The sequence below is a fragment of the Schistocerca gregaria genome, chromosome 8 (assembly GCF_023897955.1).
Source record: "Schistocerca gregaria isolate iqSchGreg1 chromosome 8, iqSchGreg1.2, whole genome shotgun sequence".
Classification (NCBI taxonomy): Eukaryota; Metazoa; Arthropoda; class Insecta; order Orthoptera; family Acrididae; genus Schistocerca; species Schistocerca gregaria.
This window is the reverse complement of record NC_064927.1, coordinates 45449787-45521875: the sequence shown is the minus strand read 5'-3', so window position 1 is coordinate 45521875 and position 72089 is coordinate 45449787.

Genomic DNA, 72089 nt, shown 5'->3' with positions numbered 1-72089 from the left:
CTCTCCTATACAAGAGTAATGTCTCAAATATTCTACGCTTTGATCGTTACCTGGAAGACCAGTAGTAGTATCCGATTCGCATCTGGTGGCATTCCTTAATCTGTGGACTATCAGAGTGTTGATGAAACACAGAAATTGCATCGGGATTGAATACAACAGTCACCATGCGGACTTTCCTCCATGGGAGTAATGTCTCAAACAGTCTACGCTTTGATCGTTCCCTGGAAGACCAGTAGTAGTTTCCGATGTACATCTGGAGGCATTCTGAAATCTGTGGACTAACTGAGTGTTGAGAAAACACAGAAATTGCAGTGGGATTGAATACAACAGTCACCATGCGCACTTTCCTCCATGGGAGTAATGTCTCAAACAGTCTACGCTTTGATCGTTCCCTGGAAGACCAGTAGTAGTTTCCGATGCACATCTGGAGGCATTCTGTAATCTGTGGAGTATCAGAGTGTTGATGAAACACAGAAATCGCATCGGGATTGAATACAACAGTCACCTTGCGCACTATCCTCCATGGGAGTAGTGTCTCAAACATTCTACGCTTTGATCGTTCCCAGGAAGACCAGTAGTAGTTTCCGATGCACATCTGGAGGCATTCTGTAATCTGTGGAGTATCAGAGTGTTGATCAAACACAGAAATTGCATAGGGATTGAATACAACAGTCAACATGCGCACTTTCCTATATGGGAGTTGTGTCTCAAACAGTCTACGCTTTGATCGTTCCCTGGAAGACCAGTAGTAGTTTCCGATGCACATCTGGAAGCATTCTGCAATCTGTGGACTATCAGAGTGCTGATGAAACTCAGAAATTGCATCGGGATTGAATACAACAGTCACCATGCGCACTTTCCACCATGGGAGTAGTGTCTCAAACGGTCTACGCTTTGATCGTTCCATGGAAGACCAGTAGTAGTTTCCGAAGCACATCTGGTGGCATTGTGTAATCTGTGGATTATCAGATAGTTGATAAAACACAGAAATTGCATCGGGATTGAACACAACAGTCACCATGCACACTTTCCTCCACGGGAGTAATGTCTCAAACAGTCTACGATTTGATCGTTCCCTGGAAGACCAGTAGTAGTTTCCGATGCACGTCTGGTGGCATTCTGTAATCTGTGGACTATCAGAGTGTTGATGAAACACAGAAATTGCATCGGGATTGAATACAACAGTCACAATGCGCACTTTCCTCCTTGGGAGTAATGTCTCAAACAGTCTACGCTTTGGGTTCCCTGGAAGACCAGTAGTAGTTTCCGATGCACATCTGGAGGCATTCTGTAATCTGTCTACTATCAGAGTGTTCATGGAACACAGAATTTGCATCGGGATTGAATACAACAGTCACCATGCGCACTTTCCTATATGTGATTAGTGTCTCAAACAGTCTACGCTTTGATCGCTCCCTGGAAGACCAGTAGTAGTTTCTGATGCACATCTGGAAGCATTCTGCAATCTGTGGACAATCACAGTGTTGATGAAACACAGAAATTGCATCGGGATTGAATACAACAGTCACCATGCGCACTTTCCTCCATGGGAGTAGTGTCTCAAACAGTCTACGCTTCGATCGTTCCCTGGAAGACCAGTAGTAGTTTCCGTTGTACATCTGGTGGCATTCTGAGGTCTGTGGACTATTAGAGTGTTGAAGAAATACAGAAATTGCATTTGGATTGAATACAACAGTCACCATGCGCACTTTCCTCCTGGGTAGTAATGTCTCAAACAGTCTACGCTTTGATCCTTCCCTGGAAGACCAGTAGTAGTTTCCGATGCACATCTGGTGGCATTCTGTAATCTGTGGACTATCAGAGTGTTGATGAAACACAGATTTTGCATCGGGATTGAATACAACAGTCACCATGCTCACTTTCCTACACAGGAGTAATGTCTCAAATATTCTACGCTTTGATCGTTACCTGGAAGACCAGTAGTAGTATCCGATTCGCATCTGGTGGCATTCCTTAATCTGTGGACTATCAGAGTGTTGATGAAACACAGAAATTGCATCGGGATTGAATACAACAGTCACCATGCGGACTTTCCTCCATGGGAGTAATGTCTCAAACAGTCTACGCTTTGATCGTTCCCTGGAAGACCAGTAGTAGTTTCCGATGCACATCTGGAGGCATTCTGAAATCTGTGGACTAACTGAGTGTTGATAAAACACAGAAATTGCAGTGGGATTGAATACAACAGTCACCATGCACACTTTCCTCCATGGGAGTAATGTCTCAAACAGTCTACGCTTTGATCGTTCCCTGGAAGACCAGTAGTAGTTTCCGATGCACATCTGGAGGCATTCTGTAATCTGTGGAGTATCAGAGTGTTGATGAAACACAGAAATCGCATGGGGTTTGAATACAACAGTCACCATGCGCACTTTCCTCCATGGTAGTAATGTCTCTAACAGTCTACGCTTTGATCGTTCCCTGGAAGACCAGTAGTAGTTTTCGATGCACATCTGGAGGCATTCTGTAATCTGTGGAGTATCAGAGTGTTGATGAAACACAGAAATCGCATCGGGACTGAATACAACAGTCACCGTGCGCACTTTCCTCCATGGGAGTAGTGTCTCAAACAGTCTACGCTTTGATCGTTCCCTGGAACACCAGTAGCAGTTTCCGATGCACATCTGGAGGCATTCTGTAATCTGTGGAGTATCAGAGTGTTGATCAAACACAAAAAATTGCATCGGGATTGAATACAACACTCACCATGCGCACTTTCCTATATGGGAGTAGTGTCTCAAACAGTCTACGCTTTGATCGTTCCCTGGAAGACCAGTAGTAGTTTCCGATGCACATCTGGAAGCATTCTGCAATCTGTGGACTATCAGAGTGTTGATGAAACTCAGAAATTGCATCGGGATTGAATACAACAGTCACCATGCGCACTTTCCTCTGCAGGAGTAATGTCTCAAACAGTCTACGATTTGATCGTTCCCAGGAAGACCAGTAGTAGCTTCCGATGCACATCTGGAGGGATTCTGTAATCTGTGGACTATCAGAGTGTTGATGAAACACAGAAATTGCATCGGGAAGGAATACAACACTCATCATGCGCACTTTCCTCCTTGGGAGTAATGTCTCAAACAGTCTACGCTTTAGGTTCCCTGGAAGACCAGTAGTAGTTTCCGATGCACATCTGGAGGCATTCTGTAATCTGTCTACTATCAGAGTGTTCATGGAACACAGAATTTGCATCGGGATTGAATACAACAGTCACCATGCGCACTTTCCTCCACGGGTGCAATGTCTCAAACAGTCTACGCTTTGATCGTTCCCTGGAAGTCCAGCAGTAGTTTCCGAAGCACATCTGGTGGCATTCTGTAATCTGTGGACTATCAGAGTGAAGATGAAACACAGAAATTGCATCGGGATTGAATTCAACAGTCACCATGCGCACTTTCCCATAGGGGATTAGTGTCTCAAACAGTCTATGCTTTGATCGTTCCCTGGAAGACCAGTAGTAGTTTCCGTAGTACATCTGGTGGCATTCTGTAGTCTGTGGACTATTAGAGTTTTGACGAAATACAGAAATTGCATTTGGATTGAATACAACAGTCACCATGCTCACTTACCTACACAGGAGTAATGTCTCAAATATTCTACGCTATGAACGTTACCTGGAAGACCAGTAGTAGTATCCAATTCACATCTGGAGGCATTCTGAAATCTATGGACTAACTGAGTGTTGATAAAACACAGAAATTGCAGTGGGATTGAATACAACAGTCACCATGCGCACTTTCCTCCATGGGAGTAATGTCTCAAACAGTCTACGCTTTGATCGTTCCCTGGAAGACCAGTAGTAGTTTCCGATGCACATCTGGAGGCATTCTGTAATCTGTGGAGTATCAGAGTGTTGATGAAACACAGAAATCGCATCGGGATTGAATACAACAGTCACCATGCGCACTTTCCTCCATGGGAGTAGTGTCTTAAACAGTCTACGCTTTGATCGTTCCCAGGAATACCAGTAGTAGTTTCCGATGCACATCTGGAGGCATTCTGTAATCTGTGGAGTATCAGAGTGTTGATCAAACACAGAAATTGCATCGGGATTGAATACAACAGTCACCATGCGCACTTTCCTATATGGGAGTAGTGTCTCAAACAGTCTACGCTTTGATCGTTCCCTGGAAGACCAGTAGTAGTTTCCGATGCACATCTGGAAGCATTCTGCAATCTGTGGACTATCAGAGTGTTGATGAAACTCAGAAATTGCATCGGGATTGAATACAACAGTCACCATGCGCACTTTCCTCCATGGGAGTAGTGTCTCAAACGGTCTACGCTTTTATCGTTCCCTGGAAGACCAATAGTAGTTTCCGAAGCACATCTGGTGGCATTGTGTAATCTGTGGATTATCAGAGTGTTGATAAAACACAGAAATTGCATCGCGATTGAATACAACAGTCACCATGCACACTTTCTCCACGGGAGAAATGTCTCAAACAGTCTACGGTTTGATCGTTCCCTGGAAGACCAGTAGTAGTTTCCGATGCACGTCTGGTGGCATTCTGTAATTTGTGGACTATCAGAGTGTTGATGAAACTCAGAAATTGCATCGGGATTGAATACAACAGTCACCATGCGCACTTTCCTCCTTGGGAGTAATGTCTCAAACAGTCTACGCTTTGGGTTCCCTGGAACACCAGTAGTAGTTTCCGATGCACATCTGGAGGCACTCTGTAATCTGTCTACTATCAGAGTGTTCATGGAACACAGAATTTGCATCGGGATTGAAAACAACAGTCACCATGCTCAATTTCCTACACAGGAGTAATGTCTCAAAGATTCTACGCTTTGATCGTTACCTGGAAGACCAGTAGTAGTATCCAATTCGCATCTGGTGGCATTCCTTAATCTGTGGACTATCAGAGTGATGATGAAACACAGAAATTGCATTTGGATTGAATACAATAGTCACCATGCGCACTTTCCACCATGGGAGTAGTGTCTCAAACGGTCTACGCTTTGATCGTTCCCTGGAAGTCCAGTAGTAGTTTCCGAAGCACATCTGGTGGCATTCTGTAATCTGTGGACTATCAGAGTGTTGATGAAACACTGAAATTGCATCGGGATTGAATACAACAGTCACCATGCTCACTTTCCTACACAAGAGTAATGTCTCAAATATTCTACGCTTTGATCGTTACCTGGAAGACCAGTAGTAGTATCCGATTCGCATCTGGTGGCATTCCTTAATCTGTGGACTATCAGAGTGTTGATGAAACACAGAAATTGCATCGGGATTGAATACAACAGTCACCATGCGGACTTTCCTCCATTGGAGTAATGTCTCAAACAGTCTACGCTTTGATCGTTCCCTGGAAGACCAGTAGTAGTTTCCGATGCACATCTGGAGGCATTCTGTAATCTGTGGAGTATCAGAGTGTTGATGAAACTCAGAAATCGCATCGGGATTGAATACAACAGTCACCTTGCGCACTTTCCTCCATGGGAGTAGTGTCTCAAACAGTCTACGCTTTGATCATTCCCAGGAAGACCAGTAGTAGTTTCCGATGCACATCTGGAGGCATTCTGTAATCTGTGGAGTATCAGAGTGTTGATCAAACACAGAAATTGCATAGGGATTGAATACAACAGTCAACATGCGCTCTTTCCTATATGGGAGTAGTGTCTCAAACAGTCTACGCTTTGATCGTTCCTTGGAAGACCAGTAGTAGTTTCCGATGCACATGTGGAAGCATTCTGCAATCTGTGGACTATCAGAGTGTTGACGAAACTCAGAAATTGCATCGGGATTGAATACAACAGTCACCTTGCGCACTTTCCTCCATGGGACTAGTGTCTCAAACAGTCTACGCTTTGATCATTCCCAGGAAGACCAGTAGTAGCTTCCGATGCACATCTGGAGGCGGTCTGTAATCTGTGGACTATCAGAGTGTAGATGAAACACAGAAATTGCATTGGGATTGAATACAATAGTCCCCATGCGCACTTTCCACCATGGGAGTAGTGTCTCAAACGGTCTACGCTTTGATCGTTCCATGGAAGACCAGTAGTAGTTTCCGAAGCACATCTGGTGGCATTGTGTAATCTGTGGATTATCAGATAGTTGATAAAACACAGAAATTGCATCGGGAATGAATTCAACAGTCACCATGCAGACTTTCCTCCACGGGAGTAATGTCTCAAACAGTCTACGATTTGATCGTTCCCTGGAAGACCAGTAGTAGTTTCCGATGCACATCTCGTGGCATTCTGTAATCTGTGGACTATCAGAGTGTTGATGAAACACAGAAATTGCATCGGGATTGAATACAACAGTCACCATGCGCACTTTCCTCCTTGGGAGTAATGTCTCAAACAATCTACGCTTTGGGTTCCCTGGAAGACCAGTAGTAGTTTCCGATGCACATCTGGAGGCATTCTGTAATCTGTCTACTATCAGAGTGTTCATGGAACACAGAATTTGCATCGGGATTGAATTCAGCAGTCACCATGCGCACTTTCCTCCACGGGTGCAATGTCTCAAACAGTCTACGCTTTGATCGTTCCCTGGAAGACCAGTAGTAGTTTCCGAAGCACATCTGGAGGCATTCTGTAATCTGTGGACAATCACAGTGTTGATGAAACACAGAAATTGCATCGGGATTGAATACAACAGTCACCATGCGCACTTTCCTCCATGGGAGTAGTGTCTCAAACAATCTACGCTTTGATCGTTCCCAGGAAGACCAGTAGTAGTTTCCGATGCACATCTGGAGGCATTCTATAATCTGTGGAGTATCAGATTGTTGATCAAACACAGAAATTGCATCGCGATTGAATACAACAGTCACCATGCGCACTTTCCTATATGGGAGTAGTGTCTCAAACAGTCTACGATTTGATCGTTCCCTGGAAGACCAGTAGTAGTTTCCGTTGTACATCTGGTGGCATTCTGTAGTCTGTGGACTATTAGAGTGTTGAAGAAATACAGAAATTGCATTAGGATTGAATACAACAGTCACCATGCGCACTTTCCTCCAGGGTAGTAATGTCTCAAACAGTCTACGCTTTGATCCTTCCCTGGAAGACCAGTAGTAGTTTCCGATGCACATCTGGTGGCATTCTGTAATCTGTGGACTATCAGAGTGTTGATGAAACACAGAATTTGCATCGGGATTGAATACAACAGTCACCATGCTCACTTTCCTACACAAGAGTAATGTCTCAAATATTCTACGCTTTGATCGTTACCTGGAAGACCAGTAGTAGTATCCCATTCGCATCTGGTGGCATTCCTTAATCTGTGGACTATCAGAGTGTTGATGAAACACAGAAATTGCATCGGGATTGAATACAACAGTCACCTTGCGCACTTTCCTCCATGGCAGTAATGTCGCAAACAGTCTACGCTTTGATCGTTCCCTGGAAGACCAGTAGTAGTTTCCGATGCACATCTGGAGGCATTCTGAAACCTGTGGACTAACTGAGTGTTGATAAAACACAGAAATTGCAGTGGGATTGAATACAACAGTCACCATGCACACTTTCCTCCATGGGAGTAATGTCTCAAACAGTCTACGCTTTGATCGTTCCCTGGAAGACCAATAGTAGTTTCCGATGCACATCTGGAGGCATTCTGTAATCTGTGGAGTATCAGAGTGTTGATGAAACACAGAAATCGCATCGGGATTGAATACAACAGTCACCATGCGCACTTTCCTCCATGGGAGTAATGTCTCAAACAGTCTACGCTTTGATCGTTCCCTGGAAGACCAGTAGTAGTTTCCGATGCACATCTGGAGGCATTCTGTAATCTGTGGAGTATCAGAGTGTTGATGAAACACAGAAATCGCATCGGGATTGAATACAACAGTCACCATGCGCACTTTCCTCCATGGGAGTAGTGTCTCAAACAGTCTACGCTTTGATCGTTCCCAGGAACACCAGTAGTAGTATCCGATGCACATCTGGAGGCATTCTGTAATCTGTGGAGTATCAGAGTGTTGATCAAACACAGAAATTGCATCGGGATTGAATACAACAGTCACCATGCGCACTTTCCTATATGGGAGTAGTGCCTCAAACAGTCTACGCTTTGATCGTTCCCTGGAAGACCAGTAGTAGTTTCCGATGCACATTTGGAAGCATTCTGCAATCTGTGGACTATCAGAGTGTTGATGAAACTCAGAAATTGCATCGGGATTGAATACAACAGTCACCATGCGCACTTCCCTCTGCAGGAGTAATGTCTCAAACAGTCTACGATTTGATCGTTCCCAGGAAGACCAGTAGTAGCTTCCGATGCACATCTGGAGGCATTCTGTAATCTGTGGACTATCAGAGTGTTGATGAAACACAGAAATTGCATTGGGATTGAATACAATAGTCACCGTGCGCACTTTCCACCATGGGAGTAGTGTCTCAAACGGTCTACGCTTTGATCGTTCCCTGGAAGACCAGTAGTAGTTTCCGAAGCACATCTGGTGGCATTGTGTAATCTGTGGATTATCAGAGTGTTGATAAAACACAGTAATTGCATCGGGATTGAATACAACAGTCACCATGCACACTTTCCTCCACGGGAGTAATGTCTCAAACAGTCTACGGTTTGATCGTTCCCTGGAAGACCAGTAGTAGTTTCCGATGCACGTCTGGTGGCATTCTGTAATCTGTGGACTATCAGAGTGTTGATGAAACACAGAAATTACATCGGGAAGGAATACAACAGTCATCATGCGCACTTTCCTCCTTGGGAGTGATGTCTCAAACAGTCTACGCTTTAGGTTCCCTGGAAGACCAGTAGTAGTTTCCGATGCACATCTGGAGGCATTCTGTAATCTGTCTACTATCAGAGTGTTCATGGAACACAGAATTTGCATCGGGATTGAATACAACAGTCACCATGCGCACTTTCCTCCACGGGTGCAATGTCTCAAACAGTCTACGCTTTGATCGTTCCCTGGAAGACCAGCAGTAGTTTCCGAAGCACATCTGGTGGCATTCTGTAATCTGTGGACTATCAGAGTGAAGATGAAACACAGAAATTGCATCGGGATTGAATACAACAGTCACCATGCGCACTTTCCTCCATGGGAGTAGTGTCTCAAACAATCTACGCTTTGATCGTTCCCAGGAAGACCATTAGTAGTTTCCGATGCACATCTGGAGGCATTCTATAATCTGTGGAGTATCAGATTGTTGATCAAACACTGAAATTGCATCGCGATTGAATACAGCAGTCACCATGCGCACTTTCCTATAGGGGATTAGTGTCTCAAACAGTCTACGCTTTGATCGTTCCCTGGAAGACCAGTAGTAGTTTCCGTAGTACATCTGGTGGCATTCTGTAGTCTGTGGACTATTAGAGTGTTGAAGAAATACAGAAATTGCATTTGGATTGATTACAACAGTCACCATGCTCACTTACCTACACAGGAGTAATGTCTCAAATATTCTACGCTTTGATCGTTACCTGGAAGACCAGTAGTAGTATCCAATTCGCATCTGGTGGGATTCCTTAATCTGTGGACTATCAGAGTGTTGATGAAACACAGAAATTGCATCGGGATTGAATACAACAGTCACCATGCGGACTTTCCTCCATGGGAGTAATGTCTCAAACAGTCTACGCTTTGATCGTTCCCTGGAAGACCAGTAGTAGTTTCCGATGCACATCTGGAGGCATTCTGAAATCTGTGGACTAACTGAGTGTTGATAAAACACAGAAATTGCAGTGGGATTGAATACAACAGTCACCATGCGCACTTTCCTCCATGGGAGTAATGTCTCAAACAGTCTACGCTGTGGTCGTTCCCTGGAAGACCAGTAGTAGTTTCCGATGCACATCTGGAGGCATTCTGTAATCTGTGGAGTATCAGAGTGTTGATGAAACACAGAAATCGCATCGGGATTGAATACAACAGTCACCATGCGCACTTTCCTCCATGGGAGTAGTGTCTTAAACAGTCTACGCTTTGATCGTTACCAGGAAGACCAGTAGTAGTTTCCGATGCACATCTGGAGGCATTCTGTAATCTGTGGAGTATCAGAGTGTTGATCAAACACAGAAATTGCATCGGGATTGAATACAACAGTCACCATGCGCACTTTCCTCCCCAGGAGTAATGTCTCAAACAGTCTACGTTTTGATCGTTCCCAGGAAGACCAGTAGTAGTTTCCGATGCACATCTGGAGGCATTCTGTAATCTGTCTACTATCAGAGTGTTCATGGAACACAGAATTTGCATCGGGATTGAATACAACAGTCACCATGCTCACTTGCCTACACAGGAGTAATGTCTCAAATATTCTACGCTTTGATCGTTACCTGGAAGACCAGTAGTAGTATCAAATTCGCATCTGGTGGCATTCCTTAATCTGTGGACTATCAGAGTGTTGATGAAACACAGAACTTGCATCGGGATTGAATACAACAGTCACCATGCGCACATTGCTCCATGGGAGTAATGTCTCAAACAGTCTATGCTTTGATCGTTCCCTGGAAGACCAGTAGTAGTTTCCGATGCAAATCTGGAGGCATTCTGAAATCTGTGGACTAACTGAGTGATGATAAAACACAGAAATTGCAGTGGGATTGAATACAACAGTCACCATGCGCACTTTCCTCCATGGGAGTAATGTCTCAAACAGTCTACGCTTTGATCGTTCCCTGGAAGACCAGTAGTAGTTTCCGATGCACATCTGGAGGCATTCTGTAATCTGTGGAGTATCAGAGTGTTGATGAAACACAGATATCGCATCGGGATTGAATACAACAGTCACCATGCGCACTTTCCTCCATGGGAGTAGTGTCTTAAACAGTCTACGCTTTGATCGTTCCCAGGAAGACCAGTAGTAGTTTCCGATGCACATCTGGAGGCATTCTGTAATCTGTGGAGTATCAGAATGTTGATCAAACACAGAAATTGCATCTGGATTGAATACAACAGTCACCATGCGCACTTTCCTATATGGGAGTAGTGTCTCAAACAGTCTACGCTTTGATCGTTCCCTGGAAGACCAGTAGTAGTTTCCGATGCACATCTGGAAGCATTCTGCATTCTTTGGACTATCAGAGTGTTGATGAAACTCAGAAATTGCAACGGGATTGAATACAACAGTCACCATGCGCACTTTCCTCCGCAGGAGTAATGACTCAAACAGTCTACGTTTTGATCGTTCCCAGGAAGACCAGTAGTAGTTTCCGATGCACATCTGGAGGCATTCTGTAATCTGTGGACTATCAGAGTGTTGATGAAACACAGAAATTGCATTTGGATTGAATACAACAGTCACCATGCACACTTTCTCCACGGGAGAAATGTCTCAAACAGTCTACGGTTTGATCGTTCCCTGGAAGACCAGTAGTAGTTTCCGATGCACGTCTGGTGGCATTCTGTAATTTGTGGACTATCAGAGTGTTGATGAAACACAGAAATTGCATCGGGATTGAATACAACAGTCACCATGCGCAATTTCCCCCTTGGGAGTAATGTCTCAAACAGTCTACGCTTTGGGTTCCCTGGAAGACCAGTAGTAGTTTCCGATGCACATCTGGAGGCATTCTGTAATCTGTCTACTATCAGAGTGTTCATGAAACACAGAATTTGCATCGGGATTGAATACAACAGTCACCATGCTCACTTTCCTACACAGGAGTAATGTCTCAAATATTCTACGCTTTGATCGTTACCTGGAAGACCAGTAGTAGTATCCAATTCACATCTGGAGGCATTCTGAAATCTGTGGACTAACAGAGTGTTGATAAAACACAGAAATTGTAGTGGGATTGAATACAACAGTCACCATGCGCACTTTCCTCCATGGGAGTAATGTCTCAAACAGTCTACGCTTTGATCGTTCCCTGGAAGACCAGTAGTAGTTTCCGATGCACATCTGGAGGCATTCTGTAATCTGTGGAGTATCAGAGTGTTGATGAAACACAGAAATCGCATCGGGATTGAATACAACAGTCACTATACGCACTTTCCTCCATGGGAGTAGTGTCTTAAACAGTCTACGCTTTGATCGTTCCCAGGAAGACCAGTAGTAGTTTCCGATGCACATCTGGAGGCATTCTGTAATCTGTGGAGTATCAGAGTGTTGATCAAACACAGAAATTGCATCGGGATTGAATACAACAGTCACCATGCGCACTTTCCTATATGGGAGTAGTGTCTCAAACAGTCTACGCTTTGATCGCTCCCTGGAAGACCAGTAGTAGTTTCCGATGCACATCTGGAAGCATTCTGCAATCTGTGGACTATCAGAGTGTTGATGAAACTCAGAAATTGCATCGGGATTGAATACAACAGTCATCATGCGCACTTTCCTCCATGGGAGTAGTGTCTCAAACGGTCTACGCTTTTATCGTTCCCTGGAAGACCAATAGTAGTTTCCGAAGCACATCTGGTGGCATTGTGTAATCTGTGGATTATCAGAGTGTTGATAAAACACAGAAATTGCATCGCGATTGAATACAACAGTCACCATGCACACTTTCTCCACGTGAGAAATGTCTCAAACAGTCTACGGTTTGATCGTTCCCTGGAAGACCAGTAGTAGTTTCCGATGCACGTCTGGTGGCATTCTGTAATTTGTGGACTGTCGGAGTGTTGATGAAACACAGAAATTACATCGGGATTGAATACAACAGTCACCATGCGCACTTTCCTCCTTGGGAGTAATGTCTCAAACAGTCTACGCTTTGGGTTCCCTGGAAGACCAGTAGTAGTTCCCGATGCACATCTGGAGGCATTCCGTAATCTGTCTACTATCAGAGTGTTCATGGAACACAGAATTTGCATCGGGATTGAAAACAACAGTCACCATGCTCACTTTCCCACACAGGAGTAATGTCTCAATTATTCTACGCTTTGATCGTTACCTGGAAGACCAGTAGTAGTTCCCGATGCACATCTGGTGGCATTCCTTAATCTCTGGACTATCAGAGTGTTGATGAATCACAGAAATTGCATCGGGATTGAATACAACAGTCACAATGCGCACTTTCCTCCATGGGAGTAATGTCTCAAACAGTATATGCTTTGATCGTTCCCTGGAAGACCAGTAGTAGTTTTCGTTGCACATCTGGAGGCATTCTGAAATCTGTGGACTAACTGAGTGTTGATAAAACACAGAAATTGCAATGGGATTGAATACAACAGTCACCATGCGCACTTTCCTCCATGGGAGTAATGTCTCAAACAGTCTACGCTTTGATCGTTCCCAGGAAGACCAGTAGTAGTTTCCGATGCACATCTAGAGGCATTCTGTAATCTGTGGAGTATCAGACTGGTGATCAAACACAGAAATTGTATCGGGATTGAATACAACAGTCACCATGCGCACTTTCCTATATGGGAGTAGTGTCTCAAACAGTCTACGCTTAGATCGTTCCCTGGAAGACCAGTAGTAGTTTCCGATGCACATCTGGAATCATTCTGCAATCTGTGGACTATCACAGTGTTGATGAAACACAGAAATTGCATCGGGATTGAATACAACAGTCACCATGCGCACTTTCCTCCATGGGAGTAATGTCTCAAAGAGTCTACGCTTTGATCGTTCCCAGGAAGACCAGTAGTAGTTTCCGATGCACATCTGGAGGCATTCTGTAATCTGTGGAGTATCAGAGTGTTGATGAAACACAGAAATTGCATCGGGATTGAATACAATAGTCACCATGCGCACTTTCCTCCATGGGATTAATGTCTCATCTGTCTACGTTTTGATCGTTCCCTGGAAGACCAGTAGTAGTTTCCGATGCACATCTGGGGGCATTCCTTAATCTCTGGACTATCAGAGTGTTGTTGAAACACAGAAATTGCAACAGGCTTGAATACAACAGTCACCATGCGCACTATCCTCCATGAGAGTAATGTCTCAAATAGTCTATGCTTTGATCGTTCCCTGGAAGACCAGTAGTAGTTTCCGTTGCACATCTGGAGGCATTCTGAAATCTGTGGACTAACTGAGTGTTGATAAAACACAGAAATTGCAATGGGATTGAACACAACAGTCACCATGCTCACTTTCCTCCATGGGAGTAATGTCTCATCTGTCTACGTTTTGATCGTTCCCAGGAAGACCAGTAGTAGTTTCCGATGCACATCAGGAGGCATTCTGTAATCTGTGGAGTATCAGAGTGTTGATCAAACACAGAAATTGTATCGGGATTGAATACAACAGTCACCATGCGCGCTTTCCTATATGGGAGTAGTGTCTCAAACAGTCTACGCTTTGATCGTTCCCTGGAAGACCAGTAGTAGTTTCCGATGCACATCTGGAAGCATTCTGCAATCTGTGGACTATCACAGTGTTAATGAAACACAGAAATTGCATCGGGATTGAATACAACAGTTACCATGCGCACTTTCCTCCATGGGAGTAATGTCTCAAAGAGTCTACGCTTTGATCGTTCCCTGGAAGACCAGTAGTAGTTTCCGATGCACATCTGGAGGCATTCTGTAATCTGTGGAGTATCAGAGTGTTGATGAAACATAGAAATTGCATCGGGAATGAATACAATGGTCACCATTCGCCCTTTCCTCCATGGGATTAATGTCTCATCAGTCTACGCTTTGATCGTTCCCTGGAAGACCAGTAGTAGTTTCCGATGCACATCTGGTGGCATTCCTTAATCTCTGGATTATCAGAGTGTTGTTGAAACACAGAAATTGCATCGGGCTTGAATACAACAGTCACCATGCGCACTTTCCTCTATAGGAGTAATGTCTCAAATAGTCTATGCTTTGATCGTTCCCTAGAAGTCCAGTAGTAGTTTCCGTTGCACATCTGGATGCATTCTGTAATCTGTGGACCATCAGACTGTTGATGAAACACAGAAATTGCATCGGTATTGAATACAACAGTCACCATGCGCTCTTTCCTCCACGGGAGTAATTTCTCAAACAGTCTAAGCTTTGATCGTTCCCTGGAAGACCAGTAGTAGTTTCCGATGCACATCTGGTGGAATTCTGTTGTGGAGTATCAGAGTGTTGATGAAACACAGAAATTGCATCGGGGTTGAATACCCCAATCACCATACGCACTTGCCTACATGGGAGTAATGTCTCTAACAGTCTACGCTTTGGTCGTTCCCAGGAAGACCAGTAGTAGTTTCCGATGCAGATCTGGATGCATTCTGTAATCTGTGGACCTTCAAAGTGTTGATGAAACACAGAAAATTCATCGGGATTGAATACAACAGTTACCATGCGCTCTTTCCTCCACGGGAGTAATGTCTCAAACAGTATAAGCTTTGATCGTTCCCTGGAAGACCAGTAGTAGTTTCCGATGCACATCTGGATGCATTCTGTAATCTGTGGACCTTCAAAGTGTTGATGAAACACAGAAATTGCATCGGGATTGAATACAACAGTCACCATGCACACTTTCCTCCACGGCAGTAATGTCTCAAACAGTCTACGGTTTGATCGTTCCCTGGAAGACCAGTAGTAGTTTCCGATGCACGTCTGGTGGCATTCTGTAATCTGTGGACTATCAGAGTGTTGATGAAACACAGAAATTGCATCGGGATTGAATACAACAGTCACCATGCGCACTTTACTCCTAGGGAGTAATGTCTCAAACAGTCTACGATTTGGGTACCCTGGAAGACGAGTAGTAGTTTCCGATGCACACCTGGAGGCATTCTGTAATCTGTCTGCTACCAGAGTGTTCATGGAACACAGAATTTGCATCGGGTTTGAATACAACAGTCACCAAGCGCACTTTCCTCCATGGGAGTAATGTCTCAAACAGTCTACGCTTTGATCGTTCCCTGGAAGGCCAGTAGTAGTTTCCGTTGCACATCTGGAGGCATTCTGTAATCTGTGGACTATCAGAGTGTTGATGAAACACAGAAATTGCATCGGGATTGATAACAACAGTCACCATGCGCACTTTCCTCCATGGGAGTGGTGTCTCAAACAGTCTACGCTGTGATAGTTCCCAGGAAGACCAGTAGTAGTTTCCGATGCACATCTGGAGGCATTCTGTAATCTGTGGAGTATCAGAGTGTTGATCAAACACAGAAATTGTATCGCGATTGAATACAACAGTCACCATGCGCACTTTCCTACATGGGACTAGTGTCTCAAACACTGTACGCTTTGATCGTTCCCTGGAAGACCAGTAGTAGTTTCCGATGCACATCTGGAAGCATTCTGCAATCTGTGGACTATCACAGTGTTGACGAAACACAGAAATTGCATCGGGATTGAATACAACAGTCACCATGCGCACTTTCCTCCATGGGGGTAATGTCTCAAAGGGTCTACGCTTTGATCGTTCCCAGGAAGACCAGTAGTAGTTTCCGATGCACATCTGGAGGCATTCTGTAATCTGTGGACTATCAGAGTGTTGATGAAACACAGAAATTGAATCGGGATTGAATACAACAGTCACCATGCGCACTTTCCTCCATGGGAGTAGTGTCTCAAACAGTCTACGCTTTGATCGTTCCCTGGAAGACCAGTCGTAGTTTCCGATGCACATCTGGAAGCATTCTGCAATCTGTGGACTATCTCAGTGTTGATGAAACACAGAAATTGAATCGGGATTGAATACAACAGTCACCATGCGCACTTTCCTCCATGGGAGTAATGTCTCAAACAGTCTACGCTTTGATCGTTCCCTGGAAGACCAGTGGTAGTTTCCGATGCACATCTGGAGGCATTCTGTAATCTGTGGACTATCAGAGTGTTGATGAAACACAGAAATTGCACCAGTATTGAATACAACAGTCACTATGCGCACTTTCCTCCATGGGAGTAATGTCTCTAACAGGCTACGCTTTGCTCGTTCCCAGGAAGACCAGTAGTAGTTTCCGATGCACATCTGGAGGCATTCTGCAATCTGTGGAGTATCAGAGTGTTGATGAAACACAGAAACTGCATCGGGATTGAATACAACAGTCACCATGCGCACTTTCCCCCATGAGAGTAGTGTCTCAAACAGTCTACGCTTTAATCGTTCCCTGGAAGACCAGTAGTAGCTTCCGATGCACATCTGGAAGCATTCTGCAATCTGTGGACTATCACAGTGTTGATGAAACACAGAAATTGAATCGGGATTGAATACAACAGTCACCATACGCACTTTCCTCCATGGGAGTAATGTCTCAAACAGTCTACGTTTTGATCTTTCCCTGGAAGACCAGTAGTAGATTCCGATGCACATCTGGAGGCATTCTGAAATCTGTGGACTAACTGAGTGTTGATGGAACACAGAATTTCCATCGGGATTGAATACAACAGTCACCATGCGCACTTTCCTCCACGGGTGCAATGTCTCAAACAGTCTACGCTTTGATCGTTCCCTGGAAGACCAGTAGTAGTTTCCGTAGTACATCTGGTGGCATTCTGTAATCTGTGGACTATCAGGCTGTTGATGAAACACAGAAATTGCATCGGGATTGAATACAACAGTCACCATGCGCACTTTCCTCCACGGGAGTAATGTCTCAAACAGTCTACGCTTGATCGTTCGCTGGAAGACCAGTAGTAGTTTCCGATGCACGTCTGGTGGCATTCTGTAATCTGTGGAGTATCAGAGTGTTGATGAAACACAGAAATTGCATCGGGATTGAATACAACGGTCACCATGCGCACATTCCTCCATGGGAGTAATGTCTCAAACAGTGTACGCTTTGATCGTTCCCTGGAAGACCAGTAGTAGTTCCCGATGCACATCTGGGGGCATTCCTTAATCTCTGGAATATCAGAGTGTTGATGAATCACAGAAATTGCATCGGGATTGAATACAATAGTCAACATGCGCACTTTCCTCCATGGGAGTAGTGTCTCAAACGGTCTACGCTTTGATCGTTCCCTGGAAGACCAGTTTTAGTTTCCGAAGCACATCTGGTGGAATCCTGTAATCTGTGGACTATCAGAGTGTTGATAAAACACAGAAATTGCATCGGGATTGAATACATCAGTCACCATTGGCACTTGCCCACATGGGAGTTATGTCTCTAACAGTCTACGCTTTGGTCGTTCCCAGGAAGACCAGTAGTAGTTTTCGATGCACATCTGGTGTCATTCTGTAATCTGTGGACAATCAGAGTGTTGAAGAAACACAGAAATTGCATCGCGATTGAATACAACAGTCACCATGCTCACTTAACTCCATGGGAGTAATGTCTCAAGCAGTCTACGCTTTGATCGTTCCCTGAAGACCAGTAGTAGTTTCCGATGCACATCTGGATGCATTCTGTAATCTGTGGACCTTCAAAGTGTTGATGAAACACAGATATTGCATCGGGATTGAATACAACAGTCACCATGCGCACTTGCCTACATGGGAGCAATGTCTCTAAGAGTCTACGCTTTGATCGTTCCCAGGAAGACCAGTAGTAGCTTCCGATGCACATCTGGAGGCATTCTGTAATCTGTGGAGTATCAGAGTGTTGATCAGACACAGAAATTGTATCGGGATTGAATACAACAGTCACCATGCGCACTTTCCTATATGGGAGTAGTGTCTCAAACAGTCTACGCTTTGATCGTTCCCTGGAAGACCAGTAGTAGTTTCCGATGCACATCTGGAAGCATTCTGCAATCTGTGGACTATCACAGTGTTGATGAAACACAGAAATTGCATCGGGATTGAATACAACAGTCACCAAGCGCACTTTCCTCCATGGGAGTAATGTCTCAAACAGTCTACGCTTTGATCGTTCCCTGGAAGGCCAGTAGTAGTTTCCGTTGCACATCTGGAGGCATTCTGTAATCTGTGGACTATCAGAGTGTTGATGAAACACAGAAATTGCATCGGGATTGATAACAACAGTCACCATGCGCACTTTCCTCCATGGGAGTGGTGTCTCAAACAGTCTACGCTGTGATAGTTCCCAGGAAGACCAGTAGTAGTTTCCGATGCACATCTGGAGGCATTCTGTAATCTGTGGAGTATCAGAGTGTTGATCAAACACAGAAATTGTATCGCGATTGAATACAACAGTCACCATGCGCACTTTCCTACATGGGACTAGTGTCTCAAACACTGTACGCTTTGATCGTTCCCTGGAAGACCAGTAGTAGTTTCCGATGCACATCTGGAAGCATTCTGCAATCTGTGGACTATCACAGTGTTGACGAAACACAGAAATTGCATCGGGATTGAATACAACAGTCACCATGCGCACTTTCCTCCATGGGGGTAATGTCTCAAAGGGTCTACGCTTTGATCGTTCCCAGGAAGACCAGTAGTAGTTTCCGATGCACATCTGGAGGCATTCTGTAATCTGTGGACTATCAGAGTGTTGATGAAACACAGAAATTGAATCGGGATTGAATACAACAGTCACCATGCGCACTTTCCTCCATGGGAGTAGTGTCTCAAACAGTCTACGCTTTGATCGTTCCCTGGAAGACCAGTCGTAGTTTCCGATGCACATCTGGAAGCATTCTGCAATCTGTGGACTATCTCAGTGTTGATGAAACACAGAAATTGAATCGGGATTGAATACAACAGTCACCATGCGCACTTTCCTCCATGGGAGTAATGTCTCAAACAGTCTACGCTTTGATCGTTCCCTGGAAGACCAGTGGTAGTTTCCGATGCACATCTGGAGGCATTCTGTAATCTGTGGACTATCAGAGTGTTGATGAAACACAGAAATTGCACCAGTATTGAATACAACAGTCACTATGCGCACTTTCCTCCATGGGAGTAATGTCTCTAACAGGCTACGCTTTGCTCGTTCCCAGGAAGACCAGTAGTAGTTTCCGATGCACATCTGGAGGCATTCTGCAATCTGTGGAGTATCAGAGTGTTGATGAAACACAGAAATTGCATCGGGATTGAATACAACAGTCACCATGCGCACTTTCCCCCATGAGAGTAGTGTCTCAAACAGTCTACGCTTTAATCGTTCCCTGGAAGACCAGTAGTAGCTTCCGATGCACATCTGGAAGCATTCTGCAATCTGTGGACTATCACAGTGTTGATGAAACACAGAAATTGAATCGGGATTGAATACAACAGTCACCATACGCACTTTCCTCCATGGGAGTAATGTCTCAAACAGTCTACGTTTTGATCTTTCCCTGGAAGACCAGTAGTAGATTCCGATGCACATCTGGAGGCATTCTGAAATCTGTGGACTAACTGAGTGTTGATGGAACACAGAATTTCCATCGGGATTGAATACAACAGTCACCATGCGCACTTTCCTCCACGGGTGCAATGTCTCAAACAGTCTACGCTTTGATCGTTCCCTGGAAGACCAGTAGTAGTTTCCGTAGTACATCTGGTGGCATTCTGTAATCTGTGGACTATCAGGCTGTTGATGAAACACAGAAATTGCATCGGGATTGAATACAACAGTCACCATGCGCACTTTCCTCCACGGGAGTAATGTCTCAAACAGTCTACGCTTGATCGTTCGCTGGAAGACCAGTAGTAGTTTCCGATGCACGTCTGGTGGCATTCTGTAATCTGTGGAGTATCAGAGTGTTGATGAAACACAGAAATTGCATCGGGATTGAATACAACGGTCACCATGCGCACATTCCTCCATGGGAGTAATGTCTCAAACAGTGTACGCTTTGATCGTTCCCTGGAAGACCAGTAGTAGTTCCCGATGCACATCTGGGGGCATTCCTTAATCTCTGGAATATCAGAGTGTTGATGAATCACAGAAATTGCATCGGGATTGAATACAATAGTCACCATGCGCACTTTCCTCCATGGGAGTAGTGTCTCAAACGGTCTACGCTTTGATCGTTCCCTGGAAGACCAGTTTTAGTTTCCGAAGCACATCTGGTGGAATCCTGTAATCTGTGGACTATCAGAGTGTTGATAAAACACAGAAATTGCATCGGGATTGAATACATCAGTCACCATTGGCACTTGCCCACATGGGAGTTATGTCTCTAACAGTCTACGCTTTGGTCGTTCCCAGGAAGACCAGTAGTAGTTTTCGATGCACATCTGGTGTCATTCTGTAATCTGTGGACAATCAGAGTGTTGAAGAAACACAGAAATTGCATCGCGATTGAATACAACAGTCACCATGCTCACTTAACTCCATGGGAGTAATGTCTCAAGCAGTCTACGCTTTGATCGTTCCCTGAAGACCAGTAGTAGTTTCCGATGCACATCTGGATGCATTCTGTAATCTGTGGACCTTCAAAGTGTTGATGAAACACAGATATTGCATCGGGATTGAATACAACAGTCACCATGCGCACTTGCCTACATGGGAGCAATGTCTCTAAGAGTCTACGCTTTGATCGTTCCCAGGAAGACCAGTAGTAGCTTCCGATGCACATCTGGAGGCATTCTGTAATCTGTGGAGTATCAGAGTGTTGATCAGACACAGAAATTGTATCGGGATTGAATACAACAGTCACCATGCGCACTTTCCTATATGGGAGTAGTGTCTCAAACAGTCTACGCTTTGATCGTTCCCTGGAAGACCAGTAGTAGTTTCCGATGCACATCTGGAAGCATTCTGCAATCTGTGGACTATCACAGTGTTGATGAAACACAGAAATTGCATCGGGATTGAATACAACAGTCACCATGCGCACTTTCCTCCATGGGAGTAATGTCTCAAAGAGTCTACGCTTTGATCGTTCCCAGGAAGACCAGTAGTAGTGTCCGATGCAGATCTGGATGCATTCTGTAATCTGTGTACATTCAAAGTGTTGATGAAACACAGAAAATGCATCGGGATTGAATACAATAGTCACCATGCGCCCTTTCCTCCATGGGATTAATGTCTCATCAGTCTACGCTTTGATCGTTCCCTGGAAGACCAGTAGTAGTTTCCGATGCACATCTGGTGGCATTCCTTAATCTCTGGACTATCGGAGTGTTGTTGAAACACAGAAATTGCATCGGGCTTGAATACAACAGTCACCATGCGCACTTTCCTCTATAGGAGTAATGTCTCAAATAGTCTATGCTTTGATCGTTCCCTAGAAGACCAGTAGTAGTTTCCGTTGCACATCTGGATGCATTCTGCAATCTGTGGACAATCACAGTGTTGATGTAACACAGAAATTGAATTGGGATTGAATACAACAGTCACCATGCGCACTTTCCTCCATGGGAGTAATGCCTCAAACAGTCTACGCTTTGATCGTTCCCTGGAAGACCAGTAGTAGATTCAGATGCACATCTGGAGGCATTCTGTAATCTGTGGACCATCAGACTGTTGATGAAACACAGAAATTGCATCGGTATTGAATACAACAGTCACCATGCGCTCTTTCCTCCACGGGAGTTATGTGTCAAACAGTCTAAGCTTTGATCGTTCCCTGGAAGACCAGTAGTAGTTTCCGATGCACATCTGGTGGAATTCTGTTGTGGAGTATCAGAGTGTTGATGAAACACAGAAATTGCATCGGGATTGAATACCCCAATCACCATACGCACTTGCCTACATGGGAGTAATGTTTCTAACAGTCTACGCTTTGGTCGTTCCCAGGAAGACCAGTAGTAGTTTCCGATGCAGATCTGGATGCATTCTGTAATCTGTGGACCTTCAAAGTGTTGATGAAACACAGAAAATTCATCGGGATTGAATACAACAGTCACCATGCGCTCTTTCCTCCACGGGAGTAATGTCTCAAACAGTCTAAGCTTTGATCGTTCCCTGGAAGACCAGTAGTAGTTTCCGATGCACATCTGGATGCATTCTGTAATCTGTGGACCTTCAAAGTGTTGATGAAACACAGAAATTGCATAGGGATTGAATACAACAGTCACCATGCACACTTTCCTCCACGGGAGTAATGTCTCAAACAGTCTACGGTTTGATCGTTCCCTGGAAGACCAGTAGTAGTTTCCGATGCACGTCTGGTGGCATTCTGTAATCTGTGGACTATCAGAGTGTTGATGAAACACAGAAATTGCATCGGGATTGAATACAACAGTCACCATGCGCACTTTACTCCTAGGGAGTAATGTCTCAAACAGTCTACGATTTGGGTACCCTGGAAGACCAGTAGTAGTTTCCGATGCACACCTGGAGGCATTCTGTAATCTGTCTGCTATCAGAGTGTTCATGGAACACAGAATTTGCATCGGGATTGAAAACAACAGTCACCATGCTCACTTTCCCACACAGGAGTAATGTCTCAATTATTCTACGCTTTGATCGTTACCTGGAAGACCAGTAGTAGTTCCCGATGCACATCTGGTGGCATTCCTTAATCTCTGGACTATCAGAGTGTTGATGAATCACAGAAATTGCATCGGGATTGAATACAACAGTCACAATGCGCACTTTCCTCCATGGGAGTAATGTCTCAAACAGTATATGCTTTGATCGTTCCCTGGAAGACCAGTAGTAGTTTTCGTTGCACATCTGGAGGCATTCTGAAATCTGTGGACTAACTGAGTGTTGATAAAACACAGAAATTGCAATGGGATTGAATACAACAGTCACCATGCGCACTTTCCTCCATGGGAGTAATGTCTCAAACAGTCTACGCTTTGATCGTTCCCAGGAAGACCAGTAGTAGTTTCCGATGCACATCTAGAGGCATTCTGTAATCTGTGGAGTATCAGACTGTTGATCAAACACAGAAATTGTATCGGGATTGAATACAACAGTCACCATGCGCACTTTCCTATATGGGAGTAGTGTCTCAAACAGTCTACGCTTAGATCGTTCCCTGGAAGACCAGTAGTAGTTTCCGATGCACATCTGGAATCATTCTGCAATCTGTGGACTATCACAGTGTTGATGAAACACAGAAATTGCATCGGGATTGAATACAACAGTCACCATGCGCACTTTCCTCCATGGGAGTAATGTCTCAAAGAGTCTACGCTTTGATCGTTCCCAGGAAGACCAGTAGTAGTTTCCGATGCACATCTGGAGGCATTCTGTAATCTGTGGAGTATCAGAGTGTTGATGAAACACAGAAATTGCATCGGGATTGAATACAATAGTCACCATGCGCACTTTCCTCCATGGGATTAATGTCTCATCTGTCTACGTTTTGATCGTTCCCTGGAAGACCAGTAGTAGTTTCCGATGCACATCTGGTGGCATTCCTTAATCTCTGGACTATCAGAGTGTTGTTGAAACACAGAAATTGCAACAGGCTTGAATACAACAGTCACCATGCGCACTATCCTCCAAGAGAGTAATGTCTCAAATAGTCTATGCTTTGATCGTTCCCTGGAAGACCAGTAGTAGTTTCCGTTGCACATCTGGAGGCATTCTGAAATCTGTGGACTAACTGAGTGTTGATAAAACACAGAAATTGCAATGGGATTGAACACAACAGTCACCATGCTCACTTTCCTCCATGGGAGTAATGTCTCATCTGTCTACGTTTTGATCGTTCCCAGGAAGACCAGTAGTAGTTTCCGATGCACATCAGGAGGCATTCTGTAATCTGTGGAGTATCAGAGTGTTGATCAAACACAGAAATTGTATCGGGATTGAATATACAGTCACCATGCGCACTTTCCTATATGGGAGTAGTGTCTCAAACAGTCTACGCTTTGATCGTTCCCTGGAAGACCAGTAGTAGTTTCCGATGCACATCTGGAAGCATTCTGCAATCTGTGGACTATCACAGTGTTAATGAAACACAGAAATTGCATCGGGATTGAATACAACAGTCACCATGCGCACTTTCCTCCATGGGAGTAATGTCTCAAAGAGTCTACGCTTTGATCGTTCCCTGGAAGACCAGTAGTAGTTTCCGGTGCACATCTGGAGGCATTCTGTAATCTGTGGAGTATCAGAGTGTTGATGAAACATAGAAATTGCATCGGGAATGAATACAATGGTCACCATTCGCCCTTTCCTCCATGGGATTAATGTCTCATCAGTCTACGCTTTGATCGTTCCCTGGAAGACCAGTAGTAGTTTCCGATGCACATCTGGTGGCATTCCTTAATCTCTGGACTATCAGAGTGTTGTTGAAACACAGAAATTGCATCGGGCTTGAATACAACAGTCACCATGCGCACTTTCCTCTATAGGAGTAATGTCTCAAATAGTCTATGCTTTGATCGTTCCCTAGAAGTCCAGTAGTAGTTTCCGTTGCACATCTGGATGCATTCTGTAATCTGTGGACCATCAGACTGTTGATGAAACACAGAAATTGCATCGGTATTGAATACAACAGTCACCATGCGCTCTTTCCTCCACGGGAGTAATTTCTCAAACAGTCTAAGCTTTGATCGTTCCCTGGAAGACCAGTAGTAGTTTCCGATGCACATCTGGTGGAATTCTGTTGTGGAGTATCAGAGTGTTGATGAAACACAGAAATTGCATCGGGGTTGAATACCCCAATCACCATACGCACTTGCCTACATGGGAGTAATGTCTCTAACAGTCTACGCTTTGGTCGTTCCCAGGAAGACCAGTAGTAGTTTCCGATGCAGATCTGGATGCATTCTGTAATCTGTGGACCTTCAAAGTGTTGATGAAACACAGAAAATTCATCGGGATTGAATACAACAGTTACCATGCGCTCTTTCCTCCACGGGAGTAATGTCTCAAACAGTATAAGCATTGATCGTTCCCTGGAAGACCAGTAGTAGTTTCCGATGCACATCTGGATGCATTCTGTAATCTGTGGACCTTCAAAGTGTTGATGAAACACAGAAATTGCATCGGGATTGAATACAACAGTCACCATGCACACTTTCCTCCACGGCAGTAATGTCTCAAACAGTCTACGGTTTGATCGTTCCCTGGAAGACCAGTAGTAGTTTCCGATGCACGTCTGGTGGCATTCTGTAATCTGTGGACTATCAGAGTGTTGATGAAACACAGAAATTGCATCGGGATTGAATACAACAGTCACCATGCGCACTTTACTCCTAGGGAGTAATGTCTCAAACAGTCTACGATTTGGGTACCCTGGAAGACGAGTAGTAGTTTCCGATGCACACCTGGAGGCATTCTGTAATCTGTCTGCTACCAGAGTGTTCATGGAACACAGAATTTGCATCGGGTTTGAATACAACAGTCACCAAGCGCACTTTCCTCCATGGGAGTAATGTCTCAAACAGTCTACGCTTTGATCGTTCCCTGGAAGGCCAGTAGTAGTTTCCGTTGCACATCTGGAGGCATTCTGTAATCTGTGGACTATCAGAGTGTTGATGAAACACAGAAATTGCATCGGGATTGATAACAACAGTCACCATGCGCACTTTCCTCCATGGGAGTGGTGTCTCAAACAGTCTACGCTGTGATAGTTCCCAGGAAGACCAGTAGTAGTTTCCGATGCACATCTGGAGGCATTCTGTAATCTGTGGAGTATCAGAGTGTTGATCAAACACAGAAATTGTATCGCGATTGAATACAACAGTCACCATGCGCACTTTCCTACATGGGACTAGTGTCTCAAACACTGTACGCTTTGATCGTTCCCTGGAAGACCAGTAGTAGTTTCCGATGCACATCTGGAAGCATTCTGCAATCTGTGGACTATCACAGTGTTGATGAAACACAGAAATTGCATCGGGATTGAATACAACAGTCACCATGCGCACTTTCCTCCATGGGGGTAATGTCTCAAAGAGTCTACGCTTTGATCGTTCCCAGGAAGACCAGTAGTAGTTTCCGATGCACATCTGGAGGCATTCTGTAATCTGTGGACTATCAGAGTGTTGATGAAACACAGAAATTGAATCGGGATTGAATACAACAGTCACCATGCGCACTTTCCTCCATGGGAGTAGTGTCTCAAACAGTCTACGCTTTGATCGTTCCCTGGAAGACCAGTCGTAGTTTCCGATGCACATCTGGAAGCAATCTGCAATCTGTGGACTATCTCAGTGTTGATGAAACACAGAAATTGAATCGGGATTGAATACAACAGTCACCATGCGCACTTTCCTCCATGGGAGTAATGTCTCAAACAGTCTACGCTTTGATCGTTCCCTGGAAGACCAGTGGTAGTTTCCGATGCACATCTGGAGGCATTCTGTAATCTGTGGACTATCAGAGTGTTGATGAAACACAGAAATTGCACCAGTATTGAATACAACAGTCACTATGCGCACTTTCCTCCATGGGAGTAATGTCTCTAACAGGCTACGCTTTGCTCGTTCCCAGGAAGACCAGTAGTAGTTTCCGATGCACATCTGGAGGCATTCTGCAATCTGTGGAGTATCAGAGTGTTGATGAAACACAGAAATTGCATCGGGATTGAATACAACAGTCACCATGCGCACTTTCCCCCATGAGAGTAGTGTCTCAAACAGTCTACGCTTTAATCGTTCCCTGGAAGACCAGTAGTAGCTTCCGATGCACATCTGGAAGCATTCTGCAATCTGTGGACTATCACAGTGTTGATGAAACACAGAAATTGAATCGGGATTGAATACAACAGTCACCATACGCACTTTCCTCCACGGGAGTAATGTCTCAAACGGTGTACGCTTTGATCGTTCCCTGGAAGACCAGTAGTAGTTTCCGTAGTACATCTGGTGGCATTCTGTAATCTGTGGACTATCAGGCTGTTGATGAAACACAGAAATTGCATCGGGATTGAATACAACAGTCACCATGCGCACTTTCCTCCACGGGAGTAATGTCTCAAACAGTCTACGCTTGATCGTTCGCTGGAAGACCAGTAGTAGTTTCCGATGCACGTCTGGTGGCATTCTGTAATCTGTGGAGTATCAGAGTGTTGATGAAACACAGAAATTGCATCGGGATTGAATACAACGGTCACCATGCGCACATTCCTCCATGGGAGTAATGTCTCAAACGGTGTACGCTTTGATCGTTCCCTGGAAGACCAGTAGTAGTTCCCGATGCACATCTGGGGGCATTCCTTAATCTCTGGAATATCAGAGTGTTGATGAATCACAGAAATTGCATCGGGATTGAATACAATAGTCACCATGCGCACTTTCCTCCATGGGAATAGTGTCTCAAACGGTCTACGCTTTGATCGTTCCCTGGAAGACCAGTTTTAGTTTCCGAAGCACATCTGGTGGAATCCTGTAATCTGTGGACTATCAGAGTGTTGATAAAACACAGAAATTGCATCGGGATTGAATACATCAGTCACCATTGGCACTTGCCCACATGGGAGTTATGTCTCTAACAGTCTACGCTTTGGTCGTTCCCAGGAAGACCAGTAGTAGTTTTCGATGCACATCTGGTGTCATTCTGTAATCTGTGGACAATCAGAGTGTTGAAGAAAGACAGAAATTGCATCGCGATTGAATACAACAGTCACCATGCTCACTTAACTCCATGGGAGTAATGTCTCAAACAGTCTACGCTTTGATCGTTCCCTGAAGACCAGTAGTAGTTTCCGATGCACATCTGGATGCATTCTGTAATCTGTGGACCTTCAAAGTGTTGATGAAACACAGATATTGCATCGGGATTGAATACAACAGTCACCATGAGCACTTGCCTACATGGGAGCAATGTCTCTAACAGTCTACGCTTTGATCGTTCCCAGGAAGACCAGTAGTAGCTTCCGATGCACATCTGGAGGCATTCTGTAATCTGTGGAGTATCAGAGTGTTGATGAAACACAGAAATTGCATCGGGATTGAATACAATAGTCACCATGCGCACTTTCCTCCATGGGAGTAGTGTCTCAAACGGTGTACGCTTTGATCGTTCCCTGGAAGACCTGTAGTAGTCTCCGAAGCACATCTGGTGGAATTCTGTAATCTGTGGACTATCAGAGTGTTGATAAAACACAGAAATTGCATCGGGATTGAATATAACAATCACCATGCACACTTTCCTCCACAGGAGTAATGTCTCAAACAGTCTACTGTTTGATCGTTCCCTGGAATACCAGTAGTAGTTTGCGATGCACGTCTGGTGGCATTCTGTAATCTGTGGACTATCAGAGTGTTGATGAAACACAGAAATTGCATCGGGATTGAATACAACGGTCACCATGCGCACATTCCTCCATGGGAGTAATCTCTCAAACAGTCTACGCTTTGATCGTTCCCTGGAAGACCAGTAGTAGTTCCCGATGCACATCTGGTGGCATTCCTTAATCTCTGGACTATCAGAGTGTTGATGAATCACAGAAATTGCATCGGGATTGAATACAATAGTCACCATACGCACTTTCCTCCACGGGAGTAGTGTCTCAAACGGTCTACGCTTTGATCGTGCCCTGGAAGAAAAGTTTTAGTTTCCGAAGCACATCTGGTGGAATCCTGTAATCTGTGGACTATCAGAGTGTTGATAAAACACAGAAATTGCATCGGGATTGAATACAACAGTCACCATGCGCACTTGCCCACATGGGAGTTACGTCTCTAACAGTCTACGCTTTGGTCGTTCCCAGGAAGACCAGTAGTAGTTTTCGATGCACATCTGGTGTCATTCTGTAATCTGTGGACAATCAGAGTGTTGAAGAAACACAGAAATTGCATCGCGATTGAATACAACAGTCACCATGCTCTCTTAACTCCATGGGAGTAATGTCTCAAACAGTCTACGCTTTGATCGTTCCCTGGAAGGCCAGTAGTAGTTTCCGATGCACATCTGGATGCATTCTGTAATCTGTGGACCTTCAAAGTGTTGATGAAACACAGATATTGCATCGGGATTGAATACAACAGTCACCATGCGCACTTGCCTACATGGGAGTAATGTCTCTAAGAGTCTACGCTTTGATCGTTCCCAGGAAGACCAGTAGTAGCTTCCGATGCACATCTGGAGGCATTCTGTAATCTGTGGAGTATCAGAGTGTTGATCAGACACAGAAATTGTATCGGGATTGAATACAACAGTCACCATGCGCACTTTCCTATATGGGAGTAGTGTCTCAAACAGTCTACGCTTTGATCGTTCCCTGGAAGACCAGTAGTAGTTTCCGATGCACATCTGGAAGCATTCTGCAATCTGTGGACTATCACAGTGTTGATGAAACACAGAAATTGCATCGGGATTGAATACAACAGTCACCATGCGCACTTTCCTCCATGGGAGTAATGTCTCAAAGAGTCTACGCTTTGATCGTTCCCAGGAAGACCAGTAGTAGTGTCCGATGCAGATCTGGATGCATTCTGTAATCTGTGTACCTTCAAAGTGTTGATGAAACACAGAAAATGCATCGGGATTGAATACAATAGTCACCATGCGCCCTTTCCTCCATGGGATTAATGTCTCATCAGTCTACGCTTTGATCGTTCCCTGGAAGACCAGTAGTAGTTTCCGATGCACATCTGGTGGCATTCCTTAATCTCTGGACTATCGGATTGTTGTTGAAACACAGAAATTGCATCGGGCTTGAATACAACAGTCACCATGCGCACTTTCCTCTATAGGAGTAATGTCTCAAATAGTCTATGCTTTGATCGTTCCCTAGAAGACCAGTAGTAGTTTCCGTTGCACATCTGGATGCATTCTGCAATCTGTGGACAATCACAGTGTTGATGTAACACAGAAATTGAATTGGGATTGAATACAACAGTCACCATGCGCACTTTCCTCCATGGGAGTAATGCCTCAAACAGTCTACGCTTTGATCGTTCCCTGGAAGACCAGTAGTAGATTCAGATGCACATCTGGAGGCATTCTGTAATCTGTGGACCATCAGACTGTTGATGAAACACAGAAATTGCATCGGTATTGAATACAACAGTCACCATGCGCTCTTTCCTCCACGGGAGTTATGTGTCAAACAGTCTAAGCTTTGATCGTTCCCTGGAAGACCAGTAGTAGTTTCCGATGCACATCTGGTGGAATTCTGTTGTGGAGTATCAGAGTGTTGATGAAACACAGAAATTGCATCGGGATTGAATACCCCAATCACCATACGCACTTGCCTACATGGGAGTAATGTTTCTAACAGTCTACGCTTTGGTCGTTCCCAGGAAGACCAGTAGTAGTTTCCGATGCAGATCTGGATGCATTCTGTAATCTGTGGACCTTCAAAGTGTTGATGAAACACAGAAAATTCATCGGGATTGAATACAACAGTCACCATGCGCTCTTTCCTCCACGGGAGTAATGTCTCAAACAGTCTAAGCTTTGATTGTTCCCTGGAAGACCAGTAGTAGTTTCCGATGCACATCTGGATGCATTCTGTAATCTGTGGACCTTCAAAGTGTTGATGAAACACAGAAATTGCATCGGGATTGAATACAACAGTCACCATGCACACTTTCCTCCACGGGAGTAATGTCTCAAACAGTCTACGGTTTGATCGTTCCCTGGAAGACCAGTAGTAGTTTCCGATGCACGTCTGGTGGCATTCTGTAATCTGTGGACTATCAGAGTGTTGATGAAACACAGAAATTGCATCGGGATTGAATACAACAGTCACCATGCGCACTTTACTCCTAGGGAGTAATGTCTCATACAGTCTACGATTTGGGTACCCTGGAAGACCAGTAGTAGTTTCCGATGCACACCTGGAGGCATTCTGTAATCTGTCTGGTATCAGAGTGTTCATGGAACACAGAATTTGCATCGGGTTTGAATACAACAGTCACCAAGCGCACTTTCCTCCATGGGAGTAATGTCTCAAACAGTCTACGCTTTGATCGTTCCCTGGAAGGCCAGTAGTAGTTTCCGTTGCACATCTGGAGGCATTCTGTAATCTGTGGACTATCAGAGTGTTGATGAAACACAGAAATTGCATCGGGATTGATAACAACAGTCACCATGCGCACTTTCCTCCATGGGAGTAATGTCTCAAACAGTCTACGCTGTGATAGTTCCCAGGAAGACCAGTAGTAGTTTCCGATGCACATCTGGAGGCATTCTGTAATCTGTGGAGTATCAGAGTGTTGATCAAACACAGAAATTGTATCGGGATTGAATACAACAGTCACCATGCGCACTTTCCTATATGGGACTAGTGTCTCAAACAGTCTACGCTTTGATCGTTCCCTGGAAGACCAGTAGTAGTTTCCGATGCACATCTGGAAGCATTCTGCAATCTGTGGACTATCACAGTGTTGATGAAACACAGAAATTGAATCGGGATTGAATACAACAGTCACCATACGCACTTTCCTGCATGGGAGTAATGTCTCAAACAGTCTACGTTTTGATCTTTCCCTGGAAGACCAGTAGTAGATTCCGATGCACATCTGGAGGCATTCTGAAATCTGTGGACTAACTGAGTGTTGATGGAACACAGAATTTCCATCGGGATTGAATACAACAGTCACCATGCGCACTTTCCTCCACGGGTACAATGTCTCAAACAGTCTACGCTTTGGTCGTTCCCAGGAAGACCAGTAGTAGTTTTCGATGCACATCTGGTGTCATTCTGTAATCTGTGGACAATCAGAGTGTTGAAGAAACACAGAAATTGCATCGCGATTGAATACAATAGTCACCATGCTCACTTAACTCCATGGGAGTAATGTCTCAAACAGTCTACGCTTTGATCGTTCCCTGGAAGACCAGTAGTAGTTTCCGATGCACATCTGGATGCATTCTGTAATCTGTGGACCTTCAAAGTGTTGATGAAACACAGATATTGCATCGGGATTGAATACAACAGTCACCATGCGCACTTGCCTACATGGGAGAAATGTCTCTAACAGTCTACGCTGTGATCGTTCCCAGGAAGACCAGTAGTAGCTTCCGATGCACATCTGGAGGCATTCTGCAATCTGTGGAGTATCAGAGTGTTGATGAAACACAGAAATTGCATCGGGATTGAATACAATAGTCACCATTCGCACTTTCCTCCATGGGAGTAGTGTCTCAAACGGTCTACGCTTTGATCGTTCCCTGGAAGACCTGTAGTAGTCTCCGAAGCACATCTGGTGGAATTCTGTAATCTGTGGACTATCAGAGTGTTGATAAAACACAGAAATTGCATCGGGATTGAATATAACAGTCACCATGCGCACTTTCCTCCACAGGAGTAATGTCTCAAACAGTCTACGGTTTGATCGTTCCCTGGAATACCAGTAGTAGTTTGCGATGCACGTCTGGTGGCATTCTGTAATCTGTGGACTATCAGAGTGTTGATGAAACACAGAAATTGCATCGGGATTGAATACAACGGTCACCATGCGCACATTCCTCCATGGGAGTAATCTCTCAAACAGTCTACTCTTTGATCGTTCCCTGGAAGACCAGTAGTAGTTCCCGATGCACATCTGGTGGCATTCCTTAATCTCTGGACTATCAGAGTGTTGATAAAACACAGAAATTGCATCGGGATTGAATACAACAGTCACCATGCGCACTTGCCCACATGGGAGTTATGTCTCTAACAGTCTACGCTTTGGTCGTTCCCAGGAAGACCAGTAGTAGTTTTCGATGCTCATCTGGTGTCATTCTGTAATCTGTGGACAATCAGAGTGTTGAGGAAACACAGAAATTGCATCGCGATTGAATACAACAGTCACCATGCTCACTTAACTCCATGGGAGTAATGTCTCAAACAGTCTACGCTTTGATCGTTCCCTGGAAGGCCAGTAGTAGTTTCCGATGCACATCTGGATGCATTCTGTATTCTGTGGACCTTCAAAGTGTTGATGAAACACAGATATTGCATCGTGATTGAATACAACAGTCACCATGCGCACTTGCCTACATGGGAGTAATGTCTCTAACAGTCTACGCTTTGATCGTTCCCAGGAAGACCAGTAGTAGCTTCCGATGCACATCTGGTGGCATTCTGTAATCTGTGGAGTATCAGAGTGTTGATCAAACACAGAAATTGTATCGTGATTGAATACAACAGTCACCATGCGCACTTTCCTATATGCGAGTAGTGTCTCAAACAGTCTACGCTTTGATCGTTCCCTGGAAGACCAGTAGTAGTTTCCGATGCACATCTGGAAGCATTCTGCAATCTGTGGACTATCACAGTGTTGATGAAACACAGAAATTGCATCGGGATTGAATACAACAGTCACCATGCGCACTTTCCTCCATGGGAGTAATGTCTCAAAGATTCTACGCTTTGATCGTTCCCAGGAAGACCAGTAGTAGTTTCCGATGCACATCTGGAGGCATTCTGTAATCTGTGGACTATCGGAGTGTTGATGAAACACAGAAATTGCACCAGGATTGAATACAACAGTCACTATGCGCACTTTCCTCCATGGGAGTAATGTCTGTAACAGGCTACGCTTTGATCGTTCCCAGGAAGACCAGTAGTAGTGTCCGATGCAGATCTGGATGCATTCTGTAATCTGTGTACCTTCAAAGTGTTGATGAAACACAGAAAATGCATCGGGATTGAATACAACAGTCACCATGCGCACTTTCCTCCATGGGAGTAATGTCTCAAAGAGTCTACGCTTTGATCGTTCCCAGGGAGACCAGTAGTAGTTTCCGAAGCACATCTGGTGGCATTGTGTAATCTGTGGATTATCAGAGTGTTGATAAAACACAGAAATTGCATCGCGATTGAATACAACAGTCACCATGCACACTTACTCCACGTGAGAAATGTCTCAAACAGTCTACAGTTTGATCGTTCCCTGGAAGACCAGTAGTAGTTTCCGATGCACGTCTGGTGGCATTCTGTAATTTGTGGACTGTCGGAGTGTTGATGAAACACAGAAATTACATCGGGATTGAATACAACAGTCACCATGCGCACTTTCCTCCTTGGGAGTAATGTCTCAAACAGTCTACGCTTTGGGTTCCCTGGAAGACCAGTAGTAGTTTCCGATGCACATCTGGAGGCATTCTGTAATCTGTCTACTATCAGAGTGTTCATGGAACACAGAATTTGCATCGGGATTGAAAACAACAGTCACCATGCTCACTTTCCCACACAGGAGTAATGTCTCAATTATTCTACGCTTTGATCGTTACCTGGAAGACCAGTAGTAGTATCCAATTCGCATCTGGTGGCATTCCTTAATCTGTGGACTATCAGAGTGTTGATGAAACACAGAAATTGCATTTGGATTGAATACAATAGTCACCATGCGGACTTTCCTCCATGGGAGTAATGTCTCAAACAGTATACGCTTTGATCGTTCCCTGGAAGACCAGTAGTAGTTTCCGATGCACAACTGGAAGCATTCTGCAATCTGTGGACTATCAGAGTGTTGATGAAACACAGAAATTGCATCGGGATTGAATACAACAGTCACAATGCGCACTTTCCTCCATGGGAGTAATGTCTCAAACAGTATATGCTTTGATCGTTCCCTGGAAGACCAGTAGTAGTTTTCGTTGCACATCTGGAGGCATTCTGAAATCTGTGGACTAACTGAGTGTTGATAAAACACAGAAATTGCAATGGGATTGAATACAACAGTCACCATGCGCACTTTCCTCCATGGGAGTAATGTCTCAAACAGTCTACGCTTTGATCGTTCCCAGGAAGACCAGTAGTAGTTTCCGATGCACATCTAGAGGCATTCTGTAATCTGTGGAGTATCAGAGTGTTGATCAAACAGAGAAATTGTATCGGGATTGAATACAACAGTCACCATGCGCACTTACCTATATGGGAGTAGTGTCTCAAACAGTCTACGCTTTGATCGTTCCCTGGAAGACCAGTAGTAGTTTCCGATGCACATCTGGAATCATTCTGCAATCTGTGGACTATCACAGTGTTGATGAAACACAGAAATTGCATCGGGATTGAATACAACAGTCACCATGCGCACTTTCCTCCATGGGAGTAATGTCTCAAAGAGTCTACGCTTTGATCGTTCCCAGGAAGACCAGTAGTAGTTTCCGATGCACATCTGGAGGCATTCTGTAATCTGTGGAGTATCAGAGTGTTGATGAAACACAGAAATTGCATCGGGATTGAATACAACAGTCACCATGCGCCCTTTCCTCCATGGGATTAATGTCTCATCTGTCTCCGCTTTGATCGTTCCCTGGAAGACCAGTAGTAGTTTCCGATGCACATCTGGTGGCATTCCTTAATCTCTGGACTATCAGAGTGTTGTTGAAACACAGAAATTGCAACAGGCTTGAATACAACAGTCACCATGCGCACTATCCTCCATGAGAGTAATGTCTCAAATAGTCTATGCTTTGATCGTTCCCTGGAAGACCAGTAGTAGTTTCCGTTGCACATCTGGAGGCATTCTGAAATCTGTGGACTAACTGAGTGTTGATAAAACACAGAAATTGCAATGGGATTGAATACAACAGTCACCATGCTCACTTTCCTCCATAGGAGTAATAGCTCAAACAGTCTACGCTTTGATCGTTCCCAGGAAGACCAGTAGTAGTTTCCGATGCACATCAGGAGGCATTCTGTAATCTGTGGAGTATCAGAGTGTTGATCAAACACAGAAATTGTATCGGGATTGAATACAACAGTCACCATGCGCACTTTCCTATATGGGAGTAGTGTCTCAAACAGTCTACGCTTTGATCGTTCCCTGGAAGACCAGTAGTAGTTTCCGATGCACATCTGGAAGCATTCTGCAATCTGTGGACTATCACAGTGTTAATGAAACACAGAAATTGCATCGGGATTGAATACAACAGTCACCATGCGCACTTTCCTCCATGGGAGTAATGTCTCAAAGAGTCTACGCTTTGATCGTTCCCTGGAAGACCAGTAGTAGTTTCCGATGCACATCTGGAGGCATTCTGTAATCTGTGGAGTATCAGAGTGTTGATGAAACATAGAAATTGCATCGGGAATGAATACAATAGTCACCATTCGCCCTTTCCTCCATGGAATTAATGTCTCATCTGTCTACGCTTTGATCGTTCCCTGGAAGACCAGGAGTAGTTTCCGATGCACATCTGGTGGCATTCCTTAATCTCTGGACTATCAGAGTGTTGTTGAAACACAGAAATTGCATCGGGCTTGAATACAACAGTCACCATGCGCACTTTCCTCTATAGGAGTAATGTCTCAAATAGTCTATGCTTTGATCGTTCCCTAGAAGTCCAGTAGTAGTTTCCGTTGCACATCTGGATGCATTCTGTAATCTGTGGACAATCACAGTGTTGATGTAACACAGAAATTGAATCGGGATTGAATACAACAGTCACCATGCGCAATTTCCTCCATGGGAGTAATGTCTCAAACAGTCTACGCTTTGATCGTTCCCTGGAAGACCAGTAGTAGATTCAGATGCACATCTGGAGGCATTCTGTAATCTGTGGACCATCAGACTGTTGATGAAACACAGAAATTGCATCGGTATTGAATACAACAGTCACCATGCGCTCTTTCCTCCACGGGAGTAATTTCTCAAACAGTCTAAGCTTTGATCGTTCCCTGGAAGACCAGTAGTAGTTTCCGATGCACATCTGGTGGAATTCTGTTGTGGAGTATCAGAGTGTTGATGAAACACAGAAATTGCATCGGGGTTGAATACCCCAATCACCATACGCACTTGCCTACATGGGAGTAATGTCTCTAACAGTCTACGCTTTGGTCGTTCCCAGGAAGACCAGTAGTAGTTTCCGATGCAGATCTGGATGCATTCTGTAATCTGTGGACCTTCAAAGTGTTGATGAAACACAGAAAATTCATCGGGATTGAATACAACAGTTACCATGCGCTCTTTCCTCCACGGGAGTAATGTCTCAAACAGTCTAAGCTTTGATCGTTCCCTGGAAGACCAGTAGTAGTTTCCGATGCACATCTGGATGCATTCTGTAATCTGTGGACCTTCAAAGTGTTGATGAAACACAGAAATTGCATCGGGATTGAATACAACAGTCACCATGCACACTTTCCTCCACGGGAGTAATGTCTCAAACAGTCTACGGTTTGATCGTTCCCTGGAAGACCAGTAGTAGTTTCCGATGCACGTCTCGTGGCATTCTGTAATCTGTGGACTATCAGAGTGTTGATGAAACACAGAAATTGCATCGGGATTGAATACAACAGTCACCATGCGCACTTTACTCCTAGGGAGTAATGTCTCAAACAGTCTACGATTTGGGTACCCTGGAAGACCAGTAGTAGTTTCCGATGCACACCTGGAGGCATTCTGTAATCTGTCTGCTACCAGAGTGTTCATGGAACACAGAATTTGCATCGGGTTTGAATACAACAGTCACCAAGCGCACTTTCCTCCATGGGAGTAATGTCTCAAACAGTCTACGCTGTGATAGTTCCCAGGAAGACCAGTAGTAGTTTCCGATGCACATCTGGAGGCATTCTGTAATCTGTGGAGTATCAGAGTGTTGATCAAACACAGAAATTGTATCGGGATTGAATACAACAGTCACCATGCGCACTTTCCTACATGGGACTAGTGTCTCAAACAGTGTACGCTTTGATCGTTCCCTGGAAGACCAGTAGTAGTTTCCGATGCACATCTGGAAGCATTCTGCAATCTGTGGACTATCACAGTGTTGATGAAACACAGAAATTGCATCGGGATTGAATACAACAGTCACCATGCGCACTTTCCTCCATGGGAGTAATGTCTCAAAGAGTCTACGCTTTGATCGTTCCCAGGAAGACCAGTAGTAGTTTCCGATGCACATCTGGAGGCATTCTGTAATCTGTGGACTATCAGAGTGTTCATGAAACACAGAAATTGAATCGGGATTGAATACAACAGTCACCATGCGCACTTTCCTCCATGGGAGTAGTGTCTCAAACAGTCTACGCTTTGATCGTTCCCTGGAAGACCAGTCGTAGTTTCCGATGCACATCTGGAAGCATTCTGCAATCTGTGGACTATCTCAGTGTTGATGAAACACAGAAATTGAATCGGGATTGAATACAACAGTCACCATGCGCACTTTCCTCCATGGGAGTAATGTCTCAAACAGTCTACGCTTTGATCGTTCCCTGGAAGACCAGTGGTAGTTTCCGATGCACATCTGGAGGCATTCTGTAATCTGTGGACCATCAGAGTGTTGATGAAACACAGAAATTGCACCAGTATTGAATACAACAGTCACTATGCGCACTTTCCTCCATGGGAGTAATGTCTCTAACAGGCTACGCTTTGCTCGTTCCCAGGAAGACCAGTAGTAGTTTCCGATGCACATCTGGAGGCATTCTGCAATCTGTGGAGTATCAGAGTGTTGATGAAACACAGAAATTGCATCGGGATTGAATACAACAGTCACCATGCGCACTTTCCCCCATGAGAGTAGTGTCTCAAACAGTCTACGCTTTAATCGTTCCCTGGAAGACCAGTAGTAGCTTCCGATGCACATCTGGAAGCATTCTGTAATCTGTGGACTATCACAGTGTTGATGAAACACAGAAATTGAATCGGGATAGAATACAACAGTCACCATACGCACTTTCCTCCATGGGAGTAATGTCTCAAACAGTCTACGTTTTGATCTTTCCCTGGAAGACCAGTAGTAGATTCCGATGCACATCTGGAGGCATTCTGAAATCTGTGGACTAACTGAGTGTTGATGGAACACAGAATTTCCATCGGGATTGAATACAACAGTCACCATGCGCACTTTCCTCCACGGGTGCAATGTCTCAAACAGTCTACGCTTTGATCGTTCCCTGGAAGACCAGTAGTAGTTTCCGTTGTACATCTGGTGGCATTCTGTAATCTGTGGACTATCAGAGTGTTGATAAAACACAGAAATTGCATCGGGATTGAATACATCAGTCACCATTGGCACTTGCCCACATGGGAGTTATGTCTCTACCAGTCTACGCTTTGGTCGTTCCCAGGAAGACCAGTAGTAGTTTTCGATGCACATCTGGTGTCATTCTGTAATCTGTGGACAATCAGAGTGTTGAAGAAACACAGAAATTGCATCGCGATTGAATACAACAGTCACCATGCTCACTTAACTCCATGGGAGTAATGTCTCAAACAGTCTACGCTTTGATCGTTCCCTGAAGACCAGTAGTAGTTTCCGATGCACATCTGGATGCATTCTGTAATCTGTGGACCTTCAAAGTGTTGATGAAACACAGATATTGCATCGGGATTGAATACAACAGTCACCATGCGCACTTGCCTACATGGGAGCAATGTCTCTCACAGTCTACGCTTTGATCGTTCCCAGGAAGACCAGTAGTAGCTTCCGATGCACATCTGGAGGCATTCTGTAATCTGTGGAGTATCAGAGTGTTGATGAAACACAGAAATTGCATCGGGATTGAATACAATAGTCACCATGCGCACTTTCCTCCATGGGAGTAGTGTCTCAAACGGTGTACGCTTTGATCGTTCCCTGGAAGACCTGTAGTAGTCTCCGAAGCACATCTGGTGGAATTCTGTAATCTGTGGACTATCAGAGTGTTGATAAAACACAGAAATTGCATCGGGATTGAATATAACAATCACCATGCACACTTTCCTCCACAGGAGTAATGTCTCAAACAGTCTACTGTTTGATCGTTCCCTGGAATACCAGTAGTAGTTTGCGATGCACGTCTGGTGGCATTCTGTAATCTGTGGACAATCAGAGTGTTGATGAAACACAGAAATTGCATCGGGATTGAATACAACGGTCACCATGCGCACATTCCTCCATGGGAGTAATCTCTCAAACAGTCTACGCTTTGATCGTTCCCTGGAGGACCAGTAGTAGTTCCCGATGCACATCTGGTGGCATTCCTTAATCTCTGGACTATCAGAGTGTTGATGAATCACAGAAATTGCATCGGGATTGAATACAATAGTCACCATACGCACTTTCCTCCACGGGAGTAGTGTCTCAAACGGTCTACGCTTTGATCGTGCCCTGGAAGAAAAGTTTTAGTTTCCGAAGCACATCTGGTGGAATCCTGTAATCTGTGGACTATCAGAGTGTTGATAAAACACAGAAATTGCATCGGGATTGAATACAACAGTCACCATGCGCACTTGCCCACATGGGAGTTATGTCTCTAACAGTCTACGCTTTGGTCGTTCCCAGGAAGACCAGTAGTAGTTTTCGATGCACATCTGGTGTCATTCTGTAATCTGTGGACAATCAGAGTGTTGAAGAAACACAGAAATTGCATCGCGATTGAATACAACAGTCACCATGCTCACTTAACTCCATGGGAGTAATGTCTCAAACAGTCTACGCTTTGATCGTTCCCTGGAAGGCCAGTAGTAGTTTCCGATGCACATCTGGATGCATTCTGTAATCTGTGGACCTTCAAAGTGTTGATGAAACACAGATATTGCATCGGGATTGAATACAACAGTCACCATGCGCACTTGCCTACATGGGAGTAATGTCTCTAAGAGTCTACGCTTTGATCGTTCCCAGGAAGACCAGTAGTAGCTTCCGATGCACATCTGGAGGCATTCTGTAATCTGTGGAGTATCAGAGTGTTGATCAGACACAGAAATTGTATCGGGATTGAATACAACAGTCACCATGCGCACTTTCCTATATGGGAGTAGTGTCTCAAACAGTCTACGCTTTGATCGTTCCCTGGAAGACCAGTAGTAGTTTCCGATGCACATCTGGAAGCATTCTGCAATCTGTGGACTATCACAGTGTTGATGAAACACAGAAATTGCATCGGGATTGAATACAACAGTCACCATGCGCACTTTCCTCCATGGGAGTAATGTCTCAAAGAGTCTACGCTTTGATCGTTCCCAGGAAGACCAGTAGTAGTGTCCGATGCAGATCTGTATGCATTCTGTATTCTGTGTACCTTCAAAGTGTTGATGAAACACAGAAAATGCATCGGGATTGAATACAATAGTCACCATGCGCCCTTTCCTCCATGGGATTAATGTCTCATCAGTCTACGCTTTGATCGTTCCCTGGAAGACCAGTAGTAGTTTCCGATGCACATCTGGTGGCATTCCTTAATCTCTGGACTATCGGAGTGTTGTTGAAACACAGTAATTGCATCGGGCTTGAATACAACAGTCACCATGCGCACTTTACTCCTAGGGAGTAATGTCTCAAACAGTCTACGATTTGGGTACCCTGGAAGACCAGTAGTAGTTTCCGATGCACACCTGGAGGCATTCTGTAATCTGTCTGCTATCAGAGTGTTCATGGAACACAGAATTTGCATCGGGTTTGAATACAACAGTCACCAAGCGCACTTTCCTCCATGGGAGTAATGTCTCAAACAGTCTACGCTTTGATCGTTCCCTGGAAGGCCAGTAGTAGTTTCCGTTGCACATCTGGAGGCATTCTGTAATCTGTGGACTATCAGAGTGTTGATGAAACACAGAAATTGCATCGGGATTGATAACAACAGTCACCATGCGCACTTTCCTCCATGGGAGTAGTGTCTCAAACGGTCTACGCTGTGATAGTTCCCAGGAAGACCAGTAGTAGTTTCCGATGCACATCTGGAGGCATTCTGTAATCTGTGGAGTATCAGAGTGTTGATCAAACACAGAAATTGTATCGGGATTGAATACAACAGTCACCATGCGCACTTTCCTATATGGGACTAGTGTCTCAAACAGTCTACGCTTTGATCGTTCCCTGGAAGACCAGTAGTAGTTTCCGATGCACATCTGGAAGCATTCTGCAATCTGTGGACTATCACAGTGTTGATGAAACACAGAAATTGAATCGGGATTGAATACAACAGTCACCGTACGCACTTTCCTCCATGGGAGTAATGTCTCAAACAGTCTACGTTTTGATCTTTCCCTGGAAGACCAGTAGTAGATTCCGATGCACATCTGGAGGCATTCTGAAATCTGTGGACTAACTGAGTGTTGATGGAACACAGAATTTCCATCGGGATTGAATACAACAGTCACCATGCGCACTTTCCTCCACGGGTACAATGTCTCAAACAGTCTACGCTTTGGTCGTTCCCAGGAAGACCAGTAGTAGTTTTCGATGCACATCTGGTGTCATTCTGTAATCTGTGGACAAGCAGAGTGTTGAAGAAACACAGAAATTGCATCGCGATTGAATACAACAGTCACCATGCTCACTTAACTCCATGGGAGTAATGTCTCAAACAGTCTACGCTTTGATCGTTCCCTGGAAGACCAGTAGTAGTTTCCGATGCACATCTGGATGCATTCTGTAATCTGTGGACCTTCAAAGTGTTGATGAAACACTGATATTGCATCGGGATTGAATACAACAGTCACCATGCGCACTTGCCTACATGGGAGTAATGTCTCTAACAGTCTACGTTTTCATCGTTCCCAGGAAGACCAGTAGTAGCTTCCGATGCACATCTGGAGGCATTCTGCAATCTGTGGAGTATCAGAGTGTTGATGAAACACAGAAATTGCATCGGGATTGAATACAATAGTCACCATTCGCACTTTCCTCCATGGGAGTAGTGTCTCAAACGGTCTACGCTTTGATCGTTCCCTGGAAGACCTGTAGTAGTCTCCGAAGCACATCTGGTGGAATTCTTTAATCTGTGGACTATCAGAGTGTTGATAAAACACAGAAATTGCATCGGGATTGAATATAACAGTTACCATGCGCACTTTCCTCCACAGGAGTAATGTCTCAAACAGTCTACGGTTTGATCGTTCCCTGGAATACCAGTAGTAGTTTGCGATGCACGTCTGGTGGCATTCTGTAATCTGTGGACTATCAGAGTGTTGATGAAACACAGAAATTGCATCGGGATTGATTACACGGTCACCATGCGCACATTCCTCCATGGGAGTAATCTCTCAAACAGTCTACGCTTTGATCGTTCCCTGGAAGACCAGTAGTAGTTCCCGATGCACATCTGGTGGCATTCCTTAATCTCTGGACTATCAGAGTGTTGATAAAACACAGAAATTGCATCGGGATTGAATACAACAGTCACCATGCGCACTTGCCCACATGGGAGTTATGTCTCTAACAGTCTACGCTTTGGTCGTTCCCAGGAAGACCAGTAGTAGTTTTCGATGCACATCTGGTGTCATTCAGTAATCTGTGGACAATCAGAGTGTTGAGGAAACACAGAAATTGCATCGCGATTGAATACAACAGTCACCATGCTCACTTAACTCCATGGGAGTAATGTCTCAAACAGTCTACGCTTTGATCGTTCCCTGGAAGGCCAGTAGTAGTTTCCGATGCACATCTGGATGCATTCTGTAATCTGTGGACCTTCAAAGTGTTGATCAAACACAGATATTGCATCGGGATTGAATACAACAGTCACCATGCGCACTTGCCTACATGGGAGTAATGTCTCTAACAGTCTACGCTTTGATCGTTCCCAGGAAGACCAGTAGTAGCTTCCGATGCACATATGGAGGCATTCTGTAATCTGTGGAGTATCAGAGTGTTGATCAAACACAGAAATTGTATCGGGATTGAATACAACAGTCACCATGCGCACTTTCCTATATGGGAGTAGTGTCTCAAACAGTCTACGCTTTGATCGTTCCCTGGAAGACCAGTAGTAGTTTCCGATGCACATCTGGAAGCATTCTGCAATCTGTGGACTATCACAGTGTTGATGAAACACAGAAATTGCATCGGGATTGAATACAACAGTCACCATGCGCACTTTCCTCCATGGGAGTAATGTCTCAAAGAGTCTACGCTTTGATCGTTCCCAGGAAGACCAGTAGTAGTTTCCGATGCACATCTGGAGGCATTCTGTAATCTGTGGACTATCAGAGTGTTGATGAAACACAGAAATTGCACCAGGATTGAATACAACAGTCACTATGCGCACTTTCCTCCATGGGAGTAATGTCTGTAACAGGCTACGCTTTGATCGTTCCCAGGAAGACCAGTAGTAGTGTCCGATGCAGATCTGGATGCATTCTGTAATCTGTGTACCTTCAAAGTGTTGATGAAACACAGAAAATGCATCGGGATTGAATGCAACAGTCACCATGCGCACTTGCCTACAAGTTAGTAATGTCTCAAACAGTCTACGCTTTGATCGTTCCCTGGAAGACCAGTGGTAGTTTCCGATGCACATCTGGAGGCATTCTGTAATCTGTGGACTATCAAATTGTTGATGAAACACAGAAATTGCATCGGGATTGAATACAACAGTCACCATGCTCACTTAACTCCATGGGAGTAATGTCTCAAACAGTCTACGCTTTGATCGTTCCCTGGAAGACCAGTAGTAGTTTCCGATGCACATCTGGATGCTTTCTGTAATCTGTGGACCTTCAAAGTGTTGATGAAACACAGATATTGCATCGGGATTGAATACAACAGTCACCATGCGCACTTGCCTACATGGGAGTAATGTCTCTAACAGTCTACGCTTTGATCGTTCCCAGGAAGACCAGTAGTAGCTTCCGATGCACATCTGGAGGCATTCTGTAATCTGTGGAGTATCAGAGTGTTGATCAAACACAGAAATTGCATCGGGATTGAATACAATAGTCACCATGCGCACTTTCCTCCATGGGAGTAGTGTCTCAAACGGTCTACGCTTTGATCGTTCCCTGGAAGACCTGTAGTAGTCTCCGAAGCACATGTGGTGGAATTCTGTAATCTGTGGACTATCAGAGTGTTGATAAAACACAGAAATTGCATCGGGATTGAATATAACAGTCACCATGCACACTTTCCTCCACAGGAGTAATGTCTCAAACAGTCTACGGTTTGATCGTTCCCTGGAATACCAGTAGTAGTTTGCGATGCACGTCTGGTGGCATTCTGTAATCTGTGGACTATCAGAGTGTTGATGAAACACAGAAATTGCATCGGGATTGAATACAACGGTCACCATGCGCACATTCCTCCATGGGAGTAATCTCTCAAACAGTCTACGCTTTGATCGTTCCCTGGAAGACCAGTAGTAGTTCCCGATGCACATCTGGTGGCATTCCTTAATCTCTGGACTATCAGAGTGTTGAAGAATCACAGATATTGCATCGGGATTGAATACAATAGTCACCATACGCACTTTCCTCCATGGGAGTAGTGTCTCAAACGGTCTACGCTTTGATCGTGCCCTGGAAGACCAGTTTTAGTTTCCGAAGCACATCTGGTGGAATCCTGTAATCTGTGGACTATCAGAGTGTTGATAAAACACAGAAATTGCATCGGGATTGAATACAACAGTCACCATGCGCACTTGCCCACATGGGAGTTATGTCTCTAACAGTCTACGCTTTGGTCGTTCCCTGGAAGACCAGTAGTAGTTTTCGATGCACATCTGGTGTCATTCTGTAATCTGTGGACAATCAGAGTGTTGAAGAAACACAGAAATTGCATCGCGATTGAATACAACAGTCACCATGCTCACTTAACTCCATGGGAGTAATGTCTCAAACAGTCTACGCTTTGATCGTTCCCTGGCAGGCCAGTAGTAGTTTCCGATGCACATCTGGATGCATTCTGTAATCTGTGGACCTTCAAAGTGTTGATGAAACACAGATATTGCATCGGGATTGAATACAACAGTCACCATGCGCACTTGCCCACATGGGAGTAATGTCTCTAACAGTCTACGCTTTGATCGTTCCAAGGAAGACCAGTAGTAGCTTCCGATGCACGTCTGGTGGCATTCTGTAATCTGTGGACTATCAGAGTGTTGATGAAACACAGAAATTGCATCGGGATTGAATACAACGGTCACCATGCGCACATTCCTCCATGGGAGTAATCTCTCAAACAGTCTACGCTTTGATCGTTCCCTGGAAGACCAGTAGTAGTTCCCGATGCACATCTGGTGGCATTCCTTAATCTCTGGACTATCAGAGTGTTGAAGAATCACAGATATTGCATCGGGATTGAATACAATAGTCACCATACGCACTTTCCTCCATGGGAGTAGTGTCTCAAACGGTCTACGCTTTGATCGTGCCCTGGAAGACCAGTTTTAGTTTCCGAAGCACATCTGGTGGAATCCTGTAATCTGTGGACTATCAGAGTGTTGATAAAACACAGAAATTGCATCGGGATTGAATACAACAGTCACCATGCGCACTTGCCCACATGGGAGTTATGTCTCTAACAGTCTACGCTTTGGTCGTTCCCTGGAAGACCAGTAGTAGTTTTCGATGCACATCTGGTGTCATTCTGTAATCTGTGGACAATCAGAGTGTTGAAGAAACACAGAAATTGCATCGCGATTGAATACAACAGTCACCATGCTCACTTAACTCCATGGGAGTAATGTCTCAAACAGTCTACGCTTTGATCGTTCCCTGGAAGGCCAGTAGTAGTTTCCGATGCACATCTGGATGCATTCTGTAATCTGTGGACCTTCAAAGTGTTGATGAAACACAGATATTGCATCGGGATTGAATACAACAGTCACCATGCGCACTTGCCCACATGGGAGTAATGTCTCTAACAGTCTACGCTTTGATCGTTCCAAGGAAGACCAGTAGTAGCTTCCGATGCACGTCTGGTGGCATTCTGTAATCTGTGGACTATCAGAGTGTTGATGAAACACAGAAATTGCATCGGGATTGAATACAAAGGTCACCATGCGCACATTCCTCCATGGGAGTAATCTCTCAAACAGTCTACGCTTTGATCGTTCCCTGGAAGACCAGTAGTAGTTCCCGATGCACATCTGGTGGCATTCCTTAATCTCTGGACTATCAGAGTGTTGATGAATCACAGAAATTGCATCGGGAGTGAATACAATAGTCACCATACGCACTTTCCTCCATGGGAGTAGTGTCTCAAACGGTCTACGCTTTGATCGTGCCCTGGAAGACCAGTTTTAGTTTCCGAAGCACATCTGGTGGAATCCTGTAATCTGTGGACTATCAGAGTGTTGATAAAACACAGAAATTGCATCGGGATTGAATACAACAGTCACCATGCGCACTTGCCCTCATGGGAGTTATGTCTCTAACAGTCTACGCTTTGGTCGTTCCCAGGAAGACCAGTAGTAGTTTTCGATGCACATCTGGTGTCATTCGGTAATCTGTGGACAATCAGAGTGTTGAAGAAACACAGAAATTGCATCGCGATTGAATACAACAGTCACCATGCTCACTTAACTCCATGGGAGTAATGTCTCAAACAGTCTACGCTTTGATCGTTCCCTGGAAGGCCAGTAGTAGTTTCCGATGCACATCTGGATGCATTCTGTAATCTGTGGACCTTCAAAGTGTTGATGAAACACAGATATTGCATCGGGATTGAATACAACAGTCACCATGCGCACTTGCCTACATGGGAGTAATGTCTCTAACAGTCTACGCTTTGATCGTTCCCAGGAAGACCAGTAGTAGCTTCCGATGCACATCTGGAAGCATTCTGCAATCTGTGGACTATCACAGTGTTGATGAAACACGGAAATTGCATCGGGATTGAATACAACAGTCACCATGCGCACTTTCCTCCATGGGAGTAATGTCTCAAAGAGTCTACGCTTTGATCGTTCCCAGGAAGACCAGTAGTAGTTTCCGATGCACATCTGGAGGCATTCTGTAATGTGTGGACTATCAGAGTGTTGATGAAACACAGAAATTGCAAAAGGATTGAATACAACAGTCACTATGCGCACTTTCCTCCATGGGAGTAATGTCTATAACAGGCTACGCTTTGATCGTTCCCAGGAAGAGCAGTAGTAGTGTCCGATGCTGATCTGGATGCATTCTGTAATCTGTGTACCCTCAAAGTGTTAACGATACACAGAAAATGCATCGGGATTGAATACAACAGTCACCATGCGCACTTGCCTACAAGTTAGTAATGTCTCAAACAGTCTACGCTTTGATCGTTCCCTGGAAGACCAGTGGTAGTTTCCGATGCACATCTGGAGGAATTCTGTAATCTGTGGACTATCAAATTGTTGATGAAACACAGAAATTGCATCGGGATTGAATACAACAGTCACCATGCGCACTTTCCTCCATGGGAGTAGTGTCTCAAACAGTCTACGCTTTGATCGTTCCCTGGAAGACCAGTCGTAGTTTCCGATGCACATCTGGAAGCATTCTGCAATCTGTGGACTATCACAATGTTGATGAAACACAGAAATTGCATCGGGATTGAATACGACAGTCACCATGCGCACTTTCCTCCATGGGAGTAATGTCTCAAAAGTCTACGCTTAGATCGTTCCCTGGAAGACCAGTAGTAGATTCCGATGCACATCTGGAGGCATTCTGAAATCTGTGGACTAACTGAGTGTTGATGGAACACAGAATTTCCTTCGGGATTGAATACAAGTGTCACCATGCGCACTTTCCTCCACGTTTGCAATGTCTCAAACAGTCTACGCTTTGATCGTTCCCTGGAAGACCAGTAATAGTTTCCGTTGTACATCTGGTGGCATTCTGTAATGTGTGGACTATCAGACTGTTGATGAAACACAGAAATTGCATCGGGATTGAATACAACAGTCACCATGCGCACTTTCCTCCACGGGAGTAATGTCTCAAACAGTCTACGCTTTGATCGTTCCCTGGAAGACCAGTAGTAGTTTCCGATGCACGTCTGGTGGCATTCTGTAATCTGTGGAGTATCAGAGTGATGATGAAACACAGAAATTGCATCGGGTTTTAATACAACAGTCACCATGCGCACATTCCTCCATGGGAGTAATGTCTCAAACAGTCTACGTTTTGATCGTTCCCTGGGAGACCAGTAGTAGTTTCCGATGCACATCTGGTGGTATTCCTTAATCTCCGGACTATCAGAGTGTTGTTGAAACACAGAAATTGCATCGTGATTGAATACAAGAGTCACCATGCGCACTTGCCTACATGTTAGTAATGTCTCAAACAGTCTACGCTTTTGATCGTTCCCTGGAAGAACAGTAGTAGTGTCCGATGCACATCTGGAAGCATTCTGCAATCTGTGGACAATCACAGTGTTGATGAAACACAGAAATTGAATCGGGATTGAATACAACAGTCACCATGCGCACTTTCCTCCATGGGAGTAATGTCTCAAACAGTCCACGCTTTGATCGTTCCCTGGAAGACCAGTAGTAGTTTCCGATGCACATCTGGTGGCATTCCTTAATCTCTGGACTATCAGAGTGTTGATGAAACACAGAAATTGCATTGGGATTGAATACAAGAGTCACCATGCTCACTTTGCTCCATGGGAGTAATGTCTCAAATAGTCTACGTTTTGATAGTTCCCTGGAAGACCAGTAGTAGTTTCCGATGCACATCTGGTTGCATTCTGTAATCTGTGGACCTTCAAAGTGCTATGAAACACAGAAATTGCATCGGGTTTGAATACAACAGTCAACATGCGCACTTGCCTACATGGGAGTAATGTCTCTAACAGTCTACGCTTTCGTCGTTCCCAGGAAGACCAGTAGTAGTTTCCGATGCACATCTGGTGTCATTCTGTACTCTGTGGACAACCAGAGTGTTGAAGAAACACAGAAATAGCATCGCGATTGAATACAACAGTCACCATGCTCACTTTCCTACACAGGAGTAATGTCTCAAACAGTCCACGCTGTGATCGTTCCCTGGAAGACCAGTAGTAGTTTCCGATGCACATCTGGATGCATTCTGTAATCTGTGGACCTTCAAAGCGTTGATGAAACACAGATATTGCATCGGGATTGAATACAACAGTCACCATGCGCACTTGCCTACATGGGTGTAATGTCTCTAACAGTATACGCTTTGATCGTTCCCAGGAAGACCAGTAGTAGCTTCCGATGCACATCTGGAGGCATTCTGTAATCTGTGGAGTATCAGAGTGTTGATGAAACACAGAAATTGCATCGGGATTGAATACAATAGTCACCATGCGCCCTTTCCTCCATGGGAGTAGTGTCTCAAACGGTCTACGCTTTAATCGTTCCCTGGAAGACCAGTAGTAGTCTCCGAAGCACATCTGGTGGAATTCTGTAATCTGTGGACTATCAGAGTGTTGATAAAACACAGAAATTGCATCGGGATTGAATATAACAGTCACCATGCACACTTTCCTCCACGGGAGTAATGTCTCAAACAGTCTACGGTTTGATCGTTCCCTGGAATACCAGTAGTAGTTTGCGATGCACGTCTGGTGGCATTCTGTAATCTGTGGACTATCAGAGTGTTGATGAAACACAGAAATTGCATCTGGATTGAATACAGCAGTCACCATGCGCACTTTCCTCCTTGGGAGTAATGTCTCAAACGGTCTACGCTTTGGTTTCCCTGGAAGACCAGTAGTAGTTTCCGATGCACATCTGGAGGCATTCTGTAATCTGTCTACTATCAGAGTGTTCATGGAACACAGAATTTGCATCGGGATTGAATACAACAGTTACCATGCGCACTTTCCTCCATGGGAGTAATGTCTCAAACAGTATACGCTTTGATCGTTCCCTGGAAGACCAGTAGCAGTTTCCGATGCACAACTGGAAGCATTCTGCAATCTGTGGACTATCAGAGTGTTGATGAAACACATAAATTGCATCGGGTTTGAATACAACAGTCACCATGAGCACTTTCCTCCATGGGAGTAATGTCTCAAACAGTCTACGCTTTGATCGTTCCCTGGAACACCAGTAGTAGTTTCCGTTGCACATCTGGAGGCATTCTGTAATCTGTGGACTATCAGAGTGTTGATGAAACACAATAATTGCATCGGGATTGATAACAACAGTCACCATGCGCACTTTCCTCCATGGGAGAAGTGTCTCAAACAGTCTACCCTTTGATCGTTCCCAGGAAGACCAGTAGTAGTTTCCGATGCACATCTGGAGGCATTCTGTAATCTGTGGAGTATCAGAGTATTGATCAAACACAGAAATTGTATCGGGATTAAATACAACAGTCACCATGCGCACTTTCCTATATGGGAGTAGTGTCTCAAACAGTCTACGCTTTGATCGTTCCCTGGAAGACCAGTAGTAGTTTCCGATGCACATCTGGAAGCATTCTGCAATCTGTGGACTATCACAGTGTTGATGAAACACAGAAATTGCATCGGGATTGAATACAACAGTCACCATGCGCACTTTCCTCCATGGGAGTAATGTCTCAAAGAGTCTACGCTTAGATCGTTCCCTGGAAGACCAGTAGTAGATTCCGATGCAAATCTGGAGGCATTCTGAAATCTGTGGACTAACTGAGTGTTGATGGAACACAGAATTTCCATCGGGATTGAATACAACAGTCACCATGCGCACTTTCCTCCACGTTTGCAATGTCTCAAACAGTCTACGCTTTGATCGTTCCCTGGAAGACCAGTAATAGTTTCCGTTGTACATCTGGTGGCATTCTGTAATCTGTGGACTATCAGACTGTTGATGAAACACAGAAATTGCATCGGGATTGAATACAACAGTCACCATGCGCACTTTCCTCCACGGGAGTAATGTCTCAAACAGTCTACGCTTTGATCGTTCCCTGGAAGACCAATAGTAGTTTCCGATGCACGTCTGGTGGCATTCTGTAATCTGTGGATTATCAGAGTGATGATGAAACACAGAAATTGCATCGGGTTTTAATACAACAGTCACCATGCGCACATTCCTCCATGGGAGTAATGTCTCAAACAGTCTACGCTTTAATCGTTCCCTGGAAGACCAGTAGTAGTTTCCGATGCACATCTGGTGGTATTCCTTAATCTCTGGACTATCAGAGTGTTGTTGAAACACAGAAATTGCATCGCGATTGAATACAAGAGTCACCATGCGCACTTGCCTACATGTTAGTAATGTCTCAAACAGTCTACGCATTTGATCGTTCCCTGGAAGACCAGTAGTAGTGTCCGATGCACATCTGGAAGCATTCTGCAATCTGTGGACAATCACAGTGTTGATGAAACACAGAAATTGAATCGGGATTCAATACAACAGTCACCATGCGCACTTTCCTCCATGGGAGTAATGTCTCAAACAGTCTACGCTTTGATCGTTCCCAGGAAGACCAGTAGTAGTTTCCGATGCACATCTGGTGGCATTCCTTAATCTCTGGACTATCAGAGTGTTGATGAAACACAGAAATTGCATTGGGATTGAATACAACAGTCACCATGCGCACTTTCCTCCATGGGAGTAATGTCTCAAATAGTCTACGTTTTGATCGTTCCCTAGAAGACCAGTAGTAGTTTCCGATGCACATCTGGATGCATTCTGTAATCTGTGGACCTTCAAAGTGCTATGAAACACAGATATTGCATCGGGATTGAATACAACAGTCACAATGCGCACTTGCCTACATGGGAGTAATGTCTCTAACAGTCTACGCTTTCGTCGTTCCCAGGAAGACCAGTAGTAGTTTCCGATGCACATCTGGTGTCATTCTGTAATCTGTGGACAACCAGAGTGTTGAAGAAACACAGAAATAGCATCGCGATTGAATACAACAGTCACCATGCTCACTTTCCTACACAGGAGTAATGTCTCAAACAGTCTACGCTGTGATCGTTCCCTGGAAGACCAGTAGTAGTTTCCGATGCACATCTGGATGCATTCTGTAATCTGTGGACCTTCAAAGTGTTGATGAAACACAGATATTGCATCGGGATTGAATACAACAGTCACCATGCGCACTTGCCTACATGGGAGTAATGTCTCTAACAGTGTACGCTTTGATCGTTCCCAGGAAGACCAGTAGTAGCATCCGTTGCACATCTGGAGGCATTCTGTAATCTGTGGAGTATCAGAGTGTAGATGAAAGACAGAAATTGCATCGGGATTGAATACAATAGTCACCATGCGCACTTTCCTCCATGGGAGTAGTGTCTCAAACGGTCTACGCTTTAATCGTTCCCTGGAAGACCAGTAGTAGTCTCCGAAGCACATCTGGTGGAATTCTGTAATCTGTGGACTATCAGAGTGTTGATAAAACACAGAAATTGCAACGGGATTGAATATAACAGTCACCATGCACACTTTCCTCCACGGGAGTAATGTCTCAAACAGTCTACGGTTTGATCGTTCCCTGGAATACCAGTAGTAGTTTGCGATGCACGTCTGGTGGCATTCTGTAATCTGTGGACTATCAGAGTGTTGATGAAACACAGAAATTGCATCTGGATTGAATACAGCAGTCACCATGCGCACTTTCCTCCTTGGGAGTAATGTCTCAAACGGTCTACGCTTTGGGTTCCCTGGAAGACCAGTAGTAGTTTCTGATGCACAACTGGAAGCATTCTGCAATCTGTGGACTATCAGAGTGTTGATGAAACACATAAATTGCATCGGGTTTGAATACAACAGTCACCATGCGCACTTTCCTCCATGGGAGTAATGTCTCAAACAGTCTACGCTTTGATCGTTCCCTGGAACACCAGTAGTAGTTTCCGTTGCACATCTGGAGGCATTCTGTAATCTGTGGACTATCAGAGTGTTGATGAAACACAATAATTGCATCGGGATTGATAACAACAGTCACCATGCGCACTTTCCTCCATGGGAGAAGTGTCTCAAACAGTCTACCCTTTGTTCGTTCCCAGGAAGACCAGTAGTAGTTTCCGATGCACATCTGGAGGCATTCTGTAATCTGTGGAGTATCAGAGTGTTGATCAAACACAGAAATTGTATCGGGATTAAATACAACAGTCACCATGCGCACTTTCCTATATGGGAGTAGTGTCTCAAACAGTCTACGCTTTGATCGTTCCCTGGAAGACCAGTAGTAGTTTCCGATGCACATCTGGAAGCATTCTGCAATCTGTGGACTATCACAGTGTTGATGAAACACAGAAATTGCATCGGGATTGAATACAACAGTCACCATGCGCACTTTCCTCCATGGGAGTAATGTCTCAAACAGTCTACGCTTTGATCGTTCCCTGGATGACCAGTTGTAGTTTCCGATGCACATCTGGTGGTATTCCTTAATCTCTTGACTATCAGAGTGTTGTTGAAACACAGAAATTGCATCGTGATTGATTACAACAGTCACCATGCGCACTTGCCTACATGTTAGTAATGTCTCAAACAGTCTACGCTTTGATCGTTCCCTGGAAGACCAGTAGTAGTGCCCGATGCACATCTGGAAGCATTCTGCAATCTGTGGACAATCACAGTGTTGATGAACCACAGAAATTGAATCGGGATTGAATACAACAGTCACCATGCGCACTTTCCTCCATGGGAGTAATGTCTCAAACAGTCTACGCTTTGATCGTTCCCTGGAAGACCAGTAGTAGATTCCGATGCACATCTGGAGGCATTCTGAAATCAGTGGACTAACTGAGTGTTGATGGAACACAGAATTTCCATCGGGATTGAATACAACAGTCACCAGGCGCACTTTCCTCCACGGGTGCAATGTCTTAAACAGTCTACGCTTTGATCGTTCCCTGGAAGACCAGTAGTAGTTTCCGTTGTACATCTGGTGGCATTCTGAAATCTGTGGACTATCAGACTGTTGATGAAACACAGAAATTGCATCGGCATTGAATACAACAGTCACAATGCGCACTTTCCTCCACGGGAGTAATGTCTCAAACAGTCTACGCATTGATCGTTCCCTGGAAGACCAGTAGTAGTTTCCGATGCACGTCTGGTGGCATTCCGTAATCTGTGGACTATCAGAGAGTTGATGAAACACAGAAATTGCATCGGGATTGAATACAACAGTCACCATGCGCACATTCCTACATGGGAGTAATGTCTCAAACAGTCTACGCTTTGATCGTTCCCTGGAAGACCAGTAGTAGTTTCCGATGCACATCTGATGGTATTCCTTAATCTCTTGACTATCAGAGTGTTGATGAAACACAGAAATTGCATCGGGATTGAATACAAGAGTCACCATGCGCACTTTGCTCAGTGGGAGTAATGACTCAAATAGTCTACGCTTTGATCGTTCCCTGGAAGACCAGTAGTAGTTTCCGATGCACATCTGGATACATTCTGTAATCTGTGGACCTTCAAAGTGTTGATGAAACACAGAAATTGCATCGGGATTGAATACAAGAGTCACCATGCGCACTTGCCTACATATGAGTAATGTCTCTAACAGTCTACGCTTTGATCATACCCAGGAAGACCAGTAGTAGCTTCCGATGCACATCTGGAGGCATTCTGTAATCTGTGGAGTATCAGAGTGTTGATGAAACACAGAAATTGCATCGGGATTGAATACAATAGTCACCATGCGCACTTTCTTCCATGGGAGTAGTGTCCTCAACGGTCTACGCTTTGATCGTTCCCTGGAAGACCAGTAGTAGTTTCCGAAGCACATCTGGTGGAATTCTGTAATCTGTGGACTATCAGAGTGTTGATAAAACACAGAAATTGCATCGGGATTGAATATAACAGTCCCCATGCACACTTTCCTCCACGGGAGTAATGTCTCAAGCAGTCTACGGTTTCATCTTCCCTGGAAGACCAGTAGTAGTATCCGATGCACGTCTGGTGGCATTCTGTAGTCTGTTGACTATCAGAGTGTTGATGAAACACAGAAATTGCATCGGGATTGAATACATAAGTCACCTTGCCTACTTTCCTCCTTGGGAGTAATGTCTCAAACGGTCTACGCTTTGGGTTCCCTGGTAGACCAGTAGTAGTTTCCGATGCACATCTGGAGGAATTCTGCAATCCGTCTACTATCAGAGTGTTCATGGAACACAGAATTTGCATCGGGATTGAATAGAACAGTTACCATGCGCACTTTCCTCCACGGGAGTAATGTCTCAAACAGTATACGCTTTGATCGTTCCCTGGAAGACCAGTAGTAGTTCCGATGCGCAACTCTAAGCATTCTGCAATCTGTGGACTATCAGAGTGTTGATGAAACACAGAAATTGCATCGGGATGGAATACAACAGTCACCATGCGCACTTTCCTCCATGGGAGTATTGTCTCAAACAGTCTACGCTTTGATCGTTCCCTGGAACACCAGTAATAGTTTCCGTTGCACATCTGGAGGCATTCTGTAATCTGTGGACTATCAGAGTGTTGATGAAACACAATAATTGCATCGGGATTGATAACAACAGTCACCATGCGCACTTTCCTCTATGGGAGAAGTGTCTCAAACAGTCTACGCTTTGATCGTTCCCAGGAAGACCAGTAGTAGTTTCCGTTGCACATCAGGAGGCATTCTGTAATCTGTGGAGTATAGGAGTGTTGATCAAACACAGAAATTGTATCGGGACTGAATACAACAGTCACCATGCGCACTTTCCTATATGGGAGTAGTGTCTCAAACAGTCTACGCTTTGATCGTTCCCTGGAAGACCAGTAGTAGTTTCCGATGCACATCTGGAAGCATTCTGCAATCTGTGGACTATCACAGTGTTGATGAAACACAGAAATTGCATCGGTATTGAATACAACAGTCACCATGCGCACTTTCCTCCATGGGAGTAATGTCTCAAAGAGTCTACTCTTTGATCGTTCCCTGGAAGACCAGTAGTAGTTTCCGATGCACATCTGGAGGCATTCTGAAATCTGTGGACTAACTGAGTGTTGATGGAACACAGAATTTCCATCGGGATTGAATACAACAGTCACCATGCGCACTTTCCTCCACGGGTGCAATGTCTCAAACAGTCTACGCTTTGATCGTTCCCTGGAAGACCAGTAGTAGTTTCCGTTGTACATCTGGTGGCATTCTGTAATCTGTGGAGTATCAGAGTGTTGATGAAACACAGAAATTGCATCGGGATTGAATACAACAGTCACCATGCGCACATTCCTCCATGGGAGTAATTTCTCAAACAGTCTACCCTTTGATCGTTCCCTGGAAGACCAGTAGTGGTTTCCGATGCACATCTGGTGGTATTCCTTAATCTCTTGAATATCAGAGTGTTGATGAAACACAGAAATTGCATCGGGATTGAATACAAGAGTAACCATGCGCACTTTGCTCCATGGGAGTAATGTCTCACATAGTCTACGCTTTGATCGTTCCCTGGAAGACCAGTAGTAGTTTCCGATGCACATCTGGATGCATTCTGTAATCTGTGGACCTTCAAAGTGTTATGAAACACAGAAATTGCATCGGGATTGAATACAACAGTCACCATGCGCACTTGCCTACATGGGAGTAATGTCTCTAACAGTCTACGCTTTGATCGTTCCCTGGAAGACCAGTAGTAGTTTCCGATGCACATCTGGTGGCATTCCTTAATCTGTGGACTATCAGAGTGTTGATAAAACACAGAAATTGCATCGGGATTGAATATAACAGTCACCATGACCACTTTCCTCCATGGGAGTAATGTCTTAAATAGTCTATGATTTGATCGTTCCCTAGAAGACCAGTAATAGTTTCCGATGCACATCTGGTGGCATTCCTTAATCTGTGGACTATCAGAGTGTTGATGAAACACAGAAATTGCATCGGGATTGAATACAACAGTCACCATGCGCACATTCCATCATGGCAGTAATGTCACAAATAGTCTACGCTTTGATCGTACACTGAAAGATCAGTAGTTGTTTCCGATGCACATCTATTGGCATTCCTTAATCTGTGGACTATCAGTGTGTTGATGAAACACAGAAATTGCATCGGTATTGAATACAACATTCACCATGCGCACCTGCCTACATGTTAGTAGTGTCTCAAACAGTCTACGCTGTGATCGTTCCCAGGAAGACCAGTAGTAGTTTCCGATGCAGATCTGGTGGCATTCCTTAATCTCTGGACTATCAAAGTGTTGTTGAAACACAGAAATTGCATCGGGATTGAATACAACAGTCACCATGCGCACATTCCTCCTTGGGACTAATGTCTCAAACAGTCTACGCTTTGATCGTTCCCTGGAAGACCAGTAGTAGTTTCCGATGCACATCTGGTGGTATTCCTTAATCTCTGGACTATCAGAGTGTTGTTGAAACACAGAAATTGCATCGGGATTGAATACAACAGTCGCCATGCGCACTTGCCTACATGTTAGTAATGTCTCAAACAGTCTACGCTTTGATCGTTTCCTGGAAGATCAGTAGTAGTGTCCGATGCTTATCTGGAAGCATTCTGCAATCTGTGGACAATCACAGTGTTGATGAAACACAGAAATTGAATCGGGATTGAATACAACAGTCACCATGCGCACTTTCCTCCACGGGAGTCATGTCTCAAACAGTCTACGCTTTGATCGTTCCCTGGAAGACCAGTAGTAGATTCCGATGTACATCTGGAGGCATTCTGAAATCTGTGGACTAACTGATTGTTGATGGAACTCAGAATTTCCATCGGGATTGAATACAACAGTCACCATGCGCACTTTCCTCCACGGGTGCAATGTCTCAAACAGTCTACGCTTTGATCGTTCCCTGGAAGACCAGTAGTAGTTTCTGTTGTACATCTGGTGGCATTCTGTAATCTGTGGACTTTCAGACTGTTGATGAAACACAGAAATTGCATCGGCATTGAATACAACAGTCACAATGCGCACTTTCCTCCACGGGAGTAATGTCTCAAACAGTCTACGCTTTGATCGTTCCCTGGAAGACCAGTAGTAGTTTCCGATGCACATCTGGAAGCATTCTGCGATCTGTGGACTATCACAGTGTTGATGAAACACAGAAATTGCATCGGTATTGAATACAACAGTCACCATGCGCACTTTCCTCCATGGGAGTAATGTCTCAAAGAGTCTACTCTTTGATCGTTCCCTGGAAGACCAGTAGTAGTTTCCGATGCACATCTGGAGGCATTCTGAAATCTGTGGACTAACTGAGTGTTGATGGAACACAGAATTTCCATCGGGATTGAATACAACAGTCACCATGCGCACTTTCCTCCACGGGTGCAATGTCTCAAACAGTCTACGCTTTGATCGTTCCCTGGAGGACCAGTAGTAGTTTCTGTTGTACATCTGGAGGCATTCTGTAATCTGTGGACTTTTAGACTGTTGATGAAACACAGAAATTGCATCGGCATTGAATACAACAGTCACAATGCGCACTTTCCTCCACGGGAGTAATGTCTCAAACAGTCTACGCTTTTATCGTTCCCTGGAAGACCAGTAGTAGTTTCCGATGCACGTCTGGTTGCATTCTATAATCTGTGGACTATCAAAGTGTTGTTGAAACACAGAAATTGCATCGGGATTGAATACAACAGTCACCATGCGCACTTTCCTCCATGGGAGTCATGTCTCAAACAGTCTACGCTTTGATCGTTCCCTGGAAGACCAGTAGTAGATTCCGATGCAGATCTGGAGCCATTCTGAAATCTGTGGACTAACTGAGTGTTGATGGAACACAGAATTTCCATCGGGATTGAATACAACAGTCACCATGCGCACTTTCCTCCACGGGTGCAATGTCTCAAACAGTCTACGCTTTGATCGGTCCCTGGAAGACCAGTAGTAGTTTCCGTTGTACATCTGGTGGCATTCTGTAATCTGTGGAATATCAGACTGTTGATGAAAAACAGAAATTGCATCGGCATTGAATACAATAGTCACAATGCGCACTTCCCTCCACGGGAGTAATGTCTCAAACAGTCTACGCTTTGATCGTTCCCTGGAAGACCAGTAGTAGTTTCCGATGCACGTCTGGTGCCATTCTGTAATCTGTGGAGTATCAGAGTGTTGATGAAACACAGAAATTGCATCGGGATTGAATACAACAGTCATCATGCGCACATTCCTCCATGGGAGTAATGTCTCAAACAGTCTACGCTTTGATCGTTCCCTGGAAGACCAGTAGTAGTTTCTGATGCACATCTGGTGTCATTCCTTAGACTGTGGACTATCAGTGTATTGATGAAACACAGAAATTGAATCGGGATTGAATACAACAGTCACCATGCACACTTTCCTCCATGGCAGTAATGTCACAAATAGTCTACGCATTGATCATTCCCTGGAAGATCAGTAGTAGTTTCCGATACACATCTGGATGCATTCTGTAATCTGTGGACCTTCAAAGTGTTGATGAAACACAGAAATTACATCGGGATTGAATACAACAGTCACCATGCGCACTTGCCTACATGGGAGTAATGTCTCTAACAGTCTACGCTTTGATCATTCCCAGGAAGACCAGTAGTAGCTTCCGATGCACATCTGGAGGCATTCTGTAAACTGTGGAGTATCAGAGTGTTGATGAAACACAGAAATTGCATCGGGATTGAATACAACAGTCACCATGCGCACTTTCCTCCATGGGAGTAGTGTCTCAAACAGTCTACGCTTTGATCGTTCCCTGGAAGACCAGTAGTAGTTTCCGAAGCACATCTGGTGGCATTCTGTAATCTGTGGACTATCAGATTATTGATAAAACACTGAAATTGCATCGCGATTGAATACAACAGTCACCATGCTCACTTTCCTTCACAGGAGTAATGTCTCAAACAGTCTACGCTTTGATCGTTACCTGGAAGACCAGTAGTAGTTTCCGATGCACATCTGGTGGCATTCCATAATCTGTGGACTATCAGAGTGATGATGAAACACAGAAATTGCATCTGGATTGAATATAACAGTCACCAAGCTCACTTTCCTCCATGGGAGTAATGTCTCAAATAGTCTACGCTTTGATCGTTCCCTAGAAGACCAGTAGTAGTTTCCGATACACATCTGGTGGCATTCCTTAATCTGTGGACTATCAGAGTGTTGATGAAACACAGAAATTGCATCGGGATTAAATACAACAGTCACCATGCGCACTTTCCATCATCGCAGTAATGTCACAAATAGTCTACGCTTTGATCGTTCCCTGAAAGATCAGTAGTTGTTTCCGATGCACATCTGGTGGCATTCCTTAATCTGTGGACTGTCAGTGTGTTGATGAAACACAGAAATTGCATCGGTATTGAATACAACAGTCACCATGCGCATTTGCCTACATGTTAGTAGTGTCTCAAACAGTCTACGCTTTGATCGTTCACAGGAAGACCAGTAGTAGTTTCCGATGCACATCTGGTGGCATTCCTTAATCTCTGGACTATCAGAGTGTTGTTGAAACACAGAAATTGCATCGGGATTGAATACAACAGTCACCATGCGCACTTTCCTCCATGGGAGTAATGTCTCAAATAGTCTATGCTTTGATCGTTCCCTAGAAGACCAGTAGTAGTTTCCGATGCACATCTGGACGCATTCTGTAATCTGTGGACTATCAGAGTGTTGATGAAACACAGAAATTGCATCGGGATTGAATACAACAGTCACCATGCGCACTTTCCTCCATGGGAGTAGTGTCTCATACAGTCTACGCTTTGATCGTTCTCTGGAAGACCAGTAGTAGTTTCCGATGCACATCTGGAAGCATTCTGCAATCTGTGGACTGTCACAGTGTTGATGAAACACAGAAATTGAATCGGGATTGAATACAACAGTCACCATGCGCACTTTCCTCCATGGGAGTAATGTCTCAATCAGTCTACGCTTTGATCGTTCCCTGGAAGAACAGTAGTAGATTCCGATGCACATCTGGAGGCATTCTGAAATCTGTGGACTAACTGAGTGTTGATGGAACACAGAATTTCCATCGGGATTGATTACAACAGTCACCATGCGCACTTTCCTCCACGGGTGCAGTGACTCAAACAGTCTACGCTTTGATCGTTCCCTGGAAGACCAGTAGTAATTTCCGTTGTACTTCTGGTGGCATTCTGTAATCTGTGGACTATCAGACTGTTGATGAAACACAGAAATTGCATCGGGATTGAATACAACAGTCACCATGCGCACTTTCCTCCACGGGAGTAATGTCTCAAACAGTCTACGCTTTGATCGTTGCCTGGAAGACCAGAAGCAGTTTCCGATGCACGTCTGGTGGCATTCTGTAATCTGTGGAGTATCAGAGAGTTGATGAAACACAGAAATTGCATCAGGATTGAATACAACAGTCACCATGCGCACATTCCTCCATGGGAGTAATGTCTCAAACAGTCTACGCTTTGATCGTTCCCTGGAAGACCAGTAGTAGTTTCCGATGCATATCTGTATGCATTTTGTAATCTGTGGACCTTCAAAGTGATGATGAAACACAGAAAATGCATCGGGATTGAATACAACAGTCACCATGCGCACTTGCCTACATGTTAGTAATGTCTCAAACAGTCTACGCTTTGATCGTTCCCTGGAAGACCAGTGGTAGTTTCCTATGCACATCTGGAGGCATTCTGTAATCTGTGGACTATCAGAGTGTTGATGAAACACAGAAATTGCACCAGGAATGAATACAACAGTCACTATGCGCACTTTCCTCCATGGGAGTAATGTCTCCAACAGGCTACGTTTTGATCGTTCCCAGGAAGACCAGTAGTAGTTTCCGATGCACAACTGGAGGCATTCCGTAATCTGTGGACTATCCGAGTGGTGATGAGACACAGAAATTGCATCGGGATTGATTACAACAGTCACCATGCGCACTTTCCTCCATGGGAGTAGTGTCTCAAACAGTCTACGCTTTGATCGTTCCCTGCAAGACCAGTAGTAGTTTCCGATGCACATCTGGAAGCATTCTGCAATCTGTGGACTATCACAGTGTTGACAAAACACAGAAATTGAATCGGGATTGAATACAACAGTCACCATGCGCTCTTTCCTCCATGGGAGTAATGTCTCAATCAGTCTACGCTTTGATCGTTAACTGGAAGAACAGTAGTAGATTCCGATGCACATCTGGAGGCATTCTGAAATCTGTGGACTAACTGAGTGTTGATGGAACTCAGAATTTCCATCGGGATTGAATACAACAGTCACCATGCGCACTTTCCTCCACGGGTGCAATGTCTCAAACAGTCTACGCTTTGATCGTTCCCCGGAAGACCAGTAGTAGTTTCCGTTGTACATCTGGTGGCATTCTGTAATCTGTGGACTATCAGACTGTTGATGAAACACAGAAATTGCATTGGGATTGAATACAAGAGTCACCATGCTCACTTTGCTCCATGGGAGTAATGTCTCAAATAGTCTACGTTTTGATCGTTCCCTGGAAGACCAGTAGCAGTTTCCGATGCACGTCTGGTGGCATTCTGTAATCTGTGGAGTATCAGAGTGTTGATGAAACACAGAAATTGCATCGGGATTGAATACAACAGTCACCATGCGCACATTCCTCCATGGGAGTAATGTCTCAAACAGTCTACGCTTTGATCGTTCCCAGGAAGACCAGTAGTAGTTTCCGATGCACCTCTGGTGGAATTCCTTAATCTCTTGACTATCAGAGTGTTGATGAAACACAGAAAATGCATCGGGATTGAATACAACAGTCACCATGCGCACTTGCCTACATGTTAGTAATGTCTCAAACAGTCTACGCTTTGATCGTTCCCTGGAAGACCAATGGTAGTTTCCGATGCACATCTGGTGGCATTCCTTAATCTGTCGACTATCAGAGTGTTGATGAAACACAGAAATTGCATCGGGATTGAATACAACAGTCACCATGCGCACTTTCCTCCATGGCAGTAATGTCACAAATTGTCTACGCATTGATCATTCCCTGGAAGACCAGTAGTAGATTCCGATGCACATCTGGAGGCATTCTGAAATCTGTGGACTAACTGAGTGTTGATGGAACTCAGAATTTCCATCGGGATTGAATACAACCGTCACCATGCGCACTTTCCTCCACGGGTGCAATGTCTCAAACAGTCTACGCTTTGATCGTTCCCTGGAAGACCAGTAGTAGTTCCCGTTGTACATCTGGTGGCATTCTGTAATCTGTGGACTATCAGACTGTTAATGAAACACAGAAAATGCATCGGCATTGAATACAACAGTCACAATGCGCACTTTCCTCCACGGGAGTAATGTCTCAAACAGTCTACGCTTTGATCGTTCCCTGGAAGACCAGTAGTAGTTTCCGATGCACGTCTGGTGGCATTCTGTAATCTGTGGAGTATCAGAGTGTTGATGAAACACAGAAATTGCATCGGGATTGAATACATCAGTCACCATGCTCACTTTCCTACACAGGAGTAATGTCTCAAACAGTCTACGCTTTGATCGTTCCCTGGAAGACCAGTAGTAGTTTCTGATGCACATCTGGTGTCATTCCTTAGACTGTGGACTATCAGAGTATTGATGAAACACAGAAATTGCATCGGGATTGAATACAACAGTCACCATGCGCACTTTCCTCCATGGCAGTAATGTCACAAATAGTCTACGCATTGATCATTCCCTGGAAGATCAGTAGTAGTTTCCGATACACATCTGGATGCATTCTGTAATCTGTGGACCTTCAAAGTGTTGATGAAACACAGAAATTGCATCGGGATTGAATACAACAGTCACCATGCGCACTTTCCATCATGGCAGTAATGTCACAAATAGTCTACGCTTTGATCGTTCCCTGAAAGATCAGTAGTGGTTTCCGATGCACATCTGGTGGCATTCCTTAATCTGTGGACTATCAGTGTGTTGATGAAACACAGAAATTGCATCGGTATTGAATACAACAGTCACCATGCGCACTTGCCTACATAATAGTAGTGTCTCAAACAGTCTACGCTTTCATCGTTCCCAGGAAGACCAGTAGTAGTTTCCGATGCACATCTGGTGGCATTCCTTAATCTCTGGACTATCAGAGTGTTGTTGAAACACAGAAATTGCATCGGGATTGAATACAACAGTCACCATGCGCACTTTCCTCCATGGGAGTAATGTCTCAAATAGTCTATGCTTTGATCGTTCCCTAGAAGACCAGTAGTAGTTTCCGATTCACATCTGGATGCATTCTGTAATCTGTGGACCTTCAAAGTGTTGATGAAACACAGAAAATGCATCGGGATTGAATACAACAGTCACCATGCGCACTTGCCTACATGTTAGTAATGTCTCAGACAGTCTACGCTTTGATCGTTCCCTGGAAGACCAGTGGTAGTTTCCGATGCACATCTGGAGGCATTCTGTAATCTGTGGACTATCAGAGTGTTGATGAAACACAAAAATTGCACCAGGATTGAATACAAGAGTCACTATGCGCACTTTCCTCCATGGGAGTAATGTCTCAATCAGTCTGCGCTTTGATCGTTCCCTGGAAGAACAGTAGTAGATTCCGATGCACATCTGGAGGCATTCTGAAATCTGTGGACTAACTGAGTGTTGATGGAACACAGAATTTCCATCGGGATTGATTACAACAGTCACCATGCGCACTTTCCTCCACGGGTGCAGTGACTCAAAAAGTCTACGCTTTGATCGTTCCGTGGAAGACCAGTAGTAGTTTCCGTTGTACATCTGGTGGCATTCTGTAATCTGTGGACTATAAGACTGTTGATGAAACACAGAAATTGCATCGGGATTGAATACAACAGTCACCATGCGCACGATCCTCCACGGGAGTAATGTCTCAAACAGTCTACGCTTTGATCGTTCCCTGGAAGTCCAGTAGCAGTTTCCGATGCACGTCTGGTGGCATACTGTAATCTGTGGAGTATCAGAGTGTTGATGAAACACATAAATTGCGTCGGGATTGAATACAACAGTAACCATGCGCACATTCCTCCATGGGAGTAATGTCTCAAACAGTCTACGCTTTGATCGTTCCCAGGGAGACCAGTAGTAGTTTCCAATGCACATCTGGTGGCTTTCCTTAATCTCTGGACTGTCAGAGTTTTGATGAAACACAGAAATTCCATTGGGATTGAATACAAGAGTCACCATGCTCAATTTGCTCCATGGGAGTAATGTCTCAAATAGGCTGCGCTTTGATCGTTCCCTGGAAGACCAGTAGTAGTTTCCGATGCACATCTGGATGCATTCTGTAATCTGTGGACCTTCAAAGTGCTATGAAACACAGAAATTGCATCGGGATTGAATACAACAGTCACCATGCGCACTTGCCTACATGGGAGTAATGTCTCTAACAGTCTACGCTTTGATCGTTCCCAGAAAGACCAGTAGTAGTCTCCGATGCACATCTGGTGTCATTCTGTAATCTGTGGACAATCAGAGTGTTGAAGAAACACAGAAATTGCATCGCGATTGAATACAACAGTCACCATGCTCACTTTCCTACACAGGAGTAATGTCTCAAACAGTCTACGCTTTGATCGTTCCCTGGAAGACCAGTAGTAGTTTCCGATGCACATCTGTATGCATTCTGTAATCTGTGGACCTTCAAAGTGTTGATGAAACACAGAAAATGCATCGGGATTGAATACAACAGTCACCATGCGCACTTGCCTACATGTTAGTAATGTCTCAAACAATCTACGCTTTGATCGTTCCCTGGAAGACCAGTGGTAGTTTCCTATGCACATCTGGAGGCATTCTGTAATCTGTGGACTATCAGAGTGTTGATGAAACACAGAAATTGCACCAGGATTGAATACAACAGTCACTATGCGCACTTTCCTCCATGGGAGTAATGTCTCTAACAGGCTACGCTTTGATCGTTCCCAGGAAGACTAGTAGTAGTTTCCGATGCACATCTGGAGGCATTCTGTAATCTGTGGACTATCCGAGTGTTGATGAAACACAGAAATTGCATCGGGATTGAATACAACAGTCACCATGCGCACTTTCCTCCATGGGAGTAGTGTCTCAAACAGTCTACGCTTTGATCGTTCCCTGCAAAACCAGTAGTAGTTTCCGATGCACATCTGGAAGCATTCTGCAATCTGTGGACTATCACAGTGTTGATGAAACACAGAAATTGAATCGGGATTGAATACAACAGTCACCATGCGCACTTTCCTCCATGGGAGAAATGTCTCAATCAGTCTACGCTTTGATCGTTCCCTGTAAGAACAGTAGTAGATTCCGATGCACATCTGGAGGCATTCTGAAATCTGTGGACTAACTGAGTGTTGATGGAACACAGAATTTCCATCGGGATTGATTACAACAGTCACCATGCGCACTTTCCTCCACGGGTGCAGTGACTCAAACAGTCTACGCTTTGATCGTTCCCTGGAAGACCAGTAGTAGTTTCCGTTGTACATCTGGTGGCATTCTGTAATCTGTGGACTATCAGACTGTTGATGAAACACAGAAATTGCATCGGGATTGAATACAACAGTCACCATGCGCACGTTCCTCCACGGGAGTAATGTCTCAAACAGTCTACGCTTTGATCGTTCGCTGGAAGACCAGTAGCAGTTTCCGATGCACGTCTGGTGGCATTCTGTAATCTGTGGAGTATCAGAGTGTTGATGAAACATAGAAATTTCATCGGGATTGAATACAACAGTCACCATGCGCACATTCCTCCATGGGAGTAATGTCTCAAACAGTCTACGCTTTGATCGTTCCCAGGAAGACCAGTAGTAGTTTCCGATGCACATCTGGTGGCATTCCTTAATCTCTGGACTGTCAGAGTGTTGATGAAACACAGAAATTGCATTGGGATTGAATACAAGAGTCACCATGCTCACTTTGCTCCATGGGAGTAATGTCTCAAATAGTCTGCGCTTTGATCGTTCCCTGGAAGACCAGTAGTAGTTTCCGATGCACATCTAGATGCATTCTGTAATCTGTGGACCTTCAAAGTGCTATGAAACACAGAAATTGCATCGGGATTGAATACAACAGTCACCATGCGCACTTGCCTACATGGGAGTAATGTCTCTAACAGTCTACGCTTTGGTCGTTCCCAGAAAGACCAGTAGTAGTCTCCGATGCACATCTGGTGTCATTCTGTAATCTGTGGACAATAAGAGTGTTGAAGAAACACAGAAAATGCATCGCGATTGAATACAACAGTCACCATGCTCACTTTCCTACACAGGAGTAATGTCTCAAAGAGTCTACGCTTTGATCGTTCCCTGGAAGACCAGTAGTAGTTTCCGATGCACATCTGTATGCATTCTGTACTCTGTGGACCTTCAAAGTGTTGATGAAACACAGAAAATGCATCGGGATTGAATACAACAGTCACCATGCGCACTTGCCTACATGTTAGTAATGTCTCAAACAGTCTACACTTTGATCGTTCCCTGGAAGACCAGTGGTAGTTTCCTATGCACATCTGGAGGCATTCTGTAATCTGTGGACTATCAGAGTGTTGATGAAACACAGAAATTGCACCAGGATTGAATACAACAGTCACTATGCGCACCTTCCTCCATGGGAGTAATGTCTCTAACAGGCTACGCTTTGATAGTTCCCAGGAAGACCAGTAGTAGTTTCCGATGCACATCTGGAGGCATTCTGTAATCTGTGGACTATCCGAGTGTTGATGAAACACAGAAATTGAATCGGGATTGAATACAACAGTCACCATGGGCTCTTTCCTCCACAGGTGCAATGTCTCAAACAGTCTACGCTTTGATCGTTCCCTGGAAGACCAGTAGTAGTTTCCGTTGTACATCTGGTGGCATTCTGTAATCTGTGGACTATCAGACTGTTGATGAAACACAGAAATTGCATAGGGATTGAATACAAGAGTCACCATGCTCACTTTGCTCCATGGGAGTAATGTCTCAAATAGTCTACGTTTTGATCGTTCCCAGGAAGACCAGTAGTAGTTTCCGATGCACATCTGGTGGCATTCCTTAATCTCTGGACTATCAGAGTGTTGATGAAACACAGATATTGCATTGGGATTGAATACAAGAGTCACCATGCTCACTTTCCTCCATGGGAGTAATGTCTCAAATAGTCTACGTTTTGATCGTTCCCTGGTAACCAGTAGTAGTTTCCGATGCACATCTGGATGCATTCTGTAATCTGTGGACCTTCAAAGTGCTATGAAACACAGAAATTGCATCGGGATAGAATACAACAGTCACCATGCGCACTTGCCTACATGGGAGTAATGTCTCTAACAGTCTACGCTTTCGTCGTTCCCAGGAAGACCAGTAGTAGTTTCCGATGCACATCTGGTGTCATTCTGTAATCTGTGGACAACCAGAGTGTTGAAGAAACACAGAAATTGCATCGCGATTGAATACAACAGTCACCATGCTCACTTTCCTACACAGGAGCAATGTCTCAAACAGTCTACGCTTTGATCGTTTCCTGGAAGACCAGTAGTAGTGTCCGATGCTTATCTGGAAGCATTCTGCAATCTGTGGGCAATCACAGTGTTGATGAAACAAAGAAACTGAATCGGGATTGAATACAACAGTCACCATGCGCACTTTCCTCCATGGGAGTCATGTCTCAAACAGTCTACGCTTTGATCGTTCCCTGGAAGACCAGTAGTAGTTTCCGATGCACGTCTGGTGGCATTCTGTAATCTGTGGAGTATCAGAGTGATGATGAAACACAGAAATTGCATCGGGATTGAATACAACAGTCATCATGCGCACATTCCTCCCAGGGGAGTAATGTCTCAAACAGTCTACGATTTGATCGTTCCCTGGAAGACCAGTAGTAGTTTCTGATGAACATCTGGTGTCATTCCTTAGACTGTGGACTATCAGAGTATTGATGAAACACAGAAATTGCATCGGGATTGAATACAACAGTCACCATGCGCACTTTCCTCCATGGCAGTAATGTCACAAATAGTCTACGCATTGATCATTCCCTGGAAGATCAGTAGTAGTTTCCGATACACATCTGGATGCATTCTGTAATCTGTGGACCTTCAAAGTGTTGATGAAACACAGAAATTGCATCGGGATTGAATACAACAGTCACCATGCGCACTTGCCTACATGGGAGTAATGTCTCTAACAGTCTACGCTTTGATAATTCCCAGGAAGACCAGTAGTAGTTTCCGATGCACATCTGGTGGCATTCCTTAATCTCTGGACTATCAGAGTGTTGATGAAACACAGAAATTGCATCGGGATTGAATATAACAGTCACCATGCTCACTTTCCTCCATGGGAGTAATGTCTCAAATAGTCTATGCTTTGATCGTTCCCTAGAAGACCAGTAGTAGTTTCCGATACACATCTGGTGGCATTCCTTAATCTGTGGACTATCAGAGTGTTGATGAAACACAGAAATTGCATCGGGATTGAATACTACAGTCACCATGCGCACTTTCCATCATGGCAGTAATGTCACAAATAGTCTACGCTTTGATCGGTCCCTGAAAGATCAGTAGTTGTTTCCGATGCACATCTGGTGGCATTCCTTAATCTGTGGACTATCAGTGTGTTGATGAAACACAGAAATTGCATCGGTATTGAATACAACAGTCACCATGCGCACTTGCCTACATGTTAGTAGTGTCTCAAACAGTCTACGCTTTGATAGTTCCCAGGAAGACCAGTAGTAGTTTCCGATGCACATCTGGTGGCATTCCTTAATCTCTGGACTATCAGAGTGTTGTTGAATCACAGAAATTGCATCGGGATTGAATACAACAGTCACCATGCGCACTTTCCTCCACAGGAGTAGTGTCTCAAACAGTCTACGCTTTGATCGTTACCTGGAAGACCAGTAGTAGTTTCCGATGCACATCTGGTGGCATTCCTTAATCTGTGGACTATCAGAGTGTTGATGAAACACAGAAATTGCATCGGGATTGAATATAACAGTCACCATGCTCACTTTCCTCCATGGGAGTAATGTCTCTAATGGTCTATGCTTTGATCGTTCCCTAGAAGACCAGTAGTAGTTTCCGATACACATCTGGTGGCATTCCTTAATCTGTGGACTATCATAGTGTTGATGAAACACAGAAATTGCATCGGGATTGAATACAACAGTCACCATGCGGACTTTCCATCATGGCAGTAATGTCACAAATAGTCTACGCTTTGATCGTTCCCTGAAAGATCAGTAGTTGTTTCCGATGCACATCTGGTGGCATTCCTTAATCTGTGGACTATCAGTGTGTTGATGAAACACAGAAATTGCATCGGTATTGAATACAACAGTCACCATGCGCACTTGCCTACATGTTAGTAGTGTCTCAAACAGTCTACGCTTTGATCGTTCCCAGGAAGACCAGTAGTAGTTTCCGATGCACATCTGGTGGCATTCCTTAATCTCTGGACTATCAGAGTGTTGTTGAAACACAGAAATTGCATCGGGATTGAATACAACAGTCACCATGCGCACTTTCCTCCATGGGAGTAATGTCTCAAATAGTCTATGCTTTGATCGTTCTCTAGAAGACCAGTAGTAGTTTCCGATTCACATCTGGATGCATTCTGTAATCTGTGGACCTTCAAAGTGTTGATGAAACACAGAAAATGCATCGGGATTGAATACAACAGTCACCATGCGCACTTGCCTACATGTTAGTAATGTCTCAAACAGTCTACGCTTTGATCGTTCCCTGGAAGACCAGTGGTAGTTTCCGATGCACATCTGGAGGCATTCTGTAATCTGTGGACTATCAGAGTGTTGATGAAACACAGAAATTGCTCCAGGATTGAATACAACAGTCACTATGCGCACTTTCCTCCATGGGAGTAATGTCTCTAACAGGCTACGCTTTGATCGTTCCCAGGAAGACAAGTAGTAGTTTCAGATGCACATCTGGAGGCATTCTGTAATCTGTGGACTATCAGAGTGTTGATGAAACACAGAAATTGCATCGGGATTGAATACAACAGTCACCATGCGCACTTTCCTCCATGGGAGTAGTGTCTCATACAGTCTACGCTTTGATCGTTCCCTGGAAGACCAGTAGTAGTTTCCGATGCACATCTGGAAGCATTCTGCAATCTGTGGACTATCACAGTGTTGATGAAACACAAAAATTGAATCGGGATTGAATACAACAGTCACCATGCGCACTTTCCTCCAT